Below are 62,500 nucleotides of genomic sequence, written 5' to 3' on the forward strand. Positions count from 1 at the left end.
TTTCTCCATTACAAAGATTTTATAAACAATGTAAAATATCTGATAAAGAAATCCACTAGAATAGAGCACAGTGGTAATGAAAAACAATAACAATAAATATAAGTCATTCAAAGGTAGGAGTTGGGGAGGGTGGTGAGGAGGGAAGGGTGGGGGGCAGGTGGGGGTGGGGAGAGAAGTCGGTGGGAACGGTGACGCTTGAGTTATGTATGAGACGTGTAGATTCTTTACTATTAACCCCACCCTTCTTTCCAACCTCCTGCTCACCTCTCCCTGTTCTAGCTCGCCTTCCCTCCTTCCAGCTCGCCTTTTCTCCTTCCAGTTCGCCTTCCCACCCTCCAGCTCGCCTTCCCCCTTTCCAGCTCTCCCCCAATCCTTGCCCACACACTTCCCCTCTTTACCGCCCCCTTCCCTCCTCCCACGTTCCACCCGTTCCCTCTCTCACTCACATCAACACTGGTCCCGTTTTCTCTGTCAAGGTCAGTCTTTGTCCAGGTGTGTGTGTGGGGAAGGTGAAGGAAGTAGGTGGAGTGACTAAAGGTGGTAGTGGGGGGTGGTTGGGGAAGGACCTGGTTGGAGGTGGGAAAAAGGCGGAGGAGGCGGTGTAGAAGGGAGGAGTGACCATGGTGATGCTGGAAATAAGCATATGGTGACTGTGTTGGGATTTCGTTCGTTCTAGTCGATTTACTGTTTATCATTGTTTGTACACCTGTAAAGTATACATGCACTGCCGAGTCACTGTTAATTTGTATGGCGATTTTGCTGCCTGCTTGCCTGCCTGCCTGCCTACCTGTGCCTGCCTGCCTGCCTGTCTGTCTGTCAGTCTGTCTGTCTAATTCTATGGAAAGGCTTCCTGTGCCTGCAGAACGACAGAAAGCCTTTACTACACTTCCAAGATAAAGAAAGGAGATAGAATGCGAATATGAAATATATCTTTCCTCCTTTCAGTGATGGACCAAGGCAGGTACACCCGGCAGCGTGGCCTCTTTGGGGCGATATAACTGACTGGTGACCTATATTCACGCTAAACATACAGTATATGTCACGGGTAAGAAAGATGGAGATGTATGATTTAGCCGAGTGAAGGTCATGAAAGTCAAACATATAAGGTATTGTACGACAGAGGTGTATATGGAAGAATGAGGGAGAAGGTAATTTCATAAATGAGATATGGGAGGCATGAAGTATGACTGATGACGGTCATTAAAGAATTTGGGTAACATAATGTGGAATGATGTGTGTTGAGACCGAGATGGACATAAGGAGAACTGAGAGATTAGGTTTCTTTAGTGTACTGACCAAAGATAAAACGACAGGTTAGAAAAAAAGAAAAAGCAGATTGTCTGGTATGAAGATGAGGTAAGAAAGTGGAAGACGTGTTAGTGAAAGAAGAATAGGTAATATTATAGTATGTAGACTTGATTTCAGAAGAACTATATGGAATCCCGAAAAATGAAGTACACTTTTTATATGAATTCTCGTCCAAATGAGAATTGCATTTTTTTTTCAAGTAAGAACAAAGATATTGACATAAGTGAATTATGATAGAGAGGAAGCTGCAAATCTTGTGAGATACAACAAGAGTTTATGTCTTGGTCATATTAAATAGGATAAGGTTAAAAGTACCTTGCTAAACTATGGACACAAGTTCTTTTTCTATGTAATTGTAGCATTCAGGTGACGCAATGAGAGACGTCACTGAGTGGGTTACGTTTGATTAGTGTCAATAAAAGTAAATAGGTAAGTGGCATCGGTAAAAGATTGAGAGCTACGTGGAGGAATGAAAAGGTTATTGATATACAGCAAAAAGAGTGTAGGAGTAGGAATTGAGCCTTGAGGCACTACAGCATTACCGAGAAAGTAGTCTCCGTGTGAACCATCCATATACTGTACACAACAGCAAGGTTGTGGCGGCCGAAGAGAAATGAAGAAGGTCCAGAAAATTTATCCACACCCATGATTTCATCCTTGTCCTTCTATTCACTACATAATGCCTGCTTCCACTCAACCTCTCAGTCTTCCACTTTTCCTTCTCCAACCCTTCTTTCCCCTACACCTTCTCCATTCTCCCCCTTCGTCTCCTCTTCTTCCCCCTCCCCTACCCCCTCCAACTTCTCTTCCTTCTCCTCCTTTCCATCTGCCCCCAAGCTGTAGTAAGAGGCATTGTCAATCACTCATGTGTGTGTGTGTGTGTGTGTGTGTAATCATAAGATTATAGAATAAACTCTATCATGCTTGGCACAGATGCTATATGTAGGAGAGTGATGTGGATCCCTCTAATTGTCTGTTTGACTGAGTTATGGAAGTCTCGGCATTTTTACTTTCGGCTTTAGATGTATGTGTACGATTTGGCCACTGTACGATTTGGTCACTGGACCTAACTTAACCTTGTCACCTAAAATGAAAATACCCTTCTTTTATGTACTTGAGCTATATAATTAAAAGTTATCATACCCTGTATATATATATATATATATATATATATATATATATATATATATATATATATATATATATATATATATATATATATATATATATATGAGTGTGTGTGTGTGTGCGTGTGTGAACGAAAATTCCCATAATAAGCCATGCGGTCTGCGGGTCCACTGACCAAACCTACAGGTGGTGTTGTAGTAAACGGAGTCATTATAATCGCCACCAGAACACCCTGTAGTCTACAGGTGTAGACAGCCGCAACCCACACCACGATTAAGTTGCTCAACCATACACGACCAGTACGTGACATACTTGTACCAAGACCATGGTCATACGTCTCCTCCTTGTATCTCAATGGGCCTCAACATACTCCTGCTTGTTAACTCTACGAAACTCCTCAGCTTCGTTAGAGGTGAACAAACTGAGATGAATAGAGCATGTCAGCACTATCATCAAATCTTCGTGCTATCATCTCCGCCTTCTTCGTTGTCTCAGAACCATTGAATTTCCTGCGTCTGTGTACAGGAACGCAGCATTAAAAACCTTCAAACTTCCTAAACTCTCCTACACCTCCACTGCCTGTAACACACACACACACCAAAAAAATTATAGTGAGTGTACAAAAGGGCATGCAATATGTCTATCCTTCTTACTCCATTTATCAAGAGGCACTCGGTACACTGGCCCTCTCCTCGCTCTCTAACCATTATCGTGACCTCACCCGTCAGACAAAGATTCTACCCCATCCTCGCCACCGTCACCTTCCGCCACCTGAGTTTCTCATCGACGAATTGCTTCTCGACACCACAACCACATCAATCCCATACGACCTCGCACAAAATACTACAAGAACAGCTCTACTATTGCAACACTTATCAATAATTCGCTCTAGTAGTAGTAGTAGTAGTACTAGTAGTAGTAATAGTAGTAGTAGTAGTATCAATAACATATATATTCCCTTCGTTTACTTTCATCAACATCAGATGACTTATCGTCCCATGAGAAGTCAACATCACCATAACAAAAACCAGCTGTTTCATTCTTTACCAGAGTACCAATCACTGGTCGTCAGCCACAAGACTCAGCATGTGAGCGACATGATGTGAGTTCATTGCAGACTTTTACCGTAGAGAGAGTGAGACAGACAGACAGACAGACATATTTTGTTAACTGCAGATCACAAACATTGTATAGCGCGCAAGAAGCCAAGCCAAGTACAGTTCAATAACACACCTCACACTACAATAATGAATGGCCATTTCAGCTTAGAAGTACAGTAGGTGGTTGAAATAATAGCTGGGCCACTTTTCCATCAGTAGACATCATTACAATTCTACTGAGTCATCGGGCAACGCAACTCCGTAGAATTAAAATCGTCGCCGCCACGAGCTGTCAACTACGTCTGGTGTTTCACTTTTCACTCTCACACGTAAATATAATACATTCATCGGATTTTAGTTTGGAGTGACGTATCAGTGGGTGGAGCTCCTGCAGTTTTATTACACAAGAGGTGAATGACACGAGATTTCATGCACGTGTGTGTGTGTGTGTGTGTGTGTATGTATGTTTTTATGTGTGTGTGTTTATATATATGTGTGTGTGTATGTATGTTTTTATGTGTGTGTGTTTATATATATGTGTGTGTATATGTGTGTGTGTGTGTGTGTGTGTGTGTGTGTGTGTGTGTAACCATGGGAGGTATTGCCTAACGCACCTCACCTGGATACACAACATTATTTAACAGTTCAGTAAGCACGCACGAGGAAGATTGTATAAGCTGAATATTACACCTTCAGTAACTCTTGCTGATAATATATAACACAGCGTTTTAAAGAAAGGCTAAAACTGAACGCTAAGACACAAAAAGTATTGATTAATTAGATTCTTACAATTTACAAAAAAAAAATTACAAGAAACAACAGAAACTAAGAAGCTAATACTGAACACACACACACAAAAGCAAAGACCTTCCAGCTAACGAGTAAACCAGTAAAAGAGACGTGGGTGTTCAGGACAGACTGGACAATGTAATGGGCGTCTCCTATGTGCACCAGTTTATTTGCAATTTAATACAAAGGCTCTTACAGTTACGCCCTCAGGCTCAAACTAACCAAGTTATTAAAGAATTTCACCCAACGTTTCCTAAATTCTCTTATTCAGTAACTTTACCCATAGATGATTATATAATCTTATGTGATCGATAGACACCACAACACAAACACATACAACGTTCTCCTCATCTTCCTGACAACGAAAGAACGCTATTCATTTATATATTTTACCTTAAGAGAATATTATTATTTTTTTTTTACCTTTCCTATCTACCACACTGAATTGTTTTTGTTTTTTTTTGTATTTCGCATCGTACTTAAAGTTGTTACACGCTCGGGTGACAGTGCAAAGAAGACCACGCCTACGACACTTACGAGGTGGCTTTCTGACATCTCAAAAAATAATGGTGAAATGTTGGATTTTTTTTTTTTGCACACGAATTATGTTATCAAAAATTCTTCTGGTTTATATAGGAGATGTATTTGACATCAAGTTTACATTCACGACTACTAACTTTAACACACACACACACACACACACACACACACACACACACACACACACATGGATCTTGTTTTTTATATAAAATATCTTGAAAATATAAGAAGAGAAAACAAGGACAATTAAGACCACATTATTAAAAATACAAAAGAACATTAAAGCATTTTCAGAGAATTTTTCCACGAACTATTGATTAACCTTGTTCGTCAGTACGTGATCGTCCTTAAGTTCCTGCGGCCACAACTATGTACTGACCACACCCCTTACGGAATGTGGAGGGGGAAAGTATTAGTGGTGAGTTTGGGCGTGGAAGGGAGAGAAAAATGGAGGTGAGTGGGTGGAGAGGGGCGTGGTTGGGTCGAGAATTTGAATTTAGAATTTTGCCGCTTACAGCGACTAGTATATTGTGCACAAACTCCTCCTGTGAACGATAGCGCAATAGGAATACAGAGTATGGTTTTCAAAAGGTCAGCATAATTAACCCCCATGGTCAGGATATTATGGCACTGAATGGTACACAGTATTTCAAATACATTATTTGTTAGTTCTATACATAAAAGGTAACTTATTCACAACTGCGTGAGTGTGAGGCAGTGTGTCTGGCCGCACACTTTTTTATTCACATCTGCGTAAGAGGTATTCAAGCACTTTGTGTATTTGGTTCTAGACATGGGAACTGATATAGTTACTAAGTGCAAAAAGTGGATACAATCTTAATATGTCGGCTATCTTGCCATTAGAGATGAAGTGTTGTGCCATTTCACACACAGTGTGCTTGGACCCGTCCCTAAAAGATTTTATCTTCACACAGTCGAGGACGTAGTGTTCAAGTGTGTGGCCATATGTCTGGCCACACACTTTACATTTAGTCTTGTTCACATCTGCTTGAGGAACATACTGCCAGAGGTACTTATATCCTAATCTTAGTCTATCTAGCGGTTACAACATGACACTCGTAAGAGGAAGTGGACGGGAGTTCGGGAGAAAACGGACATGGGTGGGCGGAGACGAGCACGAGACGGGTGTAGACGGGTGAGAGTGAGAGGAGACGGATGGGAGTGAAAGGAGACGGGTGATAGTGAGAGGAGATGGATGGTAGTGAAAGGAGACGGTGAGAGTAAAAGGAGACGGATGAGAGTGAAAGGAGACGGATGAGAGTGAAAGGAGACGAGTTGTGTATATGAGAGAGATAATAATCGCTAGTCTCGCATAAGAGATAAATATATATTATAGACAGATACGTAAACTGTTAACACTTATTTCGAGCATAGAAGAATTTGGTTACACGACCGTACATAATTGTGTTTGTTTCTCAGGATTAGAATGACCAGTACTATTCAGGGGCTTCCTCGAGGACATATGGTAACGTAATACAACCTGAGCTGCGAACCGTCAACCTTTCTCAGAGTCTATTCTAAAATCTTAAGTAGTAAATAAAAATATACTTAACACAAAAACAACATTTATAGGTAGTACGTAGTTAGTTACAGACCGGCGGGGCCACTTGACCACACTACAGCGAGACGTCCTTGTCTGTAACAAGATACGCCAGTTTCCGTTATTTTATCACTTTCATAGTGAATGTATAGTGGCCAAGCCAGGTACATTCTCCTGCCATAGAATCCACTATCAGATTTCTTTGAGAAAAATGTTGTCCTTTGATAGACTGGATTTACTGAGGAATAATGGCCTGTAATTATCTAAAAGACTGGAATTAAAGGGGAATGATGTCTTCTTTAAAATAAGCTACATCATGACTTTTCTGAATGACCGGAAACTCGTAAGACACCGAGTAAAAATAGAGCAGGTCCGTAACACGATCGACGAGCCGATACAACGTTGGCAGCGTTGCCTCAAAACCAGGAGTCCGGGCGGCCTTGCAAGTCAGTGTGTCTGTGGACGTCGTGGAAGGCAGGATCTACTGGGCTCTTTAGTGAAGGTGGGCGTCACGTGCTTCTATTGTTATGGTGGTTGGGAGACTGCCTGCCTCTCCTGTCGTATTGTAGTGCAAATACAGTAATGAGTGAGCAATAGTGATTTGTGTGTGTGTGTGTGTTGTGCATGTGAGAAGGTAAGTCACGACTTTACTTTGAAAAATGTACAATATTTTGAAAGATGAGACGCAACGTTGATATTCATTTTCATACATTGGTAAAGAACTATTCGTCAGTTTTTCAGTTGTAGTTACGGTTTACAGAAGAATTATGTGTTTCATTAAAAAGATCTTACCACCGTGGCTAAAAAAATAAGAAACTAGATGAATTATATCCACATGGGGCACAGTCTAGCAAGTGACGGCGGTAGAGTTTTTAAGTTACATTTATGAGACTCGTGTTAGATAGTGTCATATAAAGTTACACGTAAATACAAGTCATAAATTAATGGTCTATCACTAATACGTTGCTGTACCTCAGTGGGGGACAGATAATTGTAAGAAATTGTATATCTTAACGTGGCATCGATCAGGGGTCATCAGTGATAGAATCCATCCTCTTCACTGGAAAATTGGATCCCGCTGGACTTCAGTTGGGGAAAGAAACCTATGGACATTGAATCTGAACTGGGACTGTACATCAGCGGTTTAAACTCTGATATTTATGATTTGTAGACTGAAACAGTACACGGGTGACTCTCTTTCTGCTACTCCTATAGTTTTAGATTTTGAACTATTTATATCAGTGATTTGAACCAATACATCAGGTTTCTAATTAAAAGGAAGATCAGGAATGAAGCTCAATCTAAATTAAAAGGTTGCGAATGTATATGACAACTCAGTAACAATAAGTAGAATACGAGGATGTGCAAGGACTGAAGATGCTCTATACTAAGAGTTACTGCACTGTCCCTGAACCGCCTCTGTTGGATTAGATACACACGATACATGACAGAGCAGATGAATATGTGTCCTTGTATGTATCTCGCAAATCATAGTATGAATTATAGTAATACTTCAGCTGAAACGTGAATTGAAAAAGGATATAAGCCAATATATCAAGATTGTTTATGTACGAAATTTCTCCACAAGTAAAATTATAAAAGAATGAAATACAATTCTCTATTCTATTACTCAACGTTGTTTCATATCTGTGTTTATTGTTTAATCCTGCCCAGATATAATTACACTTTCTTCAGAATTTCCTCACAAGTCATCATTAAATGTTACGTAAAATGAGCAGAACAAGTCACACACTCTCGTAACAATACACGATAAAAGTGCATCTAGGATCGTCCATCTACTGGCCTGTATAACTCTGAGATTAGAGAAAGCAGCTCAACTTCCTTCAATCTTGTGAATAAAAGGACGCCGTCACAACGACTTATTCATATCCACTAAGATCTCATCACCCATACAGCATTACTTTGTTTACGTTGAACACACATTATCTTTGTTTACTGTGCTCTCGAGACACATTATAAGGCTCTCTCTCTCTCTCTCTCTCTCTCTCTCTCTCTCTCTCTCTCTACTCTGGGAAAGGTCTGGGGGAAGCTGTTACATTAGCGTCACATACATTAAAGGTTTATTTAGTTCTGGAAAGGTTTCTATCCTTGAGTCGGGTATTGAGGATGCTTCTACACTTTTTGCAGGTGTGGAGGATCCTATTACATTTGTGTCAGGTGTAGGGAGGCTGCTATACTTGAGTCAGCTATGGGGAGGTTACTAAACCTCTGATAGGTGTGGCAAAGAGTATGGTGGCTGGTGTGAGGGAGATTGTTACGCGTATGGCAGGTGTGGGGGCGACTGCTATGGGTATTGTGGGAGTGGCGGAGACTGCTACAAATATGACGGGTGTGGGGGAGACTGCTATAGGTATTGTGGGAGTGAGCTACAAGTATGGTAGGTGTGTGGGAGGCTGCTACACGTATTGTAGGTGTGGGGGAGACTGCTACACGCATTGTGGGTGTGGCGGAAACTGCTACAAGTATGACAGGTGTGGGGGAGACTACTACAAGTATGGTAGGTGTGGGGGAGACTGCTATAAGTATTGTGGGAGTGGCGGAGACTGCTACATGTATGACAGGTGTGGGGGAGACTACTACAAGTATGGTAGGTGTGGGGGAGACTGCTATAAGTATTGTGGGAGTGGCGGAGACTGCTACAAATATGACAGGTGTGGAGGAGACTGCTATAGGTATTGTGGGAGTGGCGGAGACTGCTACAAGTATGACAGGTGTGGAGGAGACTGCTATAGGTATTGTGGGAGTGGCGGAGACTGCTACAAGTATGGTAGGTGAAGGAGAGGCAGCTATATGTATGGTAAGGGTGTGGGAGACTGCTACACGTATGGCAGGTGTGTGGAACATGGTATCAGCTGTGAGGTGGGCTGCTACACTTATGGCAAGTATGAGGTGAGTTGCTACACTTATGGCAGCTGTGAGGTGGGCTGCTGCACTTACTGTAGCTGTGAAGTGGGCTGCTGCACTTATGGCAGCTGTGAGGTTGGCTGCACTTATGAGAGCTGTGAGGTGGGCTGTTGCACTTATGGTAGCTGTGGTGAGCTGCTGCGATTGTGTCGTGTGTGAAAAGGGTGGGCTACTACACTTATGGCAAGTGGGAGGTGGGCTACTACACTTATGGCAAGTGGAGGTGGGTTGCTACACTTATGGCAAGTGTGAGGTGGGCTGTTGTTATGGCAAGTGTGAGGTGGGCTACTACACTTATGGCAAGTGTGAGGTAGGCTGTTATTATGGCAGAAGTGTGAGGTGGGCTACTACACTTATGGCAGAATTAATGAGGTGGGCTGTTATTATGGCAAGTGGGGAGGTGGGCTACTACACTTAGCAGAGTGTGAGGTGGGTTGCTGAAACTTGTGTCAGGTGTGAGGGGCTACTACACTTAAGGCAAATTAATGAGGAGTGGGCTACTACACTTAAGGCAAGTGTGAGGTGGGTTGCTACTTATGGCATGTGAGGGTGGGTTGCTGCACTTGTGTCAGGTGAGGGGCTACTACACTTAAGGCAAGTGTGAGGTGGGCTGCTACACTTAAGGCAAGTGTGAGGTGGGTTGCTACACTTATGGCATGTGAGGTGGGTTGCTGCACTTGTCCAGGTGTGAGGGGCTACTACACTTAAGGCAAGTGTGAGGTGGAGGCTGTTATTATTATGGCAAGTGGGAGGTGGGCTACTACACTTATGGCAAGTGTGAGGTGGTTGCTGCACTTGTGTGAGGGGAGCTACTACACTTAAGGCAAGTGTAGGGTGGGCTGTTATTATGGCCAAGTGGGAGGGTGGGCTACTACACTTATGGCAAGTGTGGGGTGGGCTGCTGCACTTGTGTCAGGTGTGAGTGGGCTACTACACTTAAGGCAAGTGTGAGGTGGGTTACTACACTTATGGCATGTGAGGTGGGTTGCTGCACTTGTGTGTCAGGTGTGAGGGGCTACTACACTTAAGGCAAGTGTGGTGGGCTGTTATTATGGCAGAGTGGGAGGTGGGCTACTACACTTTATGGCAAGTGTGAGGTGGGTTGCACTTGTGTGAGGGGAGCTACTACACTTAAGGCAAGTGTGAGGTGGGCTGTTATTATGGCAAGTGGGAGGTGGGCTACTACACTTATGGCAAGTGTGAGGTGGGCTGCTGCACTTGTGTCAGGTGTGAGGTGGGCTACTACACTTATGGCAAGTGTGAGGTGGGTTGCTACACTTAAGGCAAGTGTGAGGTGGGTTGCTACACTTATGTCAAGTGTGAGGTGGGCTGCTACACTTATGGCAACTGTGTGGTGGGCTGCTGCACTTATGGTAGCTGTGAGGTGGGCTGGTGCACTTGTGTCAGGTGTGAGGTGGGCTGCAGCACTTGTCTCAGTGGAGGTGGGCTGCAACACTTGTCTCAATGTGTGAGGTAGCAGCATTTGTCTCAGCATGTGGGTAGGCTGCAGCACTTGTCTCAGCTGTGAGGTGGGCACCAGCACTTGTCTCAGCTGTGATGTAGGCTGCAGCACTTGTCTCAGCTGTGATGTAGGCTGCAGCACTTGTCTCAGCTGTGAGGTAGGCTGCAGCACTTGTCTCAGCTGTGATGTAGGCTGCAGCACTTGTCTCAGCTGTGATGTAGGCTGCAGCATTTGTCTCAGCTGTGAGGTAGGCTGCAGCACTTGTCTCAGCTGTGAGGTAGGCTGCAACACTTGTCTCATTGTGTGAGGTAGGCTGCAGCATTTGTCTCAGCTGTGAGGTAGGCTGCAGCACTTGTCTCAGCTGTGAGGTAGGCTGCAGCACTTGTCTCAGCTGTGAGGTAGGCTGCAGCACTTGTCTCAGCTGTGAGGTAGGCTGCAGCACTTGTCTCAGCTGTGAGGTAGGCTGCAGCACTTGTCTCAGCTGTGAAGGAGTTGCAGGGAAAGTCTGTCAAGGCGTCAAGGTCGGTCAAGTGTCGTCACGCACCGAATGCTTCATGTTAAAGTAATACCTGTAGTAGGAGTCAGGGGGTAGTGCCAGGCAGACTGAATGGGAGATGGAAAAATAACCATACATACATACATACATACATACACACATACATACATACATACATACACATACATACATACATACATACATACATACACACATACATACATACATACATACATACATACATTACAGACAGACAGATAGATAGATAGATAGATAGATAGTTAAGTTAAATAGATGAATAGACAGACAGGTAGAAAGATACATAGACAGACGGGCAAATAGATAAGGTTAGATAGACAGATACAAAAAGAAACTAGATATTTTATAGACAGAGAATGAGTTCGAGGACTGAAATATTGAGACAGATCGTATCATTCACATACAGAGTTGAATGAGACTTTGAAACAGTAAAGCAGTGAATCAAAATGTAATTCGCCTCGTGTGTTATGTGGGAGTTATTGTAAATCTCTAACAAGCATCACCAAAGAATTCATCTTTATCACACACGTACATCTTAAATTGGAAAAAAATAAGTAGGTGATCTCATTATCAAAAACCAATCTATAGAACGTGTGTGTGTGTGTGTGTGTGTGTGTGTGTGTGTGTGTGTGTGTGTGCGCGTGTGAATAAGATTGTGTAATGTTATGCAATGGTGAAACTGTACAAGTGATGTCAGGCGCATTGAGTATCTAAAACACAGGAACACCTTTGAGCTAAATTCTTTTGAAAACTGGTCGAAAGGTAACGATGAAAGGTACAAGTTAGGTCAGCTTATCTTTTCTTTAATTCTTTTCTAATTCACAATAACAAATAAATACAAAAAAACTGGCTCCACGTTCACCCCAGTGAGTTGGTTTACTTTGCTCATTTTTTTTAAGCCAGTCTGGTAAGGTGAACTATAATGGGGCAGTTCGTGAGTGATATTGCTCCCTCATTCTCAATAATTCTACTCTTCTTCTCGTAACACACTAGTACTGATCGGGAACGTGTTAAGAAAATTGCATGGTCTTTGCCCCTGTTTTATATACGTATATATAAATATATATATCAAAGTATTCTACAAAATCGTACACACTTCCATGTAGTTATTTTGGAAGTGGTATATGGACTCTGCTATTGTGTACTATTAAAAGATTATCCATGGAATACCAAGCCTCTTAATTATTGAACCGATAACTGTTGAAATTCATATACCATTTTGAATTGTCATTTAGTGTTGTTAAGATGAAGCAGGCGACGAGTTACTCAGCACAGCCCCAACACTCTGAGTCAACACTTCTTTGTGTCCCTCACGTGCCTGCTGTCACCTTCTGCTATGCTTGCAAACACAGCGGTACGTGTGCCTCTCTCTCTCAAGATTTCGCAATAAGAACGTCACTGGTCAAAAAAAAAAACAAGTGATGGATTAAATGGATAGACCACTGTAGATAATGAATAGAATATCCAAAGTTAATTCCACTGAGTTAGAATTTGTTTTACATGACCCACACTTTTGTTTACGAACTGGAGTCACACCAGCATAGAAAGAGACAGAGAGAGACAGTCTGGATTTCCTAGGCCATGAGGGTCTCGAATAGATCAAGCCATCGCTGCTTGTGCAAAGAAACGTGAATTTCACTTTTCGTCAATTATTTTCATCAAAAAAAACAACAACATTTGCTTGTACAATTATTTTTAACGACAACCTATTTACAGATAATTTTCTCTTTAACAACACTGCTGGTTCTTGGATACACAAATTATAGTGATAATTATAACATCAATTTATAATTTGTCAACAGAGTTATTCTACATATTATTATAAACGTGATAGTTCAGGGCGTGGTCGTTGGAGTTCTCAAATGGACCGTCAAATATGATCTAAATTTGAACACCACGGAGTAGGTTTACCAACTATTATTTATTCATTTTTTTTTATTTACCGTAAAAACGATCTTACTTTTCCTTACGCTAATTTTATTCGAGAAATGGGAGTGAGACTTATCCTGACGTCACATTTCTGGGGAAATATTGTTTACTTATCTCTGTTTATTTCGGGGTTAAGAATAAATAGTGCGGAAAATAGAGTTCATGACCGCCTAGCCTTTCCCCTGCTGACGGTGTGTGGCTGACGAGCGGCAATTGTGATATACTAGTTGACACACATTTGTTTACTGACTGTGTTTATAGTTACAGCCTAAGTATTGCATAGATGTGTGTGTGTGTGAGAGAGGGAATGACAGGTAAGTAGGAGAGATATAAAGCAATATGGGTAAATCGTGACTTATTGATAAATATAGAGACAAAGAGCAAGTGGGAGAGAGAAAGAGGAAGAAATACATAAAGAGTAAGGGAGTGAGGGAAAGAGGGGGAAATAAGGGAGAGAGAGGGAGAGTAACAGAAAGCGAGGGGGGGGGGGTAACGTTTTACCCCCAAAAAATACATCAAGACAGACAAACAACAGACTTAAAGAGGCATCATGTCAAATTTTCCTTTTCCCTTAATAACGCTCTTTTTCTTTCTTCAAATCTGGAGTCTCTCTTTATCCAGTTATCCAGGGTCCTCCACACATTACCATCCGCTCATAAGATTGGGGTCGATGTGAACGATTATAACTGTGACAAAAAGCTTTAAGGTATAATCATAGTTCTTCAGTTTTTTTTTCACTAACAACAACAAGAGAACTTGACCTTGGAATTACGGTCAAGTGTTGCCTACTTTCCGGTTACTCTCATATAATTATAGTAATTATCTACGTCGATTATCATAGAGACTTTCTAGGTTTAACTGTTTACTGGTAAGAAATTACTTTCAGAACAAAAACGCATTTGTCTGACCCGTGTACAGGTTCCCATGGGAGTGTCTAGCCAGTTTGTTACCGTGCACACACTCTCTCTCTCCTTGTGTGTATCTGGTAGCCTGGGTGGTTGAGAAAAGCGAAGGGGGATTTAGAGAGCGTTGGAGTTGACAAACCTTTAATTGGTCAGGTAAGACGGAAAATAGCTGGATGGAGGACGTGAAGTAACCAAGTTTAAATGCTGCACACACACGTTTGACATTAATATATATTAACATTAACTGGGAAATCCTAAAGACAAATTAATCTTGGTTTGGCAATACCGAGGGAGCAAAAAAAAAAAAATCACCTTACTCACATACTGGAGCCCAAGGGAAACATTAATAAGAAAATATTCAGTTTGGAAAAGCATATTGGAAAAGTAGAGCGTCTCATGTCTACTAGGTGTCAGGAGACCAGAAGGCTGTCCACTTCATTCAGCTGTATAAACAATGTGTCAGTAAATGAGATAGAGTGACATCATCGTTTCTGTGTGTTGTGCCGCTGCCAGCCACGAGACCTCCTGGCCTTGTGGGGTTACTGTGTGGTCGACACCTGATGAATTTCACTCCTTCATACATGTTCAAGAATCTCGGTGTTTTTTCCTCTGCTTGTGTTCCCTTTCCCGTTCTGCTGGTGTACTTGTTTGTGGTTAATTATTGGAAGTTTTGAGGTAATGTTTTTAGTCTTCTTGCAAATATATATAGTATGAGCGTGTATTTGGTATTTGTGTTTGTAAATATGCAAGTTTGAGGAGTGAGGGAAATATCACCTGATAACAAATGAACATCACGATTTTAATTAATTTTCTCTACGTAGTAACTAACAAAGATACATGAAAAGCAAGATGTATTTATAAGATATATTTATGAAGAAGAACTCAATATTTTAATCTTCAAGGCATATAAATACAATATGAGCTCTTTTCGTTGCTCTGCAGATATTGAAGTGGTATTCTGTTTCACTTGATACATTTGAACAGCGTCACGTATTTTTTCCTTTAAATTTTTCAAATTTGTTGAAAATGGTGGAATAGTGTATCGACAAATACCGCTTCCATGTCTGCAGAGCCACAAGCGAAGCCAATATTGACCTGCTATAGCCTGACAAAAAATAAATAAAAAATTCTTTATTAGTATATCTTGCTTTTTGCTGTAACTTCTTAACTATAATGTATGGAAAGTCTTGGTAACTTCCACTATGATAAACTTTCCAAGAGCCTCAACATCCACCTTCAACTCTTTCTCTTTTTCTTTTGTAGTTTGGTGAAAAGAATTGAAACCTTTATACTATGAAATTGTTTTTATCTTTTTATTCGGAATGTAAACCGAGTGCTAATTATAGTTATCGTCTTATAAATACACAATTCATTGGCAAATTGGGTTGTTATTGTATATTAAAAAAAAGGGAGATTTTCATGCTAACAACGAGCTATCTTCCCAGTTTTGTCTGATGATTTTCTTAAAGCTGGCGAAACATAATGATTTACCTCGACTATATATAAACAGTTTGAATACATGATTCATCTGAGACACAAAACTCACTCTATACGGATTTTGAAGCATATCATGATTCAAAACAACTCAAAACAGTTAAGGTGAAAACTTATATATTTCACAGTCATGATAAATGGACAATAGAGATGCCCTGGAAACTGGGGAACAGTTCTCTCCAGGACCGCCAACTGTACAAAAATGTCCCTGAGAGCGTGTCGGAAGGCGAGAGTATTCCGTGATACGTTTATCCAGAACTGGGAAGATAGTTTAATAATTCACTGTACATAGAGCTTCGGATACCTACAATTGGGTAGTGTAATCATAAGTGAACACCCCAAAGTTTGGTTTTGAACGAATATTTGAACGCCCTCAACTAGGTAATGAACAACTATTCGAACACCTTAATTATGCATTGTAGTAAAATTCAAACACTTGAAACTAGGCTCGGTACCGACATTCGAAACAACTCAAAAATTTTCGATATACTAAAATTCGAACACTTGCAATTTAGCAACCTAACAACATTCGAACACTACCAACTGGACAACAGAAACGGCCATAGATCATCGATAAACTATAACGAAAAAGACTTCCTCCTTGAACCCGACACATGAATCGTGAAGAGAATTACCAGCACAGCTCCAGTCAGCGGCAATTACAGCAAAAACATAAATGCATAAGCGATCGTTTGTCAACCAGGAGCTGCGAGGCACAGAGCGTGAGAGGGTGGAGGCCATAGCTCGCTAGGGTGATGGTAGTGGTGGAGTCCGATGCTTGTGTGGACGAGAGGTAGCCAGCCTCTTTTTCTCTACCATCTATGATATGGCTACTGTTCTTCACTCGCCGTTGTTAAAGAGAAGCAAGAATGATAGAAAAGGAGAAAGAGGAAAGATGAAGAGAGAGAGAGAGAGAGGGGGGGAAATGATGAAGAGAGAAAGAAAAATAGAGACAGGGGAAAAGAAAGATGAGAGAGGCAGAAAGGCGGATATACAGGGACACGATCCCAAATAATCAAAGAAGTACTTAACCGAATCCAATCAAACCTAACTAGGTTGACTTTAATAAGGCTAAATTTGGTCGGCCGAGTATTAGAACAAATCGTAAGACATTTAAATTTACATTTGTTTTAGGTTCCCAAAGTAACTCGGCGAACATAAACGACGACACGTATGAGTAAGTACGATAAGACAATTTCTAAGATAAGGGGTGACGTCAGTTTCCACAGCGGGTTGTCGTCGGCGCTCCAGTCAAGGCAATCCCAGAATGGATACAAGGAAAAATTACTAAAAACCCGGATTTTCAGGTCCCGGGACCTTCCTTGGCTCCTACAAGGAACTTCAGGGTGCCATAAAACTCATTACTCCGAGAAGATGGTCGTTGGACCACGAAGTGTGTTTGTGTGTGAGGAGCTACTGCCACTGGTGGGTTATGTTTGTGAGATCCCTCACCTCAGAGAAGGGAGTAAGGAAACATTCAAGAAATATTTGGATAATTTTTCCTTGCGTGCAGGTGCTTATTACATTGTTTTCTGCCTCCCGTGTCATTATTTACTGGCACTCTTTTTGTAAAAAACAATTGTTGTAAGAAGTAAAGTATTTAAAACTAAAAACTGCGCGTAAAATTTTCCTCAAGTTTTCAGAAGGACACAAAATACACCTTCAAGCATTCACCCTCTAGATTGCTAAGATGTAGCCTTGAAAACAACTGTTGGATGCTTAAATGAGACTGGAACAATATATATATATATATATATATATATATATATATATATATATATATATATATATATATATATATATATATATATATATATATATATATATATATATAAGAATAGTCAGTGTATAGGGTTGGCTGACCTTAACGCAATGATTTTCTTTTAAGTAGATCATTCATCATTATAATAATGAAAATTATGCCGTGACATTGTTGTGGAGGGATGTTGTGTTGCATGATGAGAGTGAAGACACGAAAACAACACTCTCTGAATGACTTTCTATGACTGCTTTAATGTGAGTTCTAACATGACTAGACAGCCTAAACTTATATTTGTTTTTATACCACTCGCTGGACTGACAACCTACCTGTTAGCCTCCTCCTGATCTGTTTAACGTTAACTGTAGCCTCTCTGTGCTGTCTCATTGTTGTGCCCATAGAGATATTTCATCACCAACTACCATGATGAACGGGTCATGCCATGACTCACGTTTTCTCTGTTACTGTTCAGCTGCTCTAGTTTAATGGTGAACTAATGTACCCAATCCACTGACCTCCAGCAAACCCTCCTCCCCTTGATGTTCCTTTTATCATGTCTCTGATCTTGAGTCTTAGCGCTCCTTTTATTTTTATTTAGTCGTATTATTCTCCCTTTAAACTGTAAAATTCCCTTGTGTTGTTTTAAATAGAATAACGCAATTCAATGCCTGATAATTATTAACCTGATATTATATTTCCTGCATAAGGTTTAACAAAACAATGAATTTTCTCTCTGGTGTGTAATCCATTTTATTAAGAGGCACTGCAGTATTTGAGTTATAAGTTATGTGCAACAATACTATATAAGCACTAGTGAGAGGGTGAGGAGGTTGACCTCCTCTCTCACAGTTGTCAGAAGTGTAGGGACCACATAAGTGTCCACCAGAGACCAGAGCAACGATCTGGTAAGGCGGAGCCCCTGACATCCTGAAGCCTCACTTTATCTCTACAGAAACTAAACATCATTGACTGAGGTTTCATGTACAGTACCATTATCGTGTGGTGAAGTGTGAAAATAAAAATAAACCAAATATTATCACCAAAGACAAGGCAGACTAAAATCAGTTCAAGGGTACATCAAGTATTTACAGAAAGCTGAGCAGGTGGAAACTCTGCGACTTATTTTTTCTGGTTGCGGGTGACAAAGCAACTCTTATCTACAGTGAAAAGGCTTGGAATATATCCCAGAGACCAGTCGATGGAGGGAAAACTGACTAATTATTAAAATTTAAGTTTTATTAAAACTCACGAGGCATACAGGCTCCTAATATAGAGAATGCATAAGGCTCAACGACATCTAACCATTTCAAGCGATCATGATCCACCTCGTTGAAGAGTTGCCTTTGGTCGAGTTTCTCTCACACACACACACACACACACACACACACACACACACACACACACACACCTGATTCTCCCGCAATCGGCTAATTTTTCGCTAAAATTTGATCACCTAAAGGAGTAATGCCATTCAGGTACATTATATATAAACCGACATCAAATTTACTTTAGCCATGAATATAAAATTTACTTTAGACTTCCAACAGAATTGTAGAATTTTAGATTCCCCTTTTCACTGTTATATATTATTATTATTATTATTATTTGTTTTTATGGCTCTAATGCATCCGATCCTCATACATTGTTACTTGGAGAACCTACCGACAGTACTATTACGAGGAATCATATCATGAGGTCGGTTCTTATCCTCGACCAGTGTTGTGCTGAGGATCACTATATCATCCTAATTATCCCGTTACGAAGCATCATATAAACATAGATGTTATTGAAGTGTATGAACTTCATCACACGCTAAAAAGGCCATAAAATAATAGCAAAAAAACAGTGTACCCCACAATGGGACTTATTTGTGCTTGGCATGGGATGAATTAAATTATTAGACACAACCATTTTCTCACAATAAGACAGAAATCGTTGCTGTGAACCTTAATTAAACAGATGTAATAATAATTGAGGATTACTATTGTTAACTTTGCTGGTCGCTTCATCAAATCAAAACACATAATTTTTCCTCCTTCTTCGGCAGGACTTTTGACCCTTAATTAAAACAAATATACAAAAAGAAAACAAAGGTGTTCACTATAGATATTATGTCCATCCAATACAGAAACGTTTTAAATCAGTTGTTAAGCTTCTCTGAGAACTTAATATATTGATGATCCAGCCATGACTTGCAGTAATACCCATACACAGCGTTTCAAGTCTTCACGCGTCTCTCAACGGCTTGTGTCAGGTCGGGTAAGAAGGAATTTGGAGCGGCTTCATCTATTTCTTTATTATTTCCTCTTTAGATAGCTTTCTTGTTATTAGAGACTGTTTTGAGCGTACCTGTATATACTTCAATAAGCTATGAAAAATGAACAGCAATGGTGTTCAGTGGAATTATCTTGAATATCTTGACTAGCCTGTGTCCCTCTTCTGCCTCATGTTAGTTACGTGTTTGTTCTTTATTATCGTCTTTACAATTAAGTTTGGTAGAGTACGCTGTTTGATGACCGTGTATAGTAGTCGTATGAACAATATTTTCCATATCTTCCTCGTGATGAAGTAATTCTACGAAAACCAAGACCAAAAATGGAATATTTCGCAAGAATAACATAGATTTCTGGATGAATTTTGTCCTGAAGTAGAAGAGAGCGGTGAAGTTTGAAATGAATTCCACCAAGTATATCATTTCCTTAACAATTTTTTCGCAAAAGATGCATAATTTTAAATCCCAGATTGTTTGTCTTTTAATATAAGCCAGCAAGTTCACGTTTGGATAATTGAGTCCCATCTGGCAAGCACCTGGGTAACATTCTCCTTTTTATTCAGCCACTACATTTTCATGTCATCAATTCTGCTGAGATTAAAGCTTCCCAGAACTTCAACATTAATCCCAACTGGCCAGATGTAGTCACGGCTACGCTTTCGGTATGATCCGCCAGATTTCAATATTCATCGGCCAAACATGGGAAGATGTTTGTTATTTTACAACCCAGAAACGGTGTTCAACACCTCCTAAGAGAAGTAACCAAAAGGAAGGTCTCAGAAAATACCTATTTATTACGAGGTGAGGCACGTGTTGACACAGCAGTTGTCTGAGGACGACGATGAAGATGAACCATGCAGACTATGCCAAAAAATAGCTGCTCAACACCCGTAAAGATATGCGTCTACACAACAGTTGTCATGAGGGAGGAGAGAAAGACACGGCTCGTCCAGGAAGTCTAGTTTTAGCCATAACTAATGATATAGTTGACGGCACTTAACTCCACACTAGGAAGCTGATACCATTGTAAGTATAAAGTGACTTACAAACGACTGAAGAGTGATGGGGCGGCATCAGAAGGTAGGGAAGGAAGGGGAAAGTGGGGGGAGGCAGATTCGGGGAGTGAGAAAGGAGAGAAACAGGAATGCTAAAAGGGTGGTATGTGAAAGGAGGGGGTGGTCTTGTATGATGGTAGGTGACTGGAGAAGGGGCAGGTGTAAGGGAAGATGTAAGGTGAGAAGGGTATGACGACGTAATAGGTGAAGGAGGGGTACGGTGGGGAGGAGAGACCTCTTCGGGGATGGTTAACAGGGAAAGGGGGTGTGCCGTGGGATGGGAAAGGTTACATCAGTACCTGTGGGAAGGAAGTGAAACCTCAACACCTGCGAAGAGGAGGAAAACAGGTATGAGGGAGTGGACAGAAAGTGTGAGGGAAGGAACAACATCTGTGAGGAAAAGGATAACAGATGCGAGGAAGAGGACAACAGGTGTGAAGGAAAAGACAAAATATATGATGGAGAGAACAACACCTGTGAGGAAGAGGACAACAGGTGTAGGGGAGGAGACAGCAGGTATGGGGGAGGGAACAGAAGGTGTGAGAGGTGGCACAAACACGTATAAGGGAAGGAACAACACGTGTGAGGGAGGAGACAACAGGTGTGAGGAAGGGGACAACAGGTGTGAGGTCATGCAACATCCCAGTAAACTGCTGTGTCTGCTGACGTCATCGGAAGTTGTCTAACCCTCCTCCTTTCCTTCTCTCACATCAATAATCTACCTTCGTACTAATCCTGTTCTTGCAACACCGTCAATTTCATCAAGAAACCACAAATAACTCTGCAACCTCCAATTAACCTTCTCCTATTAAGAGCTATAAGTATCTAGTTGACCAGAGAGCCTGTTTAACATCTCCGGAAACTCGATGCGTCTCTCTCCACCACCCCCCTCCCCCACCAAGAAGCCTCCAGCATTCTTGTCCCAGGCCGAGGTCTCCCAGCCAAGGAGATCGAGTCCTAAACCCACCACCCTCACGATGCGCTCGCTAGGGGGCTGCGGGGAGGTAGGGAGGAGAGAGGAGGGGGGATAGAAGGGGGCTGGGGAGAAATTGAGATAGGGGGTTAGGGGGAGGAGACGTAGAGGAGGATTTAACGACACTGAATTGGTGATTACGAGCACCTGGTGGGAGCGTTTGGGTCGCCGCATGCTGGATAATAAATGTCTAATCTCTGTTGCTAAGGGTCTCGTTAATTATCGTGGTTGTTGTTGTGTGGGGTGGGGGTTTTGAGATGTGTGTATGTGATGGGGGTCTTTAGTTGTGTTATGTGCGTGTGTGTGTGTGTGTGTCTGTGTGTGTGTGTGTGTGTCTGTGTCTGTGTCTCTGTGTGTGTGTGTGTGTGCGTGTCAGTTCTCTCCCGATCTTGGACACTTTTATTAACATCACACATGAATACTAAGGAATTTTCCCTGTACCAATAACGGTACCCTCAGTCAGCCTGTTGACCAGTTAACCTGTCAGCCACTAAGTCACCATCACTAACGGTACACCAGCCAACCAGCCACCCAGTCAACCAACTAGTTACCCAGCCTCCCAGTTAACCAGCCACCTAGTCAACCAACCACCTAGTCAACCAACCACCCACCCACCATTCTCTACTAACGGTTCTCCAGTCACCAGCTCTAACGGCACACCAGTCAACAAGCCACCCAGTCAACCAGCCATCCAGTCAACCAACCAGTTACCCAGCCTCCCAGTTAACCAGCCACCTAGTCAACCAACCACCTAGTCAACCAACCACCCACCCACCATTCTCTACTAACGGTTCTCCAGTCACCAGCTCTAACGGCACACCAGTCAACAAGCCACCCAGTCAACCAGCCATCCAGTCAACCAGCCACCCATCCATCCAGTCAACTAGACACCTCATGAGAACCCCAAACGGGATAGCGTCTCGAGACTCCGGGTTCGACCTGACTCATTAGCATATACCAGGTAGGCGAGACCTGTTTTAGACAGTGTAGCCTGCCAGGTAACTTTGACCCTTAGGATCCGGGGGCAGAAGACTCATTTCTGTATCACATTAAAGGATGATGCACAGGGTGCTTGTCGCCTGCGTTAGACGTGTATCCTTCTTGGCTTCTGTTGGACTTGTTCTTGGATCTCAGTGGGGTCGATCTCCATTGTTTATATACAGTACAGTACAATATATGCGGAGGACGAGTTTTTGTTCCGTTGTCGAGTCGAGACACGTTGCCGGCTGCCTTGATCGGCGTGATACTAGGGAAGTCGTGATGTGTGTCCGCGCGTGGGCCACAAGGAGCGTAAATCTATAGCGGCACAGATCCGTGAAGAGAGTATGAGTGTTGGAATGACGAGTCAGCAAGAAGCCTATTTAAGCACCAAGAAGAGTTGTATACTGTATTAGTCGTCGAGTGGCCCTGAAGAACATGTGTGAGGCAACGTCCTATCCACAAGAAGCACATTTATGTCATAATAGCGGCAGTTTCCCTTATCCTTCGGGATCTTTCATTTTGTCAAAAACTGCCATATAGGATGTTCAGCAACATTTCAGGATGACATAGGATCTCCGGGTGGAGGAGTTACCAAATTTTACTTCAAGATTCATCAGGAACTGGTGAAGCTTTAGGATTTCCCGCACTTGGCCTCTTCGTGATGTACTGCTTCAGGAGTGACTATACATAAACTGTGTACCAAGTTTACGAGACATGAATAATATTCCACGACATTATAGTTCTGTCTATCCCATCCATCTACGTATTTATTTACCATCTGTTTACTTAATTTATAACTATATGAGGTAGAATATATGGTGAGGCATCAAGGCCCAGAAAATATTTAGTACAATGCTAAATTATCATCGGTAAAGTCGAGAGGGAACTGGCTTGAACCGACCTTCATATCCAGGTTCATATTTTATAATGGACGTCTAGATGACCCTGGGTGAAACACGAGCAGTACTTGATAATGAATCGCTATATGTGTTGTATGAGACGTCTAAGAATATTTTTATATATATTTTCCTAGGTCACATAAGAAGATGGCTTAATCTTCCATATGTTAAAGGTCACGCTTGTGGACGCTGAGAACGACAGCAAGTCAGCTTGAGATTATCACCTACAAGTGCTGAAAGTAACGTTTAGTAACACTAACACCCACCTAGAGTCACGACTCGCAGCATTAACACCTATACATATGTAGAAAGTCACGTCCATGCACAGTAGACACGGTCCATTTTCCTGAAGATTCGCACATTTTCTTTTCCTACTTGGCAAAATAAGGACAAAATCTCTCGTTCCGGCAGAGTTTCAGTGCAATTCGGATGCCTTCCTACTCGTAATTTTTATGTCGTAGCTTAAATAAGAGTGTTCGGCGTATTCTTACTCTCTGGTTACGGAAAAAAAATACAAAGTTTAAAGAAATAAAACGAGGAGGAAGAGGAAGGAAGAGAAGGACGAAGTGAGGGATGGCATTCTAACTGAAGTACAAACTCACTCACTTCACGTTCCAGGTAAATACTGTATTTATCTCCCCTTCAAAATATGGAGAACGATGGGAACTGAAGAAGAGGGGGAGCGGAAGTGAGAAAGGAAATGGGAAGTACGGTAAAGGAGTGGGAGGACGAAAAAAAAGGAGAATGGGAGGAAAGAGAGTGAGAAGAAGAAATAGAGAAGGGGAGGCATGAGAGAGAGAGAGAGAGAGAGATGTGAAAGGGAGAGAAGGGAAGAGTTTACACGGGTCACATTATGTCGACATGACTTTATTGAATCCGTCAAAAAAAAAAGGAGCGAGAGAGAGAATTATATTGTTTAAGGTCCCCGAAGTTTATTGTCGCGCACCAGCTAAGTTTGTTTATGGTGTATTGCCAGATGCACGACGTGACGGACGACAGTAAGATACGGTAAAGGAAGCTGTTTTTCTTACTATTGTCTTAACCCATACCACTGTTCATTGTGTTTTCTTCTGATTGAAATGTTTGTTTTACTCGAAGGCCGTGGCTGGTGAGGGAAACAAGGATAAGATACTTTGGGATAAAATAAAAATGAGATATATATTGAGATTCTGAACAATTTATCTATATTACGACATCTTTCTCAGTAGAATAATCGCATGGGCACACACTTAACGATTCATTTAAGTTCAGACACAAAAAAAAATATAGAGGGTACAGTCAACACACAGTACAATGCTCTAAAATATACAGTACACAGCTCTATAACACAAAGGACAGTCATTACACAGTACACAGCTCTGCAACACACAGGACAGTTATTACACAGGACAGCCATTACACAGTACACAGCTCTACAATACACTGGACAGTCATCACACAGTACACATATCTACAACACATGGGACAGTCAATACACAGGACAGTCATTGCAGTACACAGCTCTGCAACACATGGGACAGTCATTACACAGTACACAGCTCTGCAACACACAGGACAGTCATTACACAGGACAGTCATTACACAGTACACAGCTCTACAATACACTGGACAGTCATCACACAGTACACACACAGCATCACAGTACACAGCACACAAACATCATACAAGGACAGTCACACAGTACACAGCTCACATGCCCGTTATATAATGACAGTCACACAGACAACACAGACAGCTCTACTGAGGTAGGATGTTCAAGGACCTTTAGCCTGGTGGTGGAGGGTCCTGTGTACTACGTCAAATGAGCAAGTAAACAAGTAAGCAAGAGTGTGTGTGTGTGTGTGTGAGTGACCACTTAAGTGTATCAAAAACTTCCTGGTGTGTCTCAGTACTTTCACCAGGCGGCCGCTCTAGGTGAACGTCAGATGGGTCGTATGCTTTTAGAGAATTACCCCCCCCCCAAAAAAAAAAAACCAGATGCTATAAAAAGAGAACAATTGTTTATACTACCAATACAACATGAGACGGCCCACTGAAACACACTCGAACCTAAATGATTAATTACGAGTTATTTTATCACGCAGCATAGACAGGTAGAGAAAGACAGGGTATCTCCTCCATATTACCTGGAAATGTGTATGAACCAGTTGGGATTATTTTATGATATTGTTAAACCCTGATGACTATAACAACTCTGGTGAAACTACTGCGAATAAATCCTGCTAATCACCCTTACGTTTGTGTGTCTGTCATCTGCAGGTAAGAGTTCAGTTATTCTTCTTGATTACAATGTGTATTATTAGCATTTCTATTTTCCTCAACTACCAAGATATCTTAATGTGTCTGTTCAGTTACCTTCTCTTTAGCTCCTTTCATCTTCATTACACCGGCTCTCGTTTACAGCACCACGTTATCTCGTTTCAGCATCACCGACATATGTGTTCTCAGCCTCACTCCAACTCTCATCTTCAGCAACGCCTCATCTGTCGTTTATACCATCCACCTTTGTCTCTTTCACTTAGTTTCTTCACCTACGTATTTTACCATTGTTTCTCCTCTCCTCCTCCTCCTCCTCCTCCTCCTCCTCTTCCTCGTCTGGTCCAACGCTGACCTCTCGTAACCAATGACCTCTGTCCTTCCTCCAGATGACCCCCTCTATTTACCTGCTGCTGCTGGCAGCTGCTGCAGCAGTTCTCACGCCGCCCAAAGCTCACGCCCACCCGGAAGCCACGCCCACTACCCACGTCCACACCGCTACACGCAACCATCAAGTGAGTGCTGGGAGCTGTGTTTACCTGTGTTCCGGCTGATGACCACCTCCCACACACGCACCTGGTGGAGTGTGATCATAAGACTACTTCTGTAATGTTACTCTGAGTGAGCACAGCTGGGTGTAAGAGGGTGCAAGAATTTGTATATATGACAGCTTTTATGTCACTTAACACACAACTGACACTTTTTTGTCCTCCGCTTATGTATTTTTTCGTCATATTTTCTCTGTTTATACACACACACACACACACGTAAACACATTTATAAACTCAAATATCCTTTACACTAACCTACGACAGGTTACACAGAGAGTAAACTGTGCTATAAGAAGAAGCAGAAATAGGAACACCAGACCACTCGAGGAGTACAAAAATGCATTCTCATAGTATGGTCATAAATTTACCTGATGTGACGTAACAGACAGGAGCATCATGAATACTGATCAGTTGCGGGGTGTTGACTTCCTCCTTAGTCGAGTATCAGGGTCGATGTAATATGTTGCTTTCTTTCTCTGTCGAGCCTCAATGTCGATCATTATTATCGATTTCTTATACCATTTCCGGTGTAGAGCAGAGTCGAATAACTGTCGATTCATAAGTCCAACAACAATGTCGATTTATCAGCCCAATAGCAATGTCGATTTATAGGTCGAGTAACAGTGTCCATACATCCGCCGACTCGCCGTGTCGAGGTCGATTACAGCCTGCTAGTCTTCCGTCCTCTATTTTTTTGTCCTGTCACCTCGTGTTTAAATAGTCACACATGCACACAGACACACACAGATACACGCATGCCTCACGGAACATACATTCTTTACATTTCTGGAGGTAATGTTACTGGGAGACAGAGAGACAGGCAGACATAATTTAGTTCGCATGAGATATAAGTGACTCTTACGTCTTTCGGTATCTTAACCTAACTTTGCTTAAATGAAGTTAGGTAAGAGTAGATTTGGTTAGGTTAATCAAATTTCGGTTAGATGAGATTAATACTGGTGATATTCAATTATAATTCGTATCGTATTTATTGTAATGGTTGCTCTGATTATGACAAATTAACACATAGGTTACCAGGAGTCCTCGGTGTAGATAATTGACACTGTCATCTGAAAAAGTGAATGACTCCTTATATCTTGAACTTTGACCTTTTGACCTCTAAAGTACGGTAAATATAGACGTTACGATAGACTGTGTCTTAATAAACTAGTGATTGTATCTCAAGACGTTGCTCTTGAACTGGGATACAGACAGAAAAACACACAGACAAACAAACAAATAAGTATAGCCACTGCACAGTTAAGTCGATAAACAAATAGATATTCCAATAAAGACTAAAGAGACTGGATTAGTTGTTCTGACTGTCTGCTGTTTTCCATTTATATGAAATTTAAATACATGTATGTGGACAGTTGTACTTAGATTTGTTTTTTTTTATATAACAACATTCTTAACGTTCAATGATGTCTTAATGTCATGTGCTACATCTTGTACTACCATAAGCGGCATACTTATGTTTTGTGTACACAGTGCCCTCTCATGGGCACATAATCACCTTTCTGTTATCACACGTAGGAGTGACGTTATTCCAAATGGCGCTGGATGTGCGATCTGCTGGGAGAATAACAGTGTATAATGAGCAGAGAGAAACTCCTGAATTAGTCTTACACGCAAAATAACACACCAATTATGGCAGCACAGACTATTCAACAAACAAACGGGTGAATAAATAAACATCTTGATTAATGATTAAACGAAACGACTTACTAAATAATGAAATAGACCTAAATCACAAGCAGATTAACTATAAATCACAGATTGCCAACAAGCAAACACAACAACAACAACAAAACAGATTAACCAACAAACAAACAAACAGGATACTCATAAAACAGTAATAATTATAATTAAAAAAACAAAATATTCAACAGACAGACTAATCAATAAATATATAGACAGGCCATTAAACAGACACTCTATGCTCTGATGTTTCTGAATGACACAAACTAAACCCACAACACTTTAACTCCCCACACTCTTATACAATTCACAACACCCTTTCCCTTTGAATTACAAGGAGAAAGTGGACATTTTAATGCCTTACTTTCACAAACACAATTGCAAACGACATTAAATAAATAATAAGCATCACTTTCTTTTCTGATTTTCATCCCGAATGGAAAGGTCATTTAAGGTGCGATTTGAGTCACAAACAAGGAAAAATATTTCGTAGGGAGGTTATATACAAGTGACTTTCTATTCTTAACTTCGTTTGTTTTCTTGTTTGTTTTCACTTTTCCTAATTTTTTTACGCCGTTCCGGTACTGAATACTTGAGGAATCATGAGATCTTCAGTTGGAAATGTGCTCGCGTCGAGGAGAATTTGAGAGTCATATCGTGGTGAACACCTGTATATCATGGAGTGAGAGAGAGGGAGGGAGAGAACGAGAGAGAGAAAGTAAGAGAATGGCAGCAAAATTCAATAAACAGCGGGAAAGCGACAAAGAAAGGAGAGAAGCAAAGAGAATACCTTCAATAAACTATCAAGAAGCAGATTATTTACCATAACAATATGCTCGCTTTCCATGCTGCACGAGTCGCTGGAAAACCATCATACTTGCTATTCATCCTCCGGGTAGTGAAGAATTTGCTCCGTCATGATGATTCAGCAATTTATGTATTCTCACTGGTTCAACGCAGCAGGAGACTTTTAAACTGTTAAGACGATTGAGAGATGTTGTTCATATATTTGTCTTTACAAGCAATCAAGTATAAATATCTGTTTTTATCTTCATTTTTTTCACACCCTTTTCCGTTAGAAAGAAGAGTGGCTGGAATCTCTCTCACACACACACACACATCCTCTCACCAGACAAGCCATTACATTCAATTAACCACAACAACCCAACATTATTAACCCAAAACCTCATTTCTCCTTATTTCTGTCATTACATAGCTTCTCCTATTCTTGCTCCACTTCCGCCTTGACAGTCTATACTCGGATAAATCTCCCCATTTATTATTCCCACCATCATCTTCCTCTATCTAGACACTCTGGTCCCTTACTCCACCCTCTGTGAATAACAACACGTACAAGACCCTAGATAAGACGACTTTCCTGTAGTTGTTTTTTTGTAGTGGTCACTTTATTAGCATGTATATCTATTTAGTATAATCTTTTCCCCTTTTGTATGTTATGTTATAAGTTCTCATATATGTTGGATAATATTTTTAAAGCATGGATTAGTTTTTTATCTTTTGCTACGTTACGTAACTTTGTCCTTTTTGTTTGATTAGTTAAAGTAGTGATGGGGAAATGCACAGAACAGAAGCCGTCACTATAACAGCAGTCAATGTAATTACAGCAGTCGACAAAATAAAATTGGGACACAATAACAGCAGTGTAAAAATAACAGCAGTCAACACAGTTCGTTAACAGCTGTTGTCACGTCCCACTTACTGGTGAATGGAAGTATTCATATAAGATAACAAAAACCCGGGGGAAAAGACGTAAGATTTTATAGCCACCAAGGAGGGTGTGGCGTGAGGTGTACTTTACATCCGACGACGAAGGTGAGGAAGATTAGGTCATAAAACTGCGTCAGTTAAGTTCTTTCAGTGAGACAGTTAGTTTATAATTTACTCCAGATTACAAGTTAAAGAACCGATTAATGAATATGAAGTATGAGATATCAACAGTCGGTCATTGACTGTAAGGCGCTACTTGAAAAAAAAAATTACTCACGTACGTAAAAAGAAAAACATTTCCATCAACAAAGACTTTCATCGGGATGATAAAACTCAGACCAAAAAAAAAATTAATGACCGTCGGAAAAGGCGGAAAAAAAATACACCACAATGCCTAGAAAACATTCACGCTTGAGACAAAAAAAACCCCGCAAAAACAAAACAAAACAGGGAGTCAAATATTATCCAATTAATGACTTTAGGAAGATACGACAAAAAAATGGTCCCTGACATTGGGTTGTTATTTTCATTTACTTATTATAGCAACAGTTTTGTTTCGTCTATAATGCACTGCGATTTGACTGAGGATTATCAAGAACTATTTAAGATGGTGAGGAATGTGGTTGAGATTGAGGGAGAGAGAAAGGAGGAAGGAAATGAGAGAGGGAGGGAGGAAGAAAAGAGAGAGAAAGGAAGGAAGAAAAGAGAGAGGGAGGGAACGAAGAATGAAAAAAGAGGGGGAATGAAGGCATAGACGGAGAGAGGGAACGAAGAATGAAGACAGAAGAAATGGAGAGAGGGAGAGTGAAAGGAAGAGAGAGAGGTGAGGGAGAAGGAAAGGGAGAGAGAGGGAGAAGGAAAGAAAGAGAGAGGGAGAATGAAAGGAAGAGAAGGAGGGAGGGGGGAGGAAAAGGAGAGAGAGAGAGATAGGGAGTATGAAAGGAAGAGAGAAAGGGGGAGGAAGGGAAGAAGAGATGGAAGAAAATATAAAGGAAACGATAAAGAGAAAGGACGAAGGGGGGAAGGGGGGATAAAGGAAGGTGGGAGTGATAAAATCTGGAGAGAAATGGCGTGGGAGATTTAATGGATTGGAAAGTTAGGAGAAAGAGAAAAATGACGGAATGAAATGTGTAAGAGGAGGAGTAGGAAGGGTCAGCTACGACTGTGTCAGAGAAAGGAGCGAGATGGGAGGATGGAGGAAAGAGTGAAAGGTGAAGTGGGAGAGAGACTAGAGTGAAAGAGAAAAAGAAAGTCACACACACACACACACCCACACAATCGTCCATCACCTTAAGGAGAGAAAAATTTTTCTTCCAGTAACTACCAATTATTGTACCTATGAACGTGAGACTTTACACAATTATTTTTTTTCTCCTTAAGACACACAATGTATTACAGTCATTCGTGGCTAGACACAAGAATTGAGATGAAAGAGAGAGGAGAGAACCGAGAAAGAAGGGGGCATAGGGAGAGAGATAAAGGGGGAAAACGAGAGAGAGAAAGAAAGAAAGGAAAGGCAAACTTAAAAACGGAACTACATATGACGTATTTAGTATGCATGAACTGACGCCTTACACTGATTACATGGTGACTGTTGTTACCTGTTACCTGAGTTGACTTGATGATGACGATGAAATATACAAAATGTTCTATCAAGTACTAGTTTTATTGTAATATATATATATAAAATAAATATGATAGATAAAAAGAGAGAGAGAGAGAGAGAGAGAGAGAGAGATCCATAATCAGTCTCTGGCAAGATTTCCTGCACCAAAAACCTGCTTTACAAGACTCAAGAGACATAATAAAGTGAATAAAGATAGAGTCACAGTAGAAACTAAACCTATGCCACACTGTGATAGACTCGTTCCATCTAGGTCAAGTTATCACTGTTGGGGCGAGGACGCTTGTCAGATATATCACGACACAGACTACGTGAGACAGTTTTCTAATCCTGTTCGGGTGATATTGCATAATGTAAGTGATGCCACCCGGTTTGTGTGTATGTATGTGTGTGTGTGTATGTGTGTGTGTGTATGTGTGTGTGTGTGTGTGTGTGTGTATGTATGTGTGTGTGTGTGTGTGTGTGTGTGTGTGTGTGTATCGCTTTCCTTATGAAAAACTTTTAAACACATTTCACCAGGAGCACCAGAACACTAGCGATTGATCTCGCAGGCAAGACAGAGACACGTACAATTTACCTGTAAGTTATAAAGCGCTGTAGGTGAGTAACGAGTATGTGAGGCAGTTGAATGATTGTAATTGTTATATCAACATACCCGTTGCCCCTGACTCATACCTGTGTTAGTACGGTGAAAAGACATAATACATTGCCTTAAAACAGGTTCTCATAGCGTGCCAGAAGAAACAGAGGAACGAGAACTAGAGAGAAGGCGACACTGACATATATAGAACATACAATTGAGAACCTTCCTGACGATGGCCTCGTTTATGAAGTCTCACTCTTTTTCTCTTCCTATTTATCAGTCTGTCTACTAGCACTTCTCTCTCTCTCTCTCTCTCTCTCTCTCTCTCTCTCTCTCTCTCTTTACATAGACGCCAGGGGTGGCCAAACCGCAGCTCGCGAGCCTCAAGCAGCCCGCGAGAATATATCGGATGAACTCGTTTTTGCATCATAATCAATATAAAAGGAACCAGTAAATAAGAAAAATTATCGAGCTGTATATTTATAAACTGAGATGCCACTGGATTAAAACATAAGTTAATTATTCAAGGTAAGTACAGGGAATATGTAAGAATTTAAATCTTAGTTTTAATGCTAGAATTTAGTCAGGTGTCATTCATCAGTGCTGAGTCAGGTGAGTAAATTTCAGATCAGGGATTACAGAGTACAGTCGGAGGGAGGGGAGGGGCAGGACAGGGGGCCCAGCCTCACGTCATGACCTGACACATTAATGCAGTGTATGTAGCACAGGACGTTGAACTGTCCAGATCTAACTGTGCTGTAATCCAGGAGTTGAGGCAGCCAGCAAGGGGTTATGAAAATTTAAATGGACTCGGCTCACACTCACGGTCTGATTGCTGAGATAATACTGCGCATTTGTCGTTACGATCTTCCCTTCCTAAGGGACTCGAAAGTTGCCAACTAGTTTATTAGATGGAACTTACTTGCTACTATGATGCATCAAAATTTTACGCAACTCTGTTAAAAACTTAATTTGGGGAGAATTTTTTAACGTTTGGTGACTCAATTTGCGTCACCGTGAAGTTGGTCTTATCATGAATATGACGCGAATCATGTCATCATGCGTGAGAAGTTTAAATGTAATAGTCTTTTAATAACCATTTTATACACTTAAATATATTAGTTGTTGAAGTACAGTAATAACATAACTACAACTGATTTTCTTTAAACAGTTCAGATAAGCAATTTTATCCCCCCCCCCCACCCCACCCATAAACTTATTTTTTTCAGACAGGGATCTGCCCCAATTAGTCCAATTTATAGAGGTTCTACTTTTCACTTTTTTTTTCTCTTCAACAATCCCATTTTATGTTACTGAAATACAGACGCATATCTTTTCTGGGAGTGCCCGCACTTCGTTATGTATTAAGCATGATCAGCACCGTTAAAACAAACATCACTCAAGATTTGGTTAACATTGGTATATATTTGTACTCCTGATTATTTATTGAAACATTGAATTTTACAATTTAAAAACTACATACTGTACATTAGTAAATTTTAATGCGTACGTGTATTTCTTAGTAATATTTGTAATAAAATGTACATGCAACACTAAAAACGTGTGTATATATTCTTCATGTGGCTCTCGAAAATCTGAACATTGTCGTACCCGGCTCTTAGGTTAAGCATGTCTGGTCACCCTTGATATATGCGTTTGTACGTTATGTGTCTGTGTGGGTGCAGGGATTTGTATGTGTGTCTGTGTGTTCTCGCTTATTAAACTAGGTGTGCCTCTGTTTACTATATGCATGGTTGAATTTTGCTACGGTTAATTAGCCATCACAAATAGAGTTTCACCTTGTAGAGATCCAGGTGTGTGAAGTGCAGTGCAGGAGCGCATAGAAACATGTGGAGGGCGTGGCGTGGAGCTAGGGTGTGGTAGGTGGGTGAGATGTGATTGGGTTTAGAGTGTGTGTGTGTGTGATAGGGTGTGGTAGTTGGGTGGGTGTGGCGGGGTGTGGTAGGTGTGTGTTTGTGAGTTAGGTGAATATAGAGGGACACAGTTTCTCTGGCCTCTCCCTTATTGACCTCTTTAACTAATGTAGTCATAATCATCGTAAATAATTGCTAAAGCTTCTCACACCTGATCACCATACCAGAAACTTGTCACTATCCATATTGTAACCATCATTTATATTTGTAAAATTATGAGCATTACACACATACGTACGCATGTGTGTTTTCGTGTACGTGTGTGTGTATACTTGTGTAGGTAGACTCGACCTATATAGTACTCGCCCTATACCATTATGTCACGTCAGGTATAGATATAATTAATTACTGTGTTTGTCTCTCTGCCTCTCTCTTTATTACGACGTGTGATAGTGAGACCACAGTCGCTTTCCTTTTACCTCTGTATCGACCGTTGTAACATCTAAAGACCACACAATCAACAACGTGTTCTCTAAACCTGCTAAATGTCTGTTCTCAAAAATATACGAGTGGTCAAAGTCGTGGCGGTTTTCCTTGACCATAACTTTGTGGCCACAGTGAAGGGTTTTGCTGCTGGCCACGGGCGTCTACTTGTTAGTTGCCCATACTTGTTTTATATGACATAATTTTTGTATTTATTAGAAAATCATCTAAAAAAAGCTGCCCATTGTCCTTTACGGTTTATCTTGTGGGTATCAAAGACAATTTAATCTATCTTGACTAGAATGATCGTAATTTACACAAAAAATCGACCCACTCGATGAGTAAGATATAGTAGTACTCAGTTGGAGTAGGTCATCGTAGTCAAAGACTTAAGAATTCTACTCGAGACATTAAATCGTTGTACTCAAAGGGTTGTCATCATACTCACGGGGTAAAGATACCTTACTCACTAGACTAGTTCATTATATTCAAGCATTAGCATCGCACTCACGGGATTAAAATGGCATAATATTGCTCTCAAAATTTAAGTAATGTGTCTTAAGATGGTATTGAAGTCCTCCACAGGATACAATATTACCTCAGATATTGTAGTATGTCTAAGATTACTACACTGGGGATGCAGAATTTTACTCGTGTTATCTCGGCGATGGAGTACTGGACCTCCATTTCAGGGTCTTTGTTATGAGACTGGGTCGGGCCAGGACCGCCACCACCAAAGGACTTTACGACCTGCTTAACAAATGTGTGGTGAAGTAAAAGGAGACCTTTAATTGGTACCGGGTCCATAACACACGAATTACCTCCTCTCCAGGCTGCTGAGGACAAAAGCAAATTACGATCATCGCTGTGTCCACAACCTTATCCGGCTTATTATGCTTCCCATGTTGAAATATTTGCATCACTGTTGTTCCTGATAATAGATGGTTGTTGTAGAAAAGATAGCACAAGAGAAACCTGCCTACCTATATAAATAAATTGCCAAGATATCATGAGAGTACTTCGCGCAATGTCGTGACAAATATTTACCTGTGAACGAAGTGTCGTGAGAGGAAGGAACTAACATATAGAATAGACGTCTTAAGAGGTACTAAACTGCTAAAGTGTTGTGACGAGGAATTACGTGCTCGGAGGACTATGCGTTCTTTGTGGCGTTGCTGCGGTCGAGTATACTGTAGTAGTGGTGCAAGACGTCTCACGTGAGGATCAACCAGCCACGCAGGCTACCTTGTGTAACACTGAATATTAACAACGCACACATATAGGTGAGAAAGGAGTATGGCAAGAGTTTCACTGTATATAATATCGCCACTTGTAAACAGTATACTGATATATTTGACAATGTTAAGTGTCCATTTTGCAGATGTTAGAAAAGTGATATACTTAATGACTAGTCTCACTAAATATGGCAATATTTATAAAAGGTGAGTTTTTGTTTTGCCATGGTGTCTGAACGTGTACAAAACTTTATTTGTGTTGCAGAGAGTGTTTGGGTGTACAATACTCTATCTTTGATAGCGAAGGTGTATTTGGCTTTACGGACGAATAGATTTTACTTGCTGAGCAAGACTGTTTAATACTGAGAAAAACCTGGACCCCACCCTGTTATGAATGACAACTCACCTTCCCACTAGCGATGTCTGTCGGTCTCCCACTTTCTAAGATATAAAAATAACACCCAGGGAAATTCTCTCCCCTTGGCAGCTTATTTAACATTAAAAATCGTCTTTTATGATGATTTTTTTTCAAATGCTTTTTTGCATTCCAGCAAGTAGCACAAAATGAACCTAAAATACTTTAAGGAAAATGTTCTTCCCATTTTGTCACGTTGTATAATCTTACATATTGCAGTTGAAATACCTGAGTCTATATTGTGAAGAGCATTACGTGACGTAGCTACTTAATGATGTAAAACAAGTTCTTTAAATTATCTACCACCCAGAAGAATCTTACGTGACCTAGCAGATCGATGTCTCTCAAACATGAACTTCCCATTTGAGTTAAAATGTTGAATAACACCAGGAAAGATTCACAGTATAACGTGAACTCTCTCTGTAAGAGAAACCCAAGTTAAATAATATCTTTATACAACCTAATATTTGTTGACATATATTTTTGTTGAAGTAAAAAATTCCAACTATTAAATTGGATCTTATTTACCAATCTGCAGTTAGAGACGCAGACATTCAGATGAATTTCCGTTTTTATTCAGGAAATTCTCAGCTGCTACAGAGAGAGTTTCTGGTAAACGAACTTCGAGTGTATTCAATGTTCACAAGCGTCTCAGGTGATGCTCCAAGGTATTCAAGATGTATTCAGTATATTCCCAACAGTGTCACTTGATACAATTCAAATATGTATCGAGAGATTGTGTTCGCCAGTTACATATATCAAACAGGAATTTGGGTGACCTGCAGACTCTGTCCATTGTTTTCTCACGTTGTTGTCGACTAGCTGCAACTTTCCTAAGTAATGGTGCCGGACTTAAAGGGCACAGTTAGGCCTGCCCCCGATTCTCAGAGATTTCACTTTTTTACAATATTTTTAACACTTCTAATTTTTCACTTCTCATTTTTCAAAAAGGAAACACTCCTCATTCTATACAGGGTGAATATTCCACACACCTCAAGAGGTAAACATCTGATTCCACTGTTACTCTTATTCTCATAGTCATGTGAAATATATTGATGTGCAGTCCAAGACAATACATGTTGGACACTGGCATTTGATCCGCCTGACTGGAGGAAAGTTTTATGATGAAGTGACTGAAGACTGTTATTACACTTTAAAAGTGAAGGGGGATATAGTTTCATTTATGAACTCTTAACTTTTTTAACTGAAACGTGAAAATCTCCGAGCATCTGGCCAAAGGGTCATAGAGATACCTTGAGGGAAATCTGTTCTCTATGTCTCTCCTTCTCCATTACTTGCCGTAATAAAATTCTCAGGATCCTGATCCCCTTTTCTTTGGCCAAGAATCTGAAGAGTGTAGATCCTCCACCGAGTTGTATGAGGCCTCACAGATAATTTCCCAGACGCATCTGTTGAACTTTCATTGTGTGAGAGGTCAGTGATAGGCAAGTCTTATAATATAATGAAGATAATTCAGGAGAGGAAAGAAGGAAGGCGTTAAGGGATGCTATGGATGCGGTTGTGGTCAAGAAGGACACCGCAGTCCTCCATTCATGACTCATTAAAATCTTCAAGGTACTGTTGCGAGTATCCACTGGCGAAGGACTCTACTGTGCACTACTATTGCAGGGGAGAGGATACTCCGCCTTCCTTGTGAACTGAACATTCGTCGTTATTCAAGAATACATACTTCTTCATTCCTCAAGGACTGGACACTCATCATTCTCCTGTGACTGGACACTACTCATTCTCCTATGTCTGGACACTCTTCATTCTCCTATGGACACTACTCATTCTCCTATAACTGGACACTCTTCATTCTCCTATAACTGGACACTCTTCATTCTCCTATGTCTGGACACTCTTCATTCTCCTATGTCTGGACTCTCATTCTCCTATTACTGGACACCTGTGTGACTGGATAATTCATTCTCCTATACACTCATTCATTCACTGGACACTACTCATTCTCCTACGACTGGACACTCTTCATTCTCCTATGGCTGGACACTACTCATTCTCCTATAACTGGACACTCTTTATTCTCCTATGTCTGGACACTCTTCATTCTCCTATGTCTGGACACTCTTCATTCTCCTATTACTGGACACTCTTCATTCTCCTATGTCTGGCCACTACTCATTCTCCTATAACTGGACACTACTCATTATCATAGGTTTAGGCGTTCCTCAGACCTGAAGTGCCGAACATCAGATGCCAATGTCATTTCGTGTTATACAATACATGTTAACGTAATATCCAAAACAATATATGTAAGACACAGGTGTTTGGACGGAGAGAATTATTGTGATGTGAAAAATTTATCATATATTTCACCATCCCTAAAACAGACCACTACCAGGACCAGCATCAATCATTAATCACCACATCTACCAACCTCCACCACCACCAATAACAACTATCATCCACCACTATCACTACATCCACCATCAACTACCATTATTTACCACCAACATCAGGTGTTTGTCCTCGTCTTTGACTTAGTAACAGGTGATGCAACACTTTAGAATTGTGTTTCCCGACGAAAGTTAAAAACTAATATTTATCAGTGTTGCACAATATGTACTTTAGGCAGCGTCTGTAGATACTGAAACCAAACTCGGTCGTGCGGATTACTACGGTCAATACCAACACGTAAGAGAGCCTGGCGTTCACCTTCGTCTATCAATGACACGGTTTTTTTTTCTGTACCGTACTCCAGATGAACATTCGACACGCCCATAAAAATATCGCCAGTACGAGCAATCAGCAACACTTGATGTCCTCCACCCTCGCCTCCCCCCTCACGCTGAGGTGACGTGCTTAAGGTAGTTACGTCAGACTCACGTTCGTTTGCTTGGCTAAGGCGCCGCTCTTACATCGTACGAGCATATTTTATGAAGAGCCATACTGCTTGTACTGTCCATATTTATATTTTTCTTCCTGCCCCTCTCATTATTCTTATATATCTCTTATCATTCTTCTTACTATCTCTCTATCATTCTCACTGTCTCATTAGTCTTACAGTCTTGTCATTCTACATTACAAACTTTGTCCCCGTTGTTAACATTTTTGTCGTCTTGATGTCAACATTCTTACTGTCTGTGAACATTCTCACTGCCTCTGTTGGCACTCTTACTTTACCCTTATTAAGAGATACTCTCACTTTCAACATTCTAACTGTGTCCTTGTTCTTAATCTCACTACCTTGTTGTTCCCATTCTTGTTGATCTCATTGTGTCCTTGTGAACATTCTTACCGTCTCTTTCTGACTCTATTGACATTCTTACTTTCTCTGTTAATATTATTACTGTCTCCTTATAGTTAGCGTTGTTACTGCGTGAGTTAACATTCTTATGGCTCTAACATTCTTACGGTAGTTTTTATAACAGTTTACTATACTATTTTTACCCTTCTTTATGTCTTAGAACTCTATCTCTTTCCGTTAACGTTCTTCCTGTCGCCTTACATTCTCACTGTCTCTCTGTCAGTCTAAAACTTCGATTTAACAACTTCCTTCATGTTATGTAACAGAGTCGTTCAATATTCGTGTGGCTCTGTTGTGTCACCTCTCTCTCTCTCTCTCTCTCTCTCTCTCTCTCTCTCTCTCTCTCTCTCTCTCTCTCTCATGGTGGCATATTTCACATATTTCAGAAGGCATATCATATCTCTCTGGTAAGGGCGTGGTTGCGTGAGTTGTGCGCGCGCGTAGGAGTGCGTGACCACAAGCAGTTACTGATGGCGAGGCAAACAGAGGTTGCTTGCTTGCTGGCTGCTGGCGTGACTCACTGCTTTACCACCGGAGATGGTTACTATGGGGGTGCTCTATTTCTGCCCGTCAGTCCGTCCGTCTGTCTGTTCATACGTATATTCCTCTCTCTCTCTCTCTCTCTCTCTCCCTAAGATAAACAAATACACACCTAGTCCATTAACAACATATTACTCAAGTGGAGGAAGTCCTGCAGTGATGTGCTCCAGGAGGTAGAAGGGCTCCCCCACACTGTGTTGACATAATACCAGTGTTGGAAAACTTTAAGGAAGTTCAAGTCTTATGCCATACCACTTGAGCGTGTTACTGGGGACGGCATTGTAGAAACTCTTGGGTTGACTTATATGAAATAAAGATACAAGTGTGAATTTGGTTGACACCGATAAATTAAAAAGATTTAAAAGTTAATTACGGAAGGGGTTGTGCATATTTAAACACTCATAATATTAAATGCGTGTGGTAATTCAATCGTAGGCTCATTGAAATACACTAAGGACGACAATCGTAAAAAATTTCACAATTCGCAACGATCTGTTCAGTTTGCAATACGACTAATACATCTTGACAGTAACAACATATGTGGTAAATGTAATGAATAATGTTGAATGATAACTAATACAGTTTCTTCTTTTTCTAATACTTTTACCTATAGTTTGAGAGTCAATTAAACTAATCAGATAAAAACAAATTAAACCTCAAATGTTTGTTAAGTTGTATCATGATTACAAAATAACGACGTCATAGCTTGTGTTTGTAATTTGTCAGTAGATTATGACCTTCAAGCATCATCCTCTGCCCATGCCTTTCTCTACCCATGTCTTCCTCTACCTATGTCCTCCTTCTCTACCCTTGTCCTCCTCGACGTATGACCTCTTCTACCCATGTCTTCCTCTACATATGTCCTCCTCTACCCATGTCCTCCTCTACCTATGTCCTCCTTCTCTACCCTTGTCCTCCTCGACGTATGACCTCTTCTACCCATGTCTTCCTCTACATATGTCCTCCTCTACCCATGTCCTCCTCTACCTATGTCCTCCTCTACCTATGTCCTCCTCTACCCATGTCTTCCTCTACGTATGTCTTCATCTACCCATGTCCTCCTCTACGTATGTCCTCCTCTACCCATGTCCTCCTCTACCCATGTCTTCCTCTACGTATGTCCTCCTCGACGTATGACCTCTTCTACCCATGTCTTCCTCTACATATGTCCTCCTCTACCCATGTCCTCCTCTACCTATGTCCTCCTTCTCTACCCTTGTCCTCCTCGACGTATGACCTCTTCTACCCATGTCTTCCTCTACATATGTCCTCCTCTACCCATGTCCTCCTCTACCTATGTCCTCCTCTACCTATGTCCTCCTCTACCCATGTCTTCCTCTACGTATGTCTTCATCTACCCATGTCCTCCTCTACGTATGTCCTCCTCTACCCATGTCCTCCTCTACCCATGTCTTCCTCTACGTATGTCCTCCTCTACCCATGTCCCCTCTACCCATGTCCCCTTCATCTAATCATTCCCCCCCCCCCTCCTCCCCGTGGTCCTTAAAAAACATATCCTTTCTGCCTCCCGTGTTCTACCGCCACCCTAATAACCACTTCCCACACCCATGTCCCACCTCCTCTCCTCTTGCCCCCCTTCCTCCTCTTCTTCCCCCCATCATGTCTCTCCCTCCCTTACCCATATCTCCCTACTCCCTTACGTGTCTCTCCCCTCCCTTACCCACATGTCCCCTACTCCCTTACCCCGTGTCTCTCTCCCTCCCTTACCCATGTCCCCTACTCCCTTACCCGTCTCTCCCCACTCCCTTACCCATATCCCCCCTCTCCCTTACCCATCTCTCACCCTTACCCATGTCCCCTACTCCCTTACCCGTGTCTCTTCCTCCCTCACCTATGCCACCCTCCTCCTCCTCTCACCCGCGTCCCCCTCCCCCACATCCCAAGGCCGTCAAGCTCCCTGGGCGCATCACTCTCTCTCTCTCTCTCTCTTAATTCCCTCTGTCTTCTCGGAGTATCTCGCATAGTTGCCGTCTCTCGCTAGACCACTGAGAGAAGAAGAGAAAAAAAAAGATAAGAGAAAGAAGCAGATATTTAGGCAAAGGTAGAGAGGTAGAGAGACAGACCAACAGAGAGAGAGAGAGAGAGAGAGAGAGAGAGAGAGAGAGAGAGAGAGCACTGGGTGAGCCGTGGCCTGCTTGCCACCTCCCACATACAGTAATGTTGCTCGTCCTGTCCTTGGTATCTCCCTTAGCGCATGCGTGATGGACGCCCCGTTTTCATGGCATTCATTTCAAGTTTCACGCCGTGATTTGAATCTAAATTCGTAGTCGTCATTATAATAACCCAAGAGAATAGTACACGTAAGAATGTTTGTACTTCCTCCTTCCTACTTTTGTTCGTCCATTTTCACTAACGAGTAACATTTCTCTACCTCTTTTTTTTTCAGATTTGGTTAATGTGTTCATGGAATAATCACCTGCACTAAATTTAAACGATGATACTCACAGATTAGCGGTGTTTCGTCCATTGTCTGTACATTCGAATGAAGCTTGGCCGGTATATGATATGACACACAGAAGAATGCAGCACAAATTATAGAACAAGTTGATAGACAGACAATAAGACTATATGTGAAGTGGAAAACACCGAAAATGCAACTTGATATCGTGCCTGAGGTGAAGAACGGTTTTGGGGGACATATTTCTCCTGGGTGACCATTTTGCAGACATTTTCCTCTACAGACATGAGTTAAGAATCTTACACAATAAGAAAATTTCTTCTAGCTTTGGCTGTAAAACGAGACTCTCTCTCTCTCTCTCTCTCTCTCTCTGCTAGGAATGTCGGAATTTCTTTGTCATTAAAGAAAGAGGTTTGGATTTTTGTAATTTCCGGTTTCCTGTTTTTGTCTGGGTATGGAATGATACTATTTAGTGGAATTATGTAAACCTGTAAATTGTCTGTTATTTTATGAAAGAAACTTATTCTATTTAACAAACAATATATTGATATATAAATATGAAAAAATCATTCTTTTCCTATTTACAATCTCCAAAAGTACCGAGCAGCTACTGTACCTGATGGTTGATTAAAGCTAAAGAACAAGAACAAACTCCAAAGGTAGAATGAAAATTATACTGTGACTGCCTTTACTTGATGCGACGCTCAGTGTCTCAGCTTATCCACTAATTCTCTGGCTCTCAGCAGCAGTATTCTAACATTTTCGAATATTTGTGGATACCGTCAAAATGGACCGTGTGTGGTCCATGTGAACGAAATACACAGGACAAATTTTGCGAAAAATTATAACATCTCTAGATTTTTCAGTTTGTTTCTTCGTGATTCGCTTCACACACGCAAGAGCTCACACACACACACAACAACAAAAAAACAATAAAACACGCGTGCATGCGCGCGCGCACTATACTGTTTATCCTTTCGAAACTATATCTACAGTATAATCCTTCCAAACTAAGACCGCCCCTGAGGTCGGTCGCTCGCTGTCCTAACCTGCCCTTTAGGACTCCTCGCTGACCTTGTGTAGCGGTCCACTTGTACATCTGGAATGATGCACACCTTTTTTGTTAACTGTAACTGTTTGTAAGAGAGAACAGGGTTGGGTTATCACTCACTGGGACTCATCTTTGAATGCTTCCATTATAGTGCTTAAGAAAATAGGTTTTTGCTTTTTAGAAGTAATTTTTTTTTACGTCGCTACAATATTCAAAGTACTTGCGGTTTCTTTTCTTTTCTCTTTTTAATTTTAAGTGAATGTCGCCCAGATCTCACTCTCATAATATTCACGATAACATTTCTTTTAAACCAACAGATCCCCCTTAAATATGGCTGAAGTAATGTGAAGATTAACGTATTTTTTATGAGGTGAATGGGGCTTGTCTTTAACTGGTTTTTGATTCGTTAGTAAGTTTTTTCTCTTTTTTTTTTGTAAAGCAGCATAATAGTAGGACCTTATGGTGGTTTACTGTATATATATATATATATATATATATCAGGTTTGGGAAATAATTTATCTATTTCTTCAGATTATTGGCTTCAGTCGACAATTTAAGTAAGATTTACATAAAAAGTGGCACTTTGGACAATTTCAGATGGTTAAACTTACATTTATCATCACAGCAAATAGGCCGCTGCCCTGTCTTGCTTACATCCACAGCAAGAACTAACAATACTCAGTGGTCATTTCCTGGTAAAGTCACACATAGTTCAGTATTTTTTTTTTTCCGTTTTGCTGGACCGTGCATATACAAGCAAAGGCGAGATCAACATTCTGAACTATATGAATGAGGACATTTCTTCTATACAACAAACATGAGTAAAAGTTTATTTCAGTATAAATATTATTCACTTTATTATGGCCGTTTCTATGTACGATTGTACTTATATGTATGCATGTAGCCAGGTGAGTGTGTGTGTGTGTGTGTGTGTGTGCATAACTAATCAAGTTGCTATGTGTGTGTGTGTGTGAATGCGTCCTTGAAGTTTATCCGTGGACAGTGTGTAAGAGGGAGCGGCTCACACAGTCACCTAAGCTTTGTATCTTTATTTTGATCTCTTCTCCCACAGACTGGAGAGTACTCCTTTGGTTACGCCGTAGACGCTCCTGAGTACCGGAACTTCCAAGATAGGGAAGAGGCCCGCTTAGGCGAAGAGACCCGCGGCCGCTTCCGAGTGGCTCTCCCTGACAACCGACTCCAGACGGTACTGTACCGAGCTAACGAGAAGGGCTACACTGCACTTATCTCCTATGACCAGCATCCCGACTTTCCCACCTTGAGGGCGTCCGTAGGACCTATAGGGGATGCTCCTAAGATTGGGCAGTCTGTACTAGAAAGCATCAGGCAAGGGGAGAACTGGAAGAACCACAAGGACCACCACAAAGATGGAAGGCGACCTGGGCACGTGACTCGACAGTCAAGCCATGGAGAGCTCGATAACGCTGTGGTGTCGACGCCACACCATGTGCAACCAGTGATTTCGCGCCCACGACCCTCTAGCGTGTTACGCCCACGCCCCACGCCAACGCAATCAAGCCCGTCACCCGCGCCCAAGCGAACACGCACATCACCCACGCCCATCCGTTCTCGCCCATCACCCACGCCCAGGCGATCACACCCGTCTCCCACGCCCACGCGTTCTCGCCTGTCACCCACGACCACGCGGTCACACCCGTCTCCCACGCCCACGCAATCACACCCGCCATCCACCCAGCAGGGCTCACGCCGAAGGCAGTCTACCGTGCGTACTACAAGCAGGCCGTCGGCGCCTCTCGCCCAGACACGCCCAGTAGCACAACCACTTAGAGCAGCTGCCCCTCAAGTGACCCGAACCCGCGGCTCCACCACCCCAGGGACCTCCGTGCCCACCATCATCCTACCGAATTCAATCTCTATTGCAAATGAAGATTTTGAGGAGCCTGAAATCCTAAACCGTTTAATTACAGCCATTAGAGAGGAGACAGAAGAGGAAACAGAAACGCCTACTGTCGACGAGCACTCAAATGAGAAAGGTCCCCATAGACGGTACAGCATTGGGGATAAGGCCAGTGTGTTGGCTCGATTAGGGGCTGTAGTACACACCGTCCGTCCACCTACCTCGCCTATCCGCTAAATGACGTACTTCTTGAAGTGCTACAAAGTATGGATCCGTTTTACCAGAATTTCATAGACTTTTGCTGTCAGCTATAAATTACCAGTTTTCCAGGATTTACCTTCGAAAAAGCCCTACCGCTAAGTTTAATATTTTACAATAATAAGCTTAGTCTCTCTCTCTCTCTCTCTCTCTCTCTCTCTCTCTCTTAAACCTATCCATTTGATTATATAGGAGCTGTACCAACTACAAAAAAATCTTATCTGCTACAGGATCATGGCAGACCTTTTCCTTTCTCCAATGTCTTAGATTTGACTTTTGTATTTTTACTTTCTTCGTGTTGACTATTAATGTTAAGTTTCACATAACTTGCCTTTTTTCAGATACAACAGTCCCTGCAAAGCCTGTATCATATAGTTGTAAGCCTCTGTGTGTCTTTCTATAAGTTGTACGCGCAAGGTGGTGTTTTAGCCAACAAAAAAAAATCTACAGCAAAGTGCATAGGCAGGTGCCCCTTGTTTACATGACGGTGTGCTTAGCCCCCACTGCCAAGATAAAGTTAGATGCATGCGTGTAAACAAATACTCATCTACAAAATATGTTTCAAAGTTAATTAGGGTACAGGTGTGTGTAGATATTCATGCTTCAAAAGGTATCTTTAAGGAGGGGTCCGATGAATTTCAAAATGATCTCCGCGACTCCTGTTGTCTCAGTAGGATTGTCAAAATCCTTCATCTGTTGTGTCATATTGGCTCATACAAAATCATTAAGATACTTTTTTTGGAGCGATTTAAATACCTCACTGTAGAAAACAAGTGTTAATGTAGACGTTGTCTAAGTAGCCTCTCCTACAGGACAGGTGTGTTTATGGTTAATTAGAATATAGGTATGCATGGGCAGGTAAAGAAGACGTCCGCCTCGTGCAGGAGAAAGTTTACCCGGAAAAAAAAAGGTAAGAGTTGGGGTTATCTTTACCTATTACCATTGACGCGTCAACACGAAGACCGAAATCCAACACCGAATTCACGTAAACTTTAATTGTGTGACTGAGAAGATTCTCTTGAGTTACAAATATCCAGCCACTCATTATACAGTACAGTACATTATACATTTCATCACAACACTTAATATTTACTTGGCTGTAACGAGTTTTGGGGTAAATAATGCGGGTTTTTTATCACCTCTATTTTCCACACAGTATACAAGGTCGTGGTATCCAGTGCTTTATAAATTTTACGGATGAACTCAAATTAAAAAAAAATAAAGGTTTCTACAGGAAGCTGAAAGGTCAAGACTGTCCACGTCGATACCTGATACACGAGCCACACACCCTAGACGATCGTCCTTACTTGTTTCGGGAGGCGTGTGTAGCAGTGTGCGGTGATGGTGTATTAGTGTAGTGTTATGTGTACTATGCGTAGTAGTGATACAGTCAGCCAAAGATCCAGCAACCCCACCCTGGGTCTTGTCCTGGCAATTTTACCTGGCAATACTTGGTAAAGGTAGAATTTTCATAATAATAAACTGTTCATTCTTATTTAAGATCATGAAAAGTTTCCAAATGTTTGTATATTTACTTAAATAATGAAAAAACATATTAATGAATTGGCAATTCAACTACAACGAGGATTGCCACAAGATTCTCAGATAATTTTTTTTCTTAATATTTAAGCAAATATACAAACATTTGGAAACTTTTCATGATCTTAAATAACAATGAACAGTTTATTATTATGAAAATTCTACCTTTACCAAGTATTGCCAGGTAAAATTGCCAGGACAAGACCCAGGGTGGGGTTGCTGGATCTTTGGCTGACTGTACATTAGTGCGGTGGTATCTTAATGTGGTGGTGTGCGGCAGTGTGGTGGCATGATAATGGGATGAAAGTCTAATGTGGTAGTAAGTGGTGTAGTGGTATGGTACTGTGATCATGTGTAGTGGTATGTGTAACGGTATGTTAGTGTGGTATGTTTATGTAGTGTGGTGGTATGCCAGTGTGGTGGTATTATAATATGGTGTGATATGTGGTTAGATGTGATTGTGTAGTGGAGTTGTAGTATGTGTGATGACTTGTGTTATGTTGGTCGCGGTAGGTGGGATTTGTGTGTTGGTAGTGGTATATGGTGCCTGTGTAGTGTGTTGGCAGTGGTATATGGTGCGTATGTAGAGTGTTGGTAGTGGTATATGGTGCCTGTGTTGTGTGTTGGTAGTGGTATATGGTGCGTATGTAGAGTGTTGGTAGTGGTATATGGTGCCTGTGTTGTGTTGGTAGTGGTATATGGTGCGTATGTAGTGTTGGTAGTGGTATATGGTGCGTATGTTGTGTGTTGGTAGTGGTATGTGTGATTTGTGTGTTGGTAGTGGTTTTATGGTGTGTATGTTGTGTGTTGGTAGTGGTATGTGGTGTGTATATAGTGAGTGGTAGTGTGTGTAGGTATAGAGGAGTGTGGCAGTGACTGGGCTGTGGTAGTGTGTGTGGTGATGGCGTGTTATATGTGGTGTCGCTTGGAGTGTGGTCATGATTGGAATAAGGTGGTAAAAATTAGATAGAATTACACTAATCAATCTGAACCACCAATCCATTTCATTGAAGAGGTGCAATAATAAAGATTCGTGTTTGATGTATAAAAAGTATTCTAGAACTACATTATTGTAAAATACTTATTCTGAAGTAGAAAAAACACTAGAATCCTACAGTAAGCAAAAACAACTAGATATATTTTATGTAGTAAAACGTCTTCAGCGGAACATCCAGCTCAGAATCTAGATATCGAATCTCTTGAGTATGATCCACAATATCAGATGGATATACTCGTATATCGCAATATATATATATATATATATATATATATATATATATATATATATATATATATATATATATATATATATATATATATATATATATATATATATATATATATATCTATATATATATCCAAAAACCTGAACAACTGAAACGATAACAATCTTTTTAAAGAGAAATGAAGATTTTCATTCACAAGATCAAGAGATGTTACAATCAAATTAGAGATGTAAGTTTATTTCAGTTAAGGTGATTAGCTCAACGTGCTTTCTCAGACATATAACTAAACTCAGTTATGTGTGAGTGAGAGAACACGGATAAATAAACCTTAAAATTAGATTTTAGAAAATATAAGACTGACTTTGTCTACCACTGTGCACCTGGCCTGTTATGATCGAATATATTAATACAGTTACTTGCCGATCAACACAGTGTATACAAACTGTATACTGTATTCCTTAGACATATTTCCAACAATGTATTAGTTAATGTGTATCCTTAATATATATATATATATATATATATATATATATATATATATATATATATATATATATATATATATATATATATATATATATATATATACTGTATATTACAAACCTGTATATTTCATAATAAGGTACAAGCAGCTGTGTAGAAATTTATGTATATATTTCATTTAACAAGAATTTCTTCTCTCATTTTCCACATTTCAACTCTCAGAGAGATGTTTGTTTTGTATATATTTGTGCACGGACTGAAAATTAATAAAGATTTATTTTGTACAGCACTGTGTGTTTTAAATCCTTTCAACGAAAACAACGAAAACAAATAAAATGTAAAAAAAAGGCAAAACTGCATAGTACTTGGTAAAAGTTGATTTACAGTTTTTAAATGATTAAATACCAAAAAAATAAAAATAAATAATTGCACTATTACATGGCGCATGATGACACAATGTTCCTGTATAGTTTCGGCAAATATCCAAACCTGTTCCTTAAACACCACATCTCTCCACCAACTAAGACACACCTTTTCGCTAATGACCACACACATTTGTCTATCAACAACCTTATGTATACCCACCAACTATCTCAGACCTATTCACCAACCACCATCTATCGAACCACTAACCACTACATCTCTCAACCAACTACCTGTCCACCACCCGTAAAATAATTATCTGTCAATCAACCAACTGTCAGTCAATGACCATATATGTGCAGCAAATTGCCAAGTAATACCAGGAATGTGTTTTTTGAATAAGCATCAGGTGTCGGAGTGACGTCAATGAGTTATGCAGAAACGAGAGATAAAAGGAAAAAGAAAGTAATAGAAAAGAACACACACAAAGATAAAGTGCATTTTCAAAACAGCTAGCGAGGGAGAAACAGAAAACGAGAGAGAGAAAGTGATAGGACGGACATCTTGATAAAAGAAACACAAAGGAAGAATCAGAGAGATAGAGACAATGAAAGAAAAAGAAAAAAAGACAGAGAAGAGACAGAGAAGCACTCAGGACAGAGGAAGAACAGTTATTAACATACTCATAATAAAACAACTAGACAGACCAGTAATAGTAAAAAAAAAGGTCATGCTCACCATCTCGGAACCCACAAGCTCTGCCACAATTGTTTACATAAAATATTTCTGGCTTCCCCTAACCATGTAAGAGAATATCACTACTAAATACTATATAAACTCTTAAAGTGATGGTGGTATGATATTTTATGATCCTAAAAATACACTGGAAACATTAAAAGATCATAAGTCTTAGTGTCTAGTGGGTGATATCAAAGGAAATAAGATGGCTGCTATGGAATTAGGAGACGTGACTTTATAGATGAAATGAACTAACGAGTCATGCAAAAACGAAAATAAAAACAGTGATATTTGACCTATATAATACAGTTATTAGAATTGCACAAAGATCCGACAAAGCCAGAGGTCATAACATAATAACTTGACAGTGTGTTATAGCCGTTGCCAGAATCGAGTCAGGACGAGGCAAATCTAGCAAGTCAGTGAGAATGCCTCCACACCGGTACATTCAGCTTGTAAACTGTGGTAAGCTTTCCACACGTACTCTTAAACATTATATTAATGAAATAAACACAATCATAGAATTCACACCTTTTGGCTTACATTAACATTGACTATAAAACCACGTCTTCGGAACCTTGTAATATACATAAGAAAGAAAGAATAAGAAAATGAAAGATAGAAAACAGAAGAGAGAGAAATAAATAAAATTAAAGAAATATATATGACGAGAAACAGCGAAACAGGGAATTAGAAGGAGAGAGAAATAAGGACATAAGCAAAAGAGAAAGAAATTGACAAAAAGAGAGAAAAATAGTAAAAAGAGAGCAAAATAGATGAGTGACAAAAAAGAGAGAAATGGAAGGAGAGGGAATCAGAGAGAGAGAGAGAGAGAGAGAGAGAGAGAGAGAGAGAGAGAGAGAGAGAGCTAGGTGCGTATCCCTTGAGTATTGGAGGCCCAGTGTTGTGTGGTCAGGCATGTGAGAGAACAAGACTAAGCTGAGGTCTCACAGTAGTTAGGATTGAAGCAACGAATTCCAAACATGAAACACCTGTTATATGATACTGAAGTTACGACGTGATAGTACCGAGGTCCGAGTTAGGTTGGGGTAGATGCGGAAGAGAGACTGAAAGATAGAAACGTAAATTAAAAAAAAAAATATATTCAGTGAGGGAAAGAGAGAGACGGGGTGAAAGGAGCGAGAGAGAGACAGAGAGAGAGAGAGGACAAATGACGATTGAGAAAAAGAGATTGGGACATAAAAGACACAGGGGAGAAAGAGAAGGAAGGCAGGGATAGAGAGAGGGAAAAAATGGGAGAGGCAGAGAAAGACAAAAAAAAAGTAGAAAGACAAAGCAATAGAAAGGGAAATAAGATGAAAGAGGGAAAGAGAGAATGGGACATGGGGGGAGAGAGAGAGAGAGAGAGAGAGAGAGAGAGAGAGAGAGAGAGATGGCTTAATAGAGAAAGAGAGAGATAATAACATGGTAAAGTATATAAAGAAGGTTTTAGAAGAATAAAACCAGTGACAATATACGTTAAGTCTGATTAATTATCTGGTATTTTTATCATTTACTTTCTCTCTCTAAATACCGGTTCGTCTCTCTGTCTCCCTCTCATTTTGCAGATAAGAGTTCACATTCTCTTTTTCTACCTCATCTTCCCTTCGTTTTTATGTCTTTTTTCCTTCTCCCTGTCCCCCCCTTTCTCTCCCCCCTTCCATCCATCCATTTCTCTCTTATCAGTGACAAAGATTAAGGATGAAATAAATAAATAAAATATCCCTCACTTGCTCAAACTACCAGAGGCAAACTACTCTCCCAACCCAGTGACCATCGCATCACGACCACCTCCCCTGTACTGAATGAACTAATCTCCTGCTGCCATATTATCTGGACCGACTGAAATCAATATGGCATACAGTCGTGACACTGAAGCGAGGCATTATAATTTGTAGTAGAGTTATTTTAACAGGACGATATTTCATTTTCGTTTTCTTTATCCGTGTTGTTTTGGTTTCTACTTTTCTCTCAAGGGTTAGTGAGTCAGAATTTCGTTGTCTATGTAAGAAACACGTGTGAGAACCTGTTTTGATTTTCTTCTCTGTAATACAGTCTGGATAATGGTTAATCCACTTCTCATATATCATAGTAAGAATGTATTCCTGTCGACCTTAAGTCATTCCACTTTTCATATTGTATATTTTCATTCAGTACTTTTTTTTCATATTTTGTTGTGAATTTTGTTTAAGTTTATTCACGCACGACATTTTCAAGGAGTTACTTATCATTTATTCTTATTATTTATTCCGTCGGTAAAAAAAATTAAGGATATCGATTGTGTTCATCTTAGTTTTTTTTTTATTATGTTTATGAAAAAGTATTGAGGTTACTAGTTGATTTTTTTCATAATTTTTTTTCTTCTGCTTTTAAGATGTTGGAGATTCCAGAGTTTCTCTTTTTATTTGGGTATTTCATAACACGCAGGGGTTTTCACTGTTTTTATTAGTACTACTATTATCATTATTTAATTATTATTATCATTACGTATTATTATTATTTTTATTATTATTATTATTATTATTAGTAGTAGTAGTAGTAGTAGTAGTAGTATTCTATAAAAGTTGCTGAGGCTCCTACGGTATAAGTTTAAGAAACGCTTCTTGTCTTAACTGTAAACACGATGCCATCCCTGAATAAAACTCCCCTATGTAAATAACCAACAAACTTAGCTAATAATAACGATCATCGCGTCAGGATTCAAAGTTTATCCCCAAATTATATACCACTGAAAGAAAAATCTAACAATTTTCTTACAGCTCAACTACTCTTATGTTAATTTCAAAGCAACACAAATCATAAATCTGGATGTTCATATTTAAAACTGCACCCTAGTGTAACCTTACCTAGTATAACTGATGCAAAATATGACGAAGTTTCAAACAATCGGGACTTTGTACTTACCACCGATGCTTCTGAAGTTCTAACCTGTAAAGCATAAACCAGTGTTAGAAACAAATTTTTACTACAGGAAGCACGTTTATAAAATAATCTTGTAAAATAATAAACCTCATCACAATAGAGTAGTTGAATTTCTTTGACAATACTGCCATGAGAAAAATACAAAATATAACTCATTAAAAATTTTGAAGAAATCCCACACATTAGGTACTGCACCAATGGCTTTTATCCCACTTAACAACGAAAAAAAAAAACATTGACCAGTACTAATGTCTGATTTCTCAACTTTACTATTAACGAATGCAATATTTTATCTTAAAAAAATTAAATGAATTGTTCAATACATATTAGAACTTACTTAGAATTATGTGTTGTTAACAAAATGAACAGTAACAATACATTACATGGTAGCAGTGAGTCGATGATTTACCTTTATTCAATGGAATCTTCAATGACCCCCAATGAATGCAACAAAACAATCAATGTTTTTTCCTTTTCCTCCTATACCACTGCCGACGAGCACGTGACATTCTACCAAATTAAAAAGCTTGTCTATGATTCTAGCTGGAAGGGATCACTGACCATTCCATAGGAGCTGAAACTTTGACATTATTAATTATAGTTCATTGCTCCCGAAATTTAGATGGATGATAATTTGTTTTAATTCAACTAAACACTGCAGTTTTCATAGAAATGCAACACAGTGTTAAGATTTAGTTCAATTTTGTACTGCATTACAAGTACAGTAATTGAATTAAGAAAGTGTTCAGTGATAACAGCTTTGTATTGTTATTAAAATATTTACAAAAGTTAACAGGTAACTAATATTGCAAATGAAAAACGTCCAAAATAACTAGGACAAATATTCGGCTTCGCTTAGGTAAGGTATATGCTGTTAACATTGACTACACAGCTTGCCTTTCCAGACAGTTAACCACCTCAACCTACCTTATCCTAACCTAACCACCATAACAAGGATAACCAACTCAACCTAACCTAATCTAACCTTACCTAACCTTCCTAACATAAGTAAACCTAACCATGACTGCCAGAGTTTGTCATCCCTAACACAGGTAAATACCCCCTTCAATCACTGTGGCGATATCTCAACCAAGGAAGATTTTTGGTTCTTGCCCGGACCACTTGAGGGTTCATGGTTAAGAGTAATACCAAGGTGCACAACCTTGGAAACCTTGTAATATGTTTGTAGTTTAAGAGCTGTATTCATAAACGTTCTCGGCCATTTTTTTTAAACATTCGGGTTACTTATTATCATCCCGAAAGCGCCCTCCAAGCTGTAATTAATTATTTTTAAACCAAAAATACATGACTTGGTTTAGGTAGCTATTTAGTAATCTGAATTGTTATTGGAACATTACAGGATAAGTCTTCGTGTGTGGGAAGGCACCCGAAGACTTATCTTGAAAGTTCCAACTAGTAACTAGTTATTTATGAATAGATAAGGTCTCTGAAATACAATATATATAAATCAAAATGAGAAAATAAAGAAAACCAATATTTAAATGTCCTAATAACCAGTTCCGACGGAATTGTATTAATTTTTAAAACACCGTTGTGTACCCCTGTGATGTTTACCTTCAACTCCGAAGATCTTTCGTCTGTCAATCGCGCTTCTCACAAATTATCTAGCATTGCATTCCTGCAAACATCCTCTCATAGTCTCAGGGACAAAGCACATACTTTTTTGTGATAGACAGATGTAATGTCATTTCCAGTTCTCCAAAATGTTACATACGAAAGACCCAAGATGATATAAAATGTGTTTGGTACATTGTTGAGGTAATAGCTTACAACAAGTGTCTCCTGTGAGACCGACGCTGATAATTACCTTGGATTTTTTTTCCATCCTATATTTTACTTTTGGGTTGCTATTCTGGTGGTGCTTACAGTAGGTACTACCAGTGTTTGTTAGGTTAGATTATTTCAGGTTAGGTTAGGTTAGGATAGAATAGGTTAGGTTAGGTTAGGATTGGTTAGGTTAGGTTAGGTTAGGTTAGGATTGGTTAGGTTAGGTTAGGTTAGGTTAGGTTAGGTTAGGTTAGGATTGGTTAGGTTTGGCTACATAAAATATTTTTTTGAGGAAATGTTCAAATCCTTACCTATAATCAGGGTTGAAAAAAGTGTTATAATTTATTAATAAGACACTACTGTATATTAAATCATGCCATAAATATAATTAATTTATAAAACCACAAAAAATATGAAATTTAAATACAAATGAGAAACCATGAAAAATTACCAATATATATTAAGCCCCATTCTAAGTTATGTCCTTATAATACAGTACAGTACAGTACAGTATACAAGGCACAAAGACAAAACACTAAATTATACTTGAATTTAATGTAAAAAGACCAAGACTTAAAATTTTGATAAGAAGAATTACTTACTAGTTTTAAGCCCGGCCTTACTAAGATAAAATTAAATTGATAGCTGATTATATAGTAAAACACTAAACAATAAATAAATTATTATACTGAACAGTACTTCAAATTTTTATTAATTCAAAGTAATTTAGTTTATTTTGAAAATTAAAATAACACACTGATTTAATTAACTGGCAATATTCCTAATAATTTCATAAACCAAGGAGCAGGCATATTAATTCTACAGTATTGTTCGGTACTGCCAATTTTGTCTTAATTCTTAATATTGTACATACAGGAATCTCTCGCTGCATGAACGTTCTCACTGCCAACATTCACGAATTCAAATTTTCTATTCTTACACCACTTTCTCACTACACAAAACCGACTGTACCTTCAGGTAATGTCCTAGGCTTACACTTAATAAAGTTCTTAATGTGACAGGTGCTAAATTACAGTAATTAGGTACTGAATTACAGTAGTTAGGTCCTAATTTACAGTAGTTAGGTAGGTTTTTGGTGGTTGTGAACTGATTTCATTTGCTTTAGGAACACATTGGGGGTTTTCTTGTAGTTAGGTACTAAAGTACAATAGTTAGATACTAATTTACAGTAGTTGCTTACTGCACACCTTATTTTCATGGGTGACAAGAAATAAAATAATTCTAAATGAATGTCACTTTTAATATTTCTGGTGCATTTCAAGGCAAGTAAACGACAGTAATTATGATAAAAAGGAGTATACAATAAATCAACAGTATCACAGTACACATGAAATTATTCCACAAAATAGACTGAAATAATAATCTAGCAAGGACTGAAGGAACAACTAAAGCATAAAAAATGATAGAAAATAAAATACAGTACAATACAGTGCTCGGATTTTATATTCTTCATTAAGAGGAAAAAGCAGTGCAGTACAGTACGGTACCGTTTTCTGCTCTTTTATCATGTCTTTTAGCATTGTCTTTTGTGTTTCAGTCAAGCAAGTTGCCATCTCTCTTGAAAAAATAAGCTTTTCAATAACCACTTGCACTTCAGCATTCAAATTTGGGACCACAGATCAAAGTGATTTCTTTCCGTTTATCTTGCCCAGTCCTACCAACCCTCCCGAGTCGCAGTATTATGGTTACTAAAGGGTAACCCGAATGTACAAGCTGCCAATGAAGTTTGACAAATCCATTTATCAGGTTACTAAAACTTAACCCGACATTCGGAATTGCTCTTCGAACTTGCTGCCCGGAATGTTTAAAAAAAAAAAAAAAAGAGCCGACTATGTGTATTCCTAAAAGTATGCTCAAATCACTCAAGTAACTCCGAGTTAATGCATAAAAGCTCTTAAGAGTAACTTTTACGCTGAAATTCAATTTCCGCTACATGTAGTGAATGCATAACATATAATTATTGAACAATGACTAAAGGCAAGACTAAAAATGTAAGATATAATACTTATAATTTATACCTATGCTTATTATGACTTGTATGTCACCTAAAAAAAATATGTTAGCGGTCGTTTTCCTCCGCCCATTTCTTAAGTGACAACTGATATCAGAAAAAAGTATTCCTCCTGCATTTTATGTTTGTTTCTCGAGGTAAGATAACTTTTATCCCCAATGGAGAAATATTGTCAGGTATCTGCTAAGGCTGGAACAACATCTTGAATATTACCAAAAATAGTAAAAATACTTACTGGTGGTCTTGCTGGTGGCGTCATCCCAACGTTATTCATTATCATCTAAGCGAGATGACTTAACCATAGCTTTTATCCTTGATGTTTGTAGCGCCATTATTCTAGCAATATTTTGCAAAGTAGGTGTTGGAACCAGTTCATGGTAGTGCACAGTAGTAGGTTATGTAGGAGACAGTAAATGGCGTCGTCTGCTCGGCACTGGTTAGTGACTGACGGACGGTCGAGTTCAGGAAGTTGGGAGCATTCGTTTTCTCGCTAAATTCACCAACTTTTTACTTATTTTATCATATCGAGCTTTTGTTCCGTTGTAGTATATGAAGAAATATAATTAATAAAATAAACACAAATAGATGGGTGAATGATATCTATCTTGTGTCATGTGTCTTCGTAGTATTAAATATTTAATATCTTAAAGGGTAATTATAGGCACAAATTGAACACGTTTAGAAAGTCATAATTTAACAGTTCCTAACATATATTATTGCCGATCTAGTGAAACACGTATGAATAGATTTATACATATGATATTGCTATTAACACTAAAATTAATACTGATATTAAAATTGCCACAAGCAGAGGAAACTTTTCGTATTGTCAGTTCACCCTCCCCGTGAGGTGTGAACCCCGGGAGTCTCGACTCGTAAATCCGAAGCATTCATCTAATACAGGGTTGATAGGGATAGCCTGGAATCCCTAAATGTTGTGTCCTTTTACGAATTTCATGACTCAATGAATAATGGATGCATTTGAGTATATTGAACATTAATATCAGAATATTAATCCATTATAATAACACGCGAATGCGTGTCTGTCTGTAACACATCGCAGCTCTTAGTGAAACATATAAACAGTCTCCTGAATAAAGTCGGGAAGGTGGAGGGTGGGTCAAGCATGAAAATCTTTGGTGTTAGGTCTACAATTATAACATTATTATTCCCAGAGAATTTGTGTATTTGCCGTCCTTATAACCTACAAACACCCTTTAAAGGGGGGGATAACTTCGTTGGCAACTGAGACTGCCCACTGCCACATCTGAAAAAAGGTGGGTAAGAACACGTTAGGGGTCCGGCGGGGTGTTGTCACCAAGTTTCATGAAAATCGTTAAAGCAGTTTTCAGACCTGTATCATAACTAGAATTTTGATGAGTCACTCACTCACTCAATGGCAACCAACTGTACATTACAATTAATCTTACGCTCCTTATATCAACCTGTATCATATATGGAGCTCAGGTGTGCGTGGGTCGGGGAGATGAGGGGGCAAGGGGTGAGGGTCGGGGGTCGGGGGTCGGGGAAGGAGGAGAAGGAGGGGGGTGGTGGGAATGGATCAAGTAGAGTTGTGGGCGTCGGAGGTAAAGGGAGTGGGGGTGGGGAGGGGGTAATGTGCTAGGCAGTGTTATGATTGATCTTACAGTATAGAAGAATATCCATCCTTTATCACGGAAGTTTCACGGGTTCCTGCAAGTATACAGTAATTAGCCATAGAAACATACCCATAAAGCTGGCAAACACATTTATTATAAATAAGATTAATGTGTATTCATCACCTCTTGGTTCCACACAACCAGATGTATAGTGACAGTAGGACGTATTAAACATGGAGGTAATCTTAAAAAATAACAGTTAACATTCCTAATCCAGTACCATTGCAAAATCATCCGGAAGTAAGATATGTACTGCTAACAAAAATGTTTAGTACCTCTGAATTACTCGGCGAGACGGCAGCCTGGAACGAGGAGAATATTTTAAATTAACTTGATAAACTTAATCTTGCAAATTACATGGTCCGGCAACGTTGATGATATACATGCTTCTTCGCTTACAAATGCTCTCATAGATTAATTGGAAATGCTCAGTTTGCCACTGTCTTTGATAAAGGAATTCTTGAATCATGATATAGTGGAAAATTATGAAGTAGGCAATGGCTATTGCTTATTAGTCTATTTTTGTTTCTGTATAATTACTAAGAGATTCAAATGAGCTTAAAAAGTTTAGATAATGAACAAGTATTTGTCAATGCAATTTAATAAGTATACTACATCAGTTATCAAGATGTGTGTGGTGGTGATACCGATTCCCTGCAGTATTGTCAAAGTGAAGTGGGTGTGTGTGTGTGTATGTGTGTGCGCGCCCAAATTAGGTTAACCAACGTAATTAGGTTATGTCAGTAAGGTACAGTAGAAGAAGACAAACTTTGAAAAACAACATACCTTCACCACCGGCCAGTCACTGTGAAGCGTTGAGCACCAGGAAACATATGTGTGATAGTTAACACCAAACAGAGCCATATAGATGTTCCTTATATGTAAAAACAACACTTATAATGAGGAAAGTATTCATGAACAGCTTTATACGTAATTTAATGACCTTTCTTCTTGTTAACATTGGAATTAGCAAAGGTAAATTTGTTTTGAAGAAGGACAGGTACCACAGTTGTTGTTGTATGTACATGACGGTTTATAACATTACTTTTGTTTTATCAACACTGCAGATGATAATGATCCTTTTGTTTAATTTGAGAAATAACCCTTTTCTATCAGCTTTGTTAAAAAAAAAAAATATGAACAAACATCCCAAAAAGACAGAATTTTGGTAAGGATTATAACTCTAAACGTAGATATATATTCGACTCACGTAGAGAAAGTAGCGTGTAGGGTGAGTGACTGAAGGTTATCCACAACACAACAAAATCCTCTCTAAATATCTGAGTTATGCTTCTTGTCATCAAGTATAGACGCATCCCGTGTTCACGCTGAGTACACGGGAGAAAGTTATATTTTCTATCTTGTTTATATGGTTGTTATCTTGTCTATAGAGTTAATGGCCAGTGAAGATTCTCGAAAGTGGGCGAGGGAGGTGTCGTGGTATCAGGGAGTATGGGAGAGAAAAGTTTTTTTTCCGTGGGTATTTAACAAATATTGTGATCCCCTGTTTAAAGGTGACGTTATATACCACCCTGCTGGATTACACACACACACACATACACAGACACCTTGAACTAACGTGAATATCCATTTATAAATATGATGGCGCATTCCCTTATTGGTGTTGTAGTCGATATCGTCCTTATTTGTATGAACTGGACCTTGACACTATTACCAACACAAAGAACATGGCCACGAGATGTTGTTGATTATATCAGAAAGAGATAATCAAACAGCGGTTAAGGTATACAATTTTCTTTACGATGACATCAAAAGTAATTTATGTCCTGATAATAGAGACTAATTTTCATATTGTAATAATTTTAATCCGATGAATTTTCTGAAAATGAGGAAGATACGTAGACTGTTACTTACTTGAGTTAGTATTGCACGAGTTGTGATAATGTTGAATAAGTATCTTTAGAGTCGGTGATCACCTCAGATCCGGGCACTGGGGCTGGACAGCGGTGGTGGACATCTGGCTCAGACACTGAACTGGACATAGAGCCGGATTACGCTGTCATCACACGTCACTACTGGTGAGCGTGTGGTTGAGGTTATTCCTCCGGTGTTGCATGTTACGAGGATGATGAATGTCTTATAGAATGATTCTTCTTTGTCACTATCTGGTGAACGTCACTTGGAACGATTCTACTATTAACACGACTTGATGAACGTTTTATAGGGGAACATTATATGATATTACCCCTGTCTGGTGAACATTCTATGGAAGTATAATCTACCTTTTATAAATGTTTGAGTAAAATCTTATATAAAGAATATTATTTTCACTGCATGGTTTAGTATACTATCATCGCTGCCTAATGAACATGTTACTTTCAGGAACATTCAACAGTAAAGGTCGTTCATCACTGCAGTTCATTAGTGTGTTCGTATCATTAACATAAACATTTACTCTAGGCCTCAAGTCGTGCAATATATAAGTCACTTCTTAAGTGATCAACTCCCACTGTGGTTAAGAAAGTTTACACTCTTGACAAAAACCTCAAGTAAGGCCTAAGGTGATGAATATTTTGATACTAATGATCTCTGTTTCTCTCTGTGATGGCCCACCTCACCAGCGGCTGCAATATACATTCTCTTCATTAAATGCTAAACACTGATGGTGTCCAGAAGGCAAACCGTGTTGATTTTACAATGTTTCTCTGGTGTGTTGTTTGAAATTTGTTACGATTATCTGCAGTTTGGCGCCAATAATAATACAAAAATAGATAAATGTATAAGCACATGAAAGCAATTTTACCAGAACTGATTAAAAATAACGATCGCAAAAACAATTACTTGATTATAGCAGGAAATGTTGATCCCAATGAGGAATAATAACATAAGTAGATAGATGAACAATGTATATCCTGATAAGAGTAAAAGAATTGTGTGTCTGTATTGTCTGTGGACCAGATAATATAGCATAATAATGTATATTGTATTTAATGTGTCTGGTGATGCTGACTAATGAGATCTAATCTTATGAATTAACTTTCTAAACCCATTCTCCTATAAGTTAAATTACAGATGATGAATTATAAGTCATTCTTTCCTCTCAGAGAATGAATTGTTTACCCTGAGTCCATATTAAGTCACTGACAACTAGAGCACTGTATTTATGCACTGTAGACAAAACACCAATTATTAATATTATTGTTGTGTATGGTAGCAACAGGACCAAGACCGGTCTCCAGATAAACATCACTGATTACGCCCCGTTTGTGACAGCCAAGTTTACGCATATATCAGCGTTAAGTGAGTCCTGTACGTACACCATAAACACCTTGATGTCAGATGGATTTAACTTTCTACCCCCACCCCCCCCACAACACTCCTCTGAACAACATCGGTGTTAATTAGCTTCTAAGTCCTTTACTGCCCAGTTTATTAAGCAGAGTTCACTAAGTTTAGTTTCTAAGACATTCCATTTTCAAAAACTTTATGTCATCGACCATGAGAATTCCCTCTACCCTAACCTTCCATCTTCTTCACCTTGTTCCTCCATCTCTTCCATCCTGCCTCTCTACTCCCTCCTACATCCTGCCTCTCTACCTATTCCTCATCTATCTATCTATCTATCTATCTATCTATCTATCTATCTGTCTGTCTGTCTGTCTGTCTGTCTGTCTGTCTGTCTGTCTATCTATCTCTCAAAGCAATGGCCCATTGTTCTCACTTGACGAGTGCGTGATGACTCTCATGGTTTGAGGGAAGGAGGCGACAGTTTGTTGATATTTTCTACACCTCTCCACAACTCCATGGACCTTCCTTCTGTCCCTTATCTCCTTTCTGTCTTCCTTCTTCATCTCCTTCTTCATCTCCTTCTTCCTCTTTGTATCACTCTTTCCCTCTCATGTACCTCTCTACTCCTTCCTACTTTCCCCTCTCTCTCTCTCTCCTACCAATCTATCCTCCTATCCCCTCTCTCTCCCACCAGCTGCCGTCAACCACAATGGTAACAGTCAATCAGCCAGGTAGGACGTGTTGATTCTGAGGCTAAGATAAGGTGTGCGTTCACCTGGATATACTGGTCATTCATATAATGGAATTTCGTGCACCATAAATTGATCTCTCTCTCTCTCTCTCTCTCTCTGGATTTACCTGGAAGCTTTGGGTGTCTTCTTTGCGCAACTTCCAGGACCCAATTGATAACCATCTTGTATATACATTCAACGTTATCGTTAACATCAGGTATTTACCGTGGCCCGTGCTGCCTGCCCACCTACCTTCCTGCCCCGGTGTGTGTCAATTAGGATACCGTAATT

General features: G+C 39.9%; 1 protein-coding gene across 1 annotated transcript; it reads left to right on the top strand.

Moving 5' to 3' along the window:
* The first annotated feature begins 6,860 nt into the window (after positions 1-6,860).
* LOC121853776 (serine/arginine repetitive matrix protein 1-like) lies at positions 6,861-46,938 on the top strand. Its single transcript, XM_042348133.1, has 3 exons — positions 6,861-6,928; positions 26,261-26,386; positions 44,416-46,938. Exons 2-3 carry the CDS (start codon positions 26,261-26,263, stop codon positions 45,457-45,459), a joined length of 1,170 nt encoding a protein of 389 aa, XP_042204067.1. The 5' UTR covers positions 6,861-6,928; the 3' UTR covers positions 45,460-46,938.
* Positions 46,939-62,500: the final 15,562 nt, after the last annotated feature.

The sequence above is a fragment of the Homarus americanus genome, unplaced genomic scaffold (genome assembly GCF_018991925.1).
Source record: "Homarus americanus isolate GMGI-L3 unplaced genomic scaffold, GMGI_Hamer_2.0 scaffold18703, whole genome shotgun sequence".
Taxonomy (NCBI): domain Eukaryota; kingdom Metazoa; phylum Arthropoda; class Malacostraca; order Decapoda; family Nephropidae; genus Homarus; species Homarus americanus.

What these genes read in the sequence shown, in the direction of transcription:
- LOC121853776 (XM_042348133.1), top strand. Translation starts at nt 26,261, where the DNA reads ATGACCCCCTCTATTTACCTGCTGCTGCTGGCAGCTGCTGCAGCAGTT. An exon ending in CCGCTACACGCAACCATCAA is followed by an intron (nt 26,387 to 44,415) that starts GTGAGTGCTGGG and finishes CTTCTCCCACAG; the next exon opens with ACTGGAGAGTACTCCTTTGG.